A 72,089-nucleotide genomic window follows, 5' to 3' on the forward strand; every position below is an offset into this window, starting at 1 on the left:
TCCTTTGTGTGGATTGCTCAAAACAACTGACCCTTGTTGTTTCATGCCCAGTATGGAGTACTTTGTCCCACACTGAAGGAAATGCCTGTAAAATGACCTCAGAATTTAAAGAGGTTAATAGAACTATAGTATCTCAGCCTTATTTTGGTAGTATCCATTCAGTTCACTGATGTAACATAGATTTCTTCTCACATGCCAACTTTAATCGATTGGTAGTGGTTGTGTAAGGGGTAGGCTCAGAATGATTCAGCTGGAAAACAGATCAATTAGTGATGTCTGCCAAGGATTTGATATAGGAGAGTGGAATGCAATGTGCCGTGGTTCTGATCTCAAGTCCTCCTTTTTTTTTTTTTAATATATATATATTTTTTTATGTTTATTTTTATAAACATATATTTTTATCCCCAGGGGTACAGGTCTGTGAATCGCCAGGTTTACACACTTCACAGCACTCACCAAAGCACATACCCTCCCCAATGTCCATAACCCCACCCCCCTTCTCCCAACCCCCCTCCCCCCAGCAACCCTCAGTTTGTTTTGTGAGATTAAGAGTCACTTATGGTTTGTCTCCCTCCCAATCCCCTCTTGTTTCGAGTCCTCCTTTTTATATAAAGCTGAATCCTATTTGCTAATATTTTGCTAAGGAATTTTATGCCTATTTTTAAAAGATTTTATTTATTTATTTGACAGAAAGAAAGAGCACAAGTAGGCAGAGCAGCAGGCGGAGGGAGAGGGGGAAGCAGGCTCTCCGCTGAGCAGGAAGCCCAATGTGGGGATTGATCCCCAAACCCTGGGATCATGACCTGAGTCTGAGGCAGCTGCTGAACTGACTGAGCCACCCAGGTACCCCTATATTGGTCTGTTACTTTCTTTTTTTATAATGTCCTTATCAATTTTCTTATCAGAGTTATGCTGGCCTAATGATACAAGCTGGAAACAATTCTCTTCTTTATTTTCTGAAAGGGTTTGTGTAATCTTAGCATATTTCATCTTTAAATATTTGATAAAATGGGCCTGTAGTTGTAGAGGAGGGAAAGTAAGGAACATTTGAAACTGTGAATTCAATTTCTTAAATAGATTCATGGCTATTTAGATTTTCTATCTCTTCTTCTGTTAATTTTGATAAGTTACATTCTTCAAAGAATTTATATATTTCATCTGAGTTGTCGAATTTAACCCATTCATTTAAAAGGTGAAGAAACACGAAGTTTAGATAGAACAATTGGCAAGCCCCAGATCCTATAGTAAATGATCATATACAAAAACCCATGTCTTCAGAGGCTCAGTCAGTTGCTCTATCTACAACATCCAGATATCCTACTTCCACAGCCACATGGAAACTGCCCAAGGATTTTGTCAAAAAATGGCATACACATGCATTTTAAATGCCCACATGCTCCAGTATCTGGCCTAAGCTATGAACCTAGAGAAAAAGAACTATTCAGGGTAAAAAAACACCTTCATCAGCACCAAACTGGACCCTCAGATTTTAATCAGTCTTAACCCACCAAAGTCTGAGGCTTTTTAAGAAAACTCATGGATCACAAGAAAAAGAAATACTGGGATTACCCGGAGAAGCACCAATCCACCTTTCCCCTGGGTGCCCTCTGTTCAGTGCAGGAAGCCAGGCTGTCCATACAGATTACTTCTCCCTTGAGTTTGACCTGGCCATTAGAAGACAAAGTCCCTAGGGAGCTTCTCTGCCTGACCTGACCTACTTAGATGTGTCGTGCCTGATGAGAGTGGGAGTGAAGCTAATGCGGACGGACAAGAAGGCAGGCCTGGGGTGGCCCAAGGGAGATGCACTCACAGAACCTAGCTCAAAACATTTCTGGGGGAAGGTCTCTCTAGAGGAGAGGCATCTGTTAAATCTGACCACATCAGCACACTGCCTGAAAATTCTCAGTGATACCCTTGTATGTTCATGACATGGTCCAAACTCCTTGACATGGCCTCCAAGATCTTGCATGGTGTGACCACTCCATCTTTCTTTCTCTACCCTTCCCCCTTACCACCGTCTTCTTTGACTGATCAGTTTCAACATGGCAACATGCTCCATCTTCCCTCAGGGCCTGTGCAATAAGATGTTCCCTTTGCCCCAAATAGGTTCTCCTCCTATTTTTTTTTTTTTTTTTTGGCTTGTCCTACTTGATCTTCAGGCCACAGCTTAAAAAATCACGTACTCCAATGGCACTGCCCAACACCACAAATCTGTGCTCCTTTTAGGGGCATCGACAGCCCACTGCACTCACTCTGTGCCCACCCTTACATGCTGCTTTGGAATAGACTATCTACCAGTATTCCCCAAGACTCTTTGAGTCCCACAGTTGTATGACCAACTGCCTACTTGACAGCTTCACATGCATGCCTATGAACATGAAAAGACATAGAGGAACTTTAAATGCATCTTACTAAGTAAAAAAGCCAACTGGAAAAGGCCCCAGGCTGTATGATTCCAACTAGGTGACATTATGGAAAAGATAAAACTATGGAGACAGTAAGAAGATCAGGAGTTCCCAGGGGCTGAGTGGCAGAAGGGGTGAATTGGAAGAGCACAGGGGATTTTTAGGGCAGGGAAAGTGTTCTCTATGATATTGTCAAGGTGGAGACATGTCATTATCCTTTTGTCCAAGCTCGTATCATGTACATCATCAAGAGTGAAACCATGGGGGCGCCTGGGTGGCTCAGTGGGTAAAGTCTCTGCCTTCGGCTCAGGTCATGATCCCAGGGTCCTGGGATCGGGTCCCACATTGGGCTCTCTGCCTGCCTCTCTGACTACATGTGATCTCTGTCTGTCAAATAAATAAATTAAAAAAAAAAGGTTGGGACACCTGGGTGGCTCAGTGGGTTGAACATCTGCCTTCTGTTGGAGTTGTGATCCTGGGGTTCTGGGATGGAGCCCCTGCATGGGGCTCTCTGCCCAGCAGGGAGCCGGCTTCCTCCTCTCTCTCCTCCTGCCTCTCTGCCTATTTGTGATCTCTGTCAAATAAATAAATAAAATCTTTAAAAAAAAAAAAAGAGTGAAACCATGGACTTCGGATTATAATGTGTTAACGTAGGTTCATCAATTATAGCAAACAAGTCACTCTGGCCAGGGAGGCTGATAGTCAGGGAGGCTGGGCAGGTGTGAGGGCAGGGGTATAAGGGAACGCTCTCTCCTTTCTGTTCCATTTTGCACTAAACTGAAAATGGCTTTTAAAAATAAAGTCTATTAAACAAAACCAAAGAAACCACCTCTTCTCACTCTCTTTCCCACTTCAATCAGCAGAAAAGGGACAGGAAAGTGTGGACTGCAGGGGAGAAAGCAGGCCTAAGTACAGCCAGGGCCAGGAAACAGAAGGGGAAGCTTAGAATGAAATCTAAGATTGACGCCAAAAAATGGCCTGGTGCCCCAAGCTTCTTTAATAGCCGGAGGAGACCGAGGTTATGGAATCCAACCGACTTACCAGGTCAGTAAGACTAGTGGCAATTTCTGAAATCTCTATACAAATCAGATCAATTCTCCCTCACGCATGCACATGTGCGTGGACGCTTGCACACACAGGCCCGCCCACCCACAGCACACGCTGCCGAGAAAGTCCTCTGTGACTGATAATATCCCAACACAGGTTCTGGTCTTACTGACGGAACACAGGGCATTTGAATGAGACTGTTCTCTGGCTCTTCTGAGAAACAGAGTATCTGTCACAATCACCATTACAAAATCCCACACTTCTTATTCCATTTTGTTTTAGAAGGTTTAAAACGCTTGGCAAACTTTAATCCATTAGCATGTGCATACACACTCTCCGCCTGTGAAAGAAACTGCAAATAGGAGGTGTTCCTGGCCACATCTGCTAGGGTGCTGTAAGATCCCAGGACACCTGTCAGACAGTCACACGGTCCTGTCTCAATCGTTCCTCAACCATGTCACATGACTATTCCACAAGGGTTGAGACGACAACTCCCTTCAAGGCTTTTTCTAGGTCACCAGTGGCCCAGGGCTACCATATTGGTTTTTTAGGCTTTATCCAAAGTGCTTTCTTCTCTTCATGCTGACTTGAGTCTCACAGCTTCCAGAGATACATAAAATGACTGGCGAGGCCCCAGAGAAAAGTTTTCTAACAAGAGAAAGGGTGATTATGCTCCTGATCCCAGCTGCGAGAGCAAATCTCTCCTCTTCCCCCACAAAGCACAGCAACCCACTTAATTAAAAACTTGGCCAAAGGCTGGAACAATGCCCTGGTCCTTACCACTTTTCAGAACCAGAGAGACAGATGGAAATGGGTAACAGGGAGCCCACTCATCGGACACGTTCCTCCCACTCCAGGGCTGTTGAAGGGCTGCTCCCTCTGACTGGAACACACCCAGCCCCTCGTTCTCCTCCTCACGTAATTCCAACCCCTTCTTCAGATTACAGTGCACGTCACTTCCCCAACCACAGAGCAGATCGCTTTGTTGGATGTTCTCATGGGGGCAATTCCTGTCCTTGACTTTTTGTTTGCTTTGTAGCAGCGTACCTAGTTTTGAGCTTCTTTGATGGGCTCCCTCCCTGGGCTCTAACTTCCAAAAATACAAAGACTGTGGCAATTCTAATCACCAACACAGTTCTAGAACTTGCAAGCGTACTGCCTGGGACACAGCAGATACACAATCAACACGTCACAGGAAAATCAACTAATCCTATCTTAACCAAGAAATACAAACGCATTCAATAAATATTTATGGAGGGGTGCCTGGGTGGCTCAGTGGGTTAAAGCCTCTGTCTTCTGCTCAGGTCATGGTCCCAGGGTCCTGGGATTGAGCCCCGCATCAGGATCTGTGCTCAGCAGGGATCCTGCTTCCTCCTCTCTCTCTGCCTGCCTCTCTGTCTGTGATCTCTGTCAAATAAATAAATAAAATCTTTAATAAATAAATAAATATGGAATAAATTAACCCATATCTTTAAAACTGTCAGAATATCAGTACCTCCTGCATAATAGTATCTACCTCATAAAGTAATTAGGAGAATTACATTGTTAATATAAACAAAGTTCTGGCACATAATAAGTACTCAATAAATATGCGTTACTCTTAGTAGCAGTATGTTATTCCCCTAATAGGAAGATACTTTGGGTTATGATCTAAAGTGGGTTTTCTTGGGCACCTGGGTGGCTCAGTGGGTTAAAGCCTCTGCCTTTGGCTCAGGACATGATCCCAGTGTCCTGGGATCGAGCCCCACATCGGGCTCTCTGCTCAGCAGGAAGCCTGCTTCCTCCTCTCTGCCTGCCTCTCTGCCTACTTATAATCTCTGTCTGTCAAATAAATAAATAAAATCTTTAAAAAAAAATAAAGTGGGTTTTCTCCACATTTTCTGGCAACTCAGCCCTTCTTTCAGCCTTTTCTGATGAGGCAGCATTTCTGATGAGGCAGCATTTCTGATGAGGAACCAGAGACTCACAGGGACCCTAAGCTGCACAGCTAGTCAACGATAGGACTTGAATTCCAACCCACATCTCTCAGATTCCAAAACACTAGCACGTAACCCACTTTTTCTCAAGCCAACTAGCAATGATCAAGTGAACAGATGAACAGAACTTCAACCTTATTCATTTTGAAACATCAACTTTAAAAAAATGTATCCCCTGAAGAGACGGTATTACTTTCCTGAGGAATCACCACCATTAGAAAAAGTACCTAAAATGATAATAATCTCACGCCTTGCTAAGAAATAAATTCTCCCTTTTTATTATAACAAAGACAATGGTGTACTGATGCATTATTGGAAACAATTATCTCTCTACTTGGTTTAGGCTGTAGCTCACCAGAAGCTGCTGCCTCAGCCAATATTACTTAAAGACGGTGATTTTTTTCATTTTGTTTTAGTCCTTTGACACGTATTTTAAAAGGGAACAGGAGACCCTATTTGAAAAATCGATTACATATTTCCATTTTAATGTAAACATTTAGTGTCCAACACTCTGCCTCACCATCTCATTAGCCTTTGAATGCAAAGCACCACAGCAGACATCTATTTCAAAACCTTTTTCTTCCCCAGTCAGAGAAAGCGAATTGAGCAAATAGTTACCCCGGCCAATAGCTGACCAAATACAATAATCGTGAAGACAGGTGCGGGACAAACTTGCAGAAGAAATGAGAAAATGTAAGGTAGCCTTAAATCCATTTTCTCCGGGGAGCTGTTAAGATGTTTATTTGGATTTTTAGAGAACCTATCAAGCTGTGCTTTGCAAATATTACACCCCCCAAACCACAACAGTAAATAAATAAAGTGGATTTTATGATGATCCATTTTGGCCCTAAATGCCCCTCTGCTTTATGTGAAGTTACCTCCCTGAGAGATTACTAGAAAAAGCCCTTTGCAAATCCTTAAGGTCTGAAAGGAGGGTGTTGCTTGATGCCCACACTGGGTTTAAAATCCATCTCCTACCCCCTCTTTGTGAGCTGATGTCCTGTTTCCTAAGCTACGGAAGGCAGCTGGTCCTCCTCCCGAGAAACAACCAGACTGTCCGCACCTCAGTCCCCGGCACGGCAGGTACAATTGAGGCGATTTGAGTTAAGCACAGAGCGCTCCGTTTCAGGCAGAAATCACGCGGAGGTGTCCTGACAAAAGCTACACGGAGCGTCTCCAATCCACATTCCATTCCGCGCTTTGTCTGCCATTATGACGCGCTTCCAAAAGCACTTGGCCGCGTTCGCCAAGAGTCAGGAAGGGCGAGGACAGCGAGGAACTGTTTCAGGACACAAAGCCGGAATCAGGAAGAGGGGAGCAGCCAGACATGTCAGTGGAGCTCTGAGAACAGATGTGGCTTCCTGAGTGAGAGAGAGGCTGGGTTTCTGGGAAAAGGTATTTTCAACTGAGATCATCACACACAGCTGATGGGGGGGGGCACCTCGGTTCAGTCACTTTGGAGGACTCTTTGGTAACACTTATTAGGATTTTTAAAAAATGCAGGTGTGCTAGGATACAGACCCACCTCTTCCTGGCATCTATCCTAGAGAAGAAAGCAAATGGATGTAATGTGCACAGGGAGGGATACACAGAGATTTCCAATAGAGTTGCTTGTAATAACCAAAAGGTGGGAAATGATCTACCATCCACCTCTGGGGGAACAGTCACACCCTGGAAGACTATGAGGGGGGCTATGCCCTAGGCAGGACAGACAACAATAACCACATTCACCGTTCCAGGAGTTGAGACCTTCCAGAAAAGCTTCCAAGAGCCTCACACACACTGAACCTTTGAATCCTTACAACGGTCCTTGAGAGGATTCTCTGATTATTCTCACACAGGGAGGCTAAGGTGCAGAAATGTTAAATAAGCTGGCCAGGGTCACCCACGTGCACAAGGCATTCACAGTCAAGCCATCTAGCTCCAAAAGTCATTGCTTTTCAAGGCATTTTAAAAACGTATTTTTCCCTTTGAATTAAAAAAAAAAAAGTTGCAAAATGTTACACATAATAGGCACCCAGTAGCCAGAGGCTCATTTTGTGGTCTGTGGCCGCCCATTCCCTGAACAGCATTGAATGGACATGACCAACGCCTGCCTCTTACTCACCCCTTCTTCTGCTTCCCAGGCTCATTGTTCCTTTCAGAGAGCACTATATCATTACATTTGGATATGTTCATGCACTGTTCGGTCTCCATCAAGTTCGTAGTCCTCGAGGCCCTTTTGTCTTTTTACTATGTGCCCTGCCCCAGGAAGTACACAGAATGGCTCAGAAAGTGGATTTTGGAGTCTAAGAAATCTAGGTTTGAAGAAAGAACTAAAGAACTAAGAAAGAAAGAGGGAGGGAGAGAGGAGGAAGGGAAGAAGGAAGGGAAGGGAAGGGAAAGAAAAGAAAGGAAGGAAAGGAAAGGAAGAAAGAAAAATCTAGGTTTGAATTGGTGCTCCACCTGTGTGTGCTTGGGCAAGTGATGTCTCCTTTGTGAGCCTTGTTTTCTTAATCTGTAAAATGGAAGTGTTAACAGTTCCTACCTCATGGGTTGTAAAGACAATGTATAGGCAATTCTTAGTATAAAATTCTGTTACATTGTAAGCCTCTATCTGGCCTGTGTTTTGAGGGGTGATCACATTTTCCAATTTCTTCCCTCTTGGGGAGGCCTCTCACTCTACCCAAAGGAGGAAGGTAGCAAATTCAGTTCAACACAGAACATTTACTGATGACATCAGACCAGAGGCATTGGTCACTGGGAGCTATCTGGTATACCACACTTCCTCCTTTCGGCACACTGATTTTCATTCCCCATCAAATTCCGATTGAGAGCAGTTCTGGGATGAGTGCCCCTAACCACTATGGAAGGTGTAAGGGGAGAATGATTCAGGTTCCTCTGGCCACACACCTTCTTGGGGCTTGGAATCTCAAGCCTATGACTGAACGATGTAGAGAGAGTTGAAGTTATGAACCAACTTCTGCTGTTGGACATTTGGTATAGTCCCAGGTGCTTATTCCTTTGCAAGCCTACTCCTCCAGCCCGATATTCATTCTAAGTACCCCCTCATCCTTCTAATATACTCTCTTTCCGTTGAAGAAAGCAGAGCCAGGTTTCTGTCCCTTGCCACCAAGAAGGCAGGCCCCTTACACTTGCTGTGCACAAGACACTGTGAGTATAGAAACTAAAGACACCAGCAGTCCCTGCGCTCAGGTTGTCCACAATCTTGCAGAGAAGTCTGGAACACTCTCATCAGGGGCTCAGTTATGTAGTAGCCTCCCTTTCTACCTGCCCCCCCCCAAAAGGCCACGTCTGTTAGAACTGAGATGAGAGAGAAGAACAGAGGACCCATGACTGGACCAATGGTATCTGACCTCTCTGACTACTCCAACCCTCTTCCGGAGACCAGAGACCATACCCAAGCTTAATCTTATGGGCCTCTTTAGAAGTCTGGCTAATTAATGGCTGTGAAAGCAGTTTGGACTTTGTAAGCCTTTTATAATGTGCCTCATTTAGACATAATGGGCTCAAGATTGCCTCTGGCATCCTCAAGAAAATTAAAAATCCAGTAGGCAGTGGAATTGCCTCAACGTGGTTTTCCTATTACTTTTATTTTTATTATGATTGCAAATAGTGGCATTACTAATGGTACCTTGGACGAGGAAGCCTTTCCAGGGAAGGCCTCGCTATTTCCCTCCATCCACAGCATGATTTATTGGTCCTCCAGCCAGCGGCATGCTGGCTCCTTCTGCATGATGTCATTTAACTCTTGCCAAATGGAAGGGAGCTGGAGGGTTCCCTGACATGTGGAGTCATTCCTAATGCAGGGCCACTACAAACAGAGACACCATCCATTACCCTCTGGCTTGACGATGTAAGTCCTAATTGGTATTTGTCTAATCCTTGGCTTTGGAGAAGCAGGTGTCTTGCCTTTGTGGGCTGGGCAAGACTTGGCATTCTGGAAGTCCGGGCTAGCAGGCAGGGCAGAAAGATGTCTGTATATAAATTGGACAGAGGAGGCATGACAAATAATAATAACGATCACAACTCTATCCACCAGGATCTTTAGTTGCAAATAATCAAAGTACCTCTATCAAGTTTAACATAAGAAAAATGTTTAATAATATCAAGAAGTTCCTCACATCCCCAATGAGGGTCCAAGAATTACAACCAGGGAGTATACAGCCAGGAATGAAACCCAATCTAGATCCCTTCAACAAAGATGACTGCTACCACTGCTTGTCATAGATACCTCAACTAGTATCAGTCATTCTGGTTTGAAACACCACCCTCTGTGAATGTTCCCCCTAAAAGGCTGGGTGTGGTGTGTCTGCCATGTTCACTCAGAGGTGGAGTCTGCCTGTACCTGCTGCCCAGCATTGCCTACAGCCAAACTGAATTTTTGCATAGGTGAATCAAATTGGAGGGCTTAGGTCAGTGGTATGCCAAGGGCAGTGGGAGTGATCTGTTTCTGAGGTAAAGAGTAAAAAGTGTGTGATTAATAGAGAAGTTAAAAGCAATGTAATAAAACTGACTTCAATCACGCAGCTTTAATTATTACCATGACCAGTAATTCCAAACAATGTCAATGGTACAATACATCTTTTGGATGGGGCAGACCATGCCCACCCCTCCTCCTAGGTAGGCTGCTGGATTTGTTCATGTTCCTGTAGGTACCCCACTTAAAAAACAGAGGGTGCACCTGATAACAAGAGAACCTACCTCATAGGGCTATTGTGAAAAAAAAATAAGTCAGTATTGTAAGGATGTGATTTCTCCTCAAATCGATCAAGAAACTGAGATCCAATCAAAATCCCAGCAAGTTTTTGTTTGCATGGAAATTTATAAGGTAATTCTAAAATATGCATGGAAAATCAAAGAGTCGATTTTATCACAAAGAACAACAAAGATGATTTTCACTACTGGATATCAGGAGTTATTATAAAGCCAGAGTAATTAAAGGAGCATGCTTTGATACAAGCAAGATAAATAGTCCAGTGAAATAGCATTGAGAACTCAGAAACCAATCCACACATGTAAAGACACTTGATTTATAACAAAGGTGCCACTGAAGAGCAATGCAGAAACAATGGCCTTTTCACTAAATGGTACTTGGTCAATTGGCCATCTGTATGGAAAAATCTGAATCTTTATCTCTACCACATATTATACACAAAAATCAATTCCAGTGGGTTGCAGATCTAACTGTGAGAGGAAAAAAATGGTAAAACCTTCTAGAAGACAATACAGGAGACTATCTTGAGCTTGAGGTAGGCAAAGATGTCTTCAACAAGATACAAAGGAACTTGGGTAGGTGAAGCTTCATTGTGCAGGTGGTTCAGAATAAGAAAATCCATGAATCAAACTCCTTGTCTAAGTTACCTCCCTTAAAATTTCACAGCCTTAGAACCTTAACAATCTCAGAATGTGCAGCTGAAGTATTCCAAAGGGGGGGGGATTTCCCATCATGCTCTTCATGGGAAGCAGCTTTGTCTAGGCTACTTTTATAAAGGCAGTAACTCTGATGTCATATATAGTGATTGTTGACTATGTGCCAGGCACTGTGCAAAACACTTTGCAATCATTTTCTTATTTACCTATATTGCAGCCAGTGGTTGATGCCTGCAAGTCTGTCACCATGGAAACCACAACACGAGAAAATATACCTCCCAATCTCTCTCCACTACCTCATCCTTTAACATCTAAATTCCTTAATTTACAAAATCAAGACACAAAGAATTAATTGAGAAACGTTTGAACAAATGTTTCCTACTATATTGTTTTGCTCAATTTACAGTAAACCTTAATAACAATTTGATAACTTCAACTTTACAAAATATATTCCCAAGCACTTCCTTACAGAATCTCTTTGAAATAGGTAATAGGTAATATGTAATCCCCATTTTCCAAACGGATAACCTGAGGCACATAAAAAGCTCCTATCAGGGACTGGAACCTGCTGGAAACTGCTAAACATTGTAAGTCACATTCAGCATAGGTGGAAGTGTTAGCTAGTTGGTTTTGCAGAGATGCTCAAGTGAAAAATAAAATTACTCTATCTGGGATTTCCTCCTTAGAAGTAAGTTAAGTGCAGAGGATGGGGTAGGAGTGTGATGAGCCTTCACTTCAATTAGCCTAGCTGAGAACCTGCCCACCTCATTCCTAAACCTGGCCCTCCCATCTCCAGTTTACCCCAATTTCACACAGCTCATGGTGACACTTTCAGATTTATCTGTCTACAACAGAGCTCTGATATGCCGTTTCCTTGACCCCAAATCATCAACAGCTCTTTACTTTTTTAAAACATATAGTGTTTGTAATCAAACTCCATCAGAATCTCGGCTCAATTGTTGACACCAGCACTTACTAATTCGATGTTTTTGGCCTACTTATTTAACTTGTCTAAATCTCAGTTTCCTTGTCTGTAAAATGGGGATAAGACCAGGGTTGATGGGGATTGTAAAAAGAGATATTTTAAGTGTAATGGCTGATTGCATTAATGTGCTAGTTTTAAAAGACAAAGGAACATTTGATTCAGTTAATAAGAAAAGCTTTCTTTCTTTTTTCTTTCTTTCTCTTTTTAGTTTTTAAATCTTGCTGTGCACCAAGTTCTATGTTCACACTTTTCATGCAGGCCATTATCAAATCTGCACAACTACCTCCTGAGGTTAGAATTACTATTTTCTGCATTTTTATATACACAAGGAAACTGAAACTCAGAGGTGTCACCCAGCTGGTAAATGGTAGAATTTAGTTTTAAACTCATACTCTTCCCTGTATACTTGGACCACCAACATCAAAGTCATCTGGGGGTGGGAATTGCAGAAATGCAGATCGCTGAGCCCCAGTCCAGACTGCGAGACTTCCAACAGAACCCATTCTCATCTTTCTTCTTAGTGGCTGAGAATATGGCTGCATAGCTAGAGACGCTATTTCCCTGTCCTTTTGGTAATTAGATGCAGTCACGTGACAAGTTCTGGCCAGTGCCATGTAAACAGAAGTAATGGGCACCAGCTCCAAGCCAGGGGTGAGTGAGAAATAGATGAATTTTCCCCAGCCACTCCCCCTGATTGGAACCTAGACACGGTAGGAACTCAATCTTGACCGAGTAGATGATGACAGAGATGTTTTAGAGTTTAGAGAAGTTTAGAGAAGTCAGAGGAGCCTCGTGATGGGAGAAACCTGAGTCTCTGCGACTACCCTAATCTTCGTCACCTCAGACAGTCATATATTGGGCACATGAATCTACGATTTGGGCAGGGTTGATGGGATGGCACCAGGTGCGACGGCTCCACTGGACTAGAGGGTCCACTTCTGTAGTAACTCATGCCCATGGTGGGAAAGTTGATTCCAGCTCCCAGCTGAAAACTTAACTGGGGCTGACTACCTGGAACCCTAGCTCTTCTCCACAAGTGCTGCTTCACAGGCTTCTGGGCTCCCACACAGCACGTTGGCTGGAGTCCAAGAGTAGTAAGTGTAAGCCTATAATCTCTGAGGGGCTGTGCCCCGAAACTAGCACAGTGTCACTCCCACAACATTCTGTTGGTCAAAGCAGTCACTGAGGCTGTGCAGATTCAAGAGGAGGGGGACACCAACCTCATTTCTCAGTGAGAGGAGGGTCAAAGAATATATGGACATTCTTGAGAATATGTGGCCATCCACATCTCATGAAACAAGTATACCCACCAATAAGAAACACTCAACTGGATGGGGCACCTGGGTGGCTCAGTGGGTTAAGCCACTGCCTTCGGCTCAGGTCATGATCTCAGGGTCCTAGGATCGAGTCCCGCATCGGGCTCTCTGCTCAGTGGGGAGCCTGGTTCCCTCTCTTTCTCTCTCTCTCTCTGCCTGCCTCTCTGCCTGTGTTAGGAACTGGGGATACAACAAATAAATAAAATCTTAAAAAAAAAAAAGAAAGAAACACTCACCTTGGATTGTAATGTGTATGGGAGAAAAAAGTTCTGTGTTCTCTAAGTCTTGTTATTATTGGGCCTCTTGCTACAATACCTTAGCCTTCTACCATGACAAATATGCCCAGGGAGTCAAAATGGAAGCTGGGAGGTCAAGACTCTATACACAAGCAACTTGATGGCTTCACGCATGCCAGAACTGAAGAGCCACTCTGCTAGGCAACATGGCGACTCTATTCAGTGTCTGACCTCCCACTGACTCTGAGATAGATAAGCTCTTCTATCTGATTGTTCATGGGGTCGCATCTTAGAACAGACAATCTCTCCACGGGGTTGGTTTGAAGATCCATGACCTCACTAAATCCCACTTGGAGATACTCAGAGGGTCCTTGGGAGTTCCCACAGTGAAATTCTATGGGGCCTTAAGACTCTAGGGTTATAGGATACTCACATCAATGGCAAAAATTCCAGAATTCCAGGTAAAAGGAAGTGTTTCCTTAATGTCTTTTCTAAGATGCAACTCTTAGGGGTAATCAAATAAAAGAACTTAACTATTTTAGAGGCGTGGAAAAATCAGAAATTGGAAGTCTGTTGTTTAGCTGAGTGGATCCTGGATACCACAGAGAAGACATTAATTAATGGAGAATCACTTTGTGGGTTACATACATTTTACAGAACAGGGAGCGGGGTTCCCATACCAACATGTTAAAAACTCTCTTAGGCAAGAAAAGTTGCAGAAAAGAGCAGCAGTATTTAGAGCAATTAGTGAAGACATCCAAACAACAAAATGACAGTTCTTAGACAAAACATCTGGCTATTCAAGGTCCTTAGCACCTGGGGGGAGGGAATATGATACAAAATCATGTCTCTGATTCAACTGCTTTCTCTTCTTAGTTCAGTTCTGTTTGAATATTAAGCTTCCTTATGGTTAATATTGGGTCCCTGCAGACTTAATTTGGCAATCTTCCTCAAAAGAGATGATAATACTAGCCCCGTGAGGTTGTTACAGAGATTAAATAAGATAATAGAGATATTCATGTGATGAATATTCGCAATGAAGATCCACAGAACATGGAGTACAATGTTCTGAGCCACACTGCTGCATGGTAGACAGAAGTTCCTCTCATTCTTGCTCATTTTGAGGAAAGAGTTTCTAAATCAGGAGTGGCAGCTACTAGGAGCCAAATGTTTGTCACCCCAAAATTCATATGCTTTGAAATCCTAACCCCCAATGTAATCATATTAAGAGGTGAGGCCTTTGGGAGCTGATTAGCTCCTAAGGGTGGAGCCCCCATGAGGAGGATTGTGACCCTTATAAAAGGGACCCCAAAGAGCTCCCTCACCTCTTCCACCATGTGACAACATGGGGAGAAATCAACCATCTATGAACCAAGAAGCTGGTCTCACCAGACACCAAACTGCCAGCACTTGATCTTGGACTTCCCAGCCTCCAGAACCATAACCAAAAAATGTGTTTCAGCCACACAGTCTACGGTATTTTTGTTACAGCAACTGGAACAGACTAAGACCACAGCACATTGATGTTTGATTTGCTGTATGTAATAACTTTTTTTTTTAAGTTTTAAGTTAGATTCCAACATAAAAATCAGAAGGTTTTACATGAAAATACAGATTTCCGATTTCTTCTAAAAGAACAGAAGCAGCTCTAGAAACACAGACCACAGCTCTAGAAACATGGCCCCTATAGGTATGAGTTTGAGAACTAGGACCTAAGACTACTCTCTCTCATAAGTTTTATCTCCTATGCCTACTTTCCTGGGCTCTAATTTGTCTTCTTGGTCTAGGAGAGTGAGCAGGGAGTTTGTTGAAAACTCTGATGTCACCATGAATTTTGGAGAAAACTGCCTTTGATTCTTGGCCAGGTGCTGGGTGCGTGCAATGACAAAGTGTTTCTGGAAAAGATAATGCATTTATTGCGGCTTCCTTAGCCACCTATCAGCCAGCCAGAAAACAGAGTCATCATGTTTTATTTATCTATCAGTTTGGTGGAGCCCTACTATGCTCAGGGCACCATGTTCTGTCCTATAGATCATAAAAAACTGGCAAGAAAGAGACCTCAGCTGGCTAACCCCTGTTCACTTTTTAAGTCTTAGTGTGAAAGTCTCTTCTTCCATAAAGCCCTCCCTAATTGCTCTGTCTAGGTTAGACTTCCAGGTATATACTCCCGAACTTTTTCTTGGTCACATTCCACGAACTTGTTCCATGTCTTTATCTATCCCCCTCCTCTGAGTTCCTTATGATGTCCTTTTATTTGTTGTATCCCCAGTTCCTAACACAGTACATGATACTCAGCGGGTCCTTCACAATATGCTGAAAGAAAGAATGACTGCATGAAAAAATGAATGAATGAGATTTGATGTTTGTGCAACTAATTGCGATAGAAGTGAGGAATGGGGCAAATGTATTCATTGGTCAACTGGTCATTTGTTAAACATTTTAAGTAACACTGCTGAATACAGAAGACTTAAATGTCCAGTGTATTAGTAGCTATAATTAATTGCTATAATCATTACAAGCAGATAAAGTTTTTTGCATTAAAGGGGCAGTTCTCTCTCAGCAAGGAATTCGGGTATAAAGTTCCTTAAATAAATTAAGCTCCTGGAACACAATAGGTGCTCAATCCATGCTATAATAGTTATTATCAGAGCTGAGGTTTACAATATTATACGTGCTATCTTCACTGCTATATTCTCAGCACAGAATCTGGTACACAGTGTTTAAAGAATACCAGGTAAATAAATTATTTAATTAATGATAGACTAGCAATATTACCTCAAAGATAAAAGTTAGTCTGATCTCCTATGTCTGGATCAGCCATAAAGCCCCTGAGAGTACTCTGGGATACTCAGGGTCAGTGATAGGAAGGTTAGTTTTCAGCCTGGGGGGAAGTGAAGGGCACTCCAGGATCCCAAAGTCCATGTTACTTATCTAGTCTTTTTGAGGGTCATGTCCAAGGCAATCACCACAAAGGACACCTTATCTCTGGCAGCACAGGAGGCTGAGGTCCCCCAGAGAAGTCCTATAGGTGAGTGGGGCAGGCCCAGATGGGGCTCCTGATTAGGGTCTAACATTCTGAGGGTTGCGGGGGCCTGGGGCCTGGCCCATGGTATTATAGATTTCTCCAAAGAAGAGTCTCTCTGGATTTCACATTAAAGCTGCAGAGCTCAGAGGATGGGAGGCAGGAGGGAGAGAGATGAAGAAAAGGACTGTAGATGAAGAGCAAATAATGGACGTACACACACACACACACACACACACACACAGAGGCTCGGATGTACACAGAGGTGCACAGTGGGAAGGATCAGACAAACAAGAGACCCAGAGTCAGAGCAAGAGCCAAGACAGAAAGCCATCAGAGGTGGAAACTCAGAAGGATGCACACAGCAACATACCCAGGAAAAGGGAGAGGTAGAAGAGAGGAACAGAGAAGCAGAGTCTCAGAGACATTCATCCAAAGGAATGATACAAAATAGAGACAAGAGAGACAGTATCTCAGAGACATAGATGGACTAAAGAACGACAAACACAGAAAGCCAGAGATACAGAGAAACACAGGAGATTGAGACAAATAAATCACAGAGACACCAAACAAGAGGTATGCAAAGTGGAGAGAGAGAAGGAAAGGGAAGGATGCAGAGGACTGGAATCAGTAGGTAACCCTGTAGGTCAGGTCCTCTGCGCAATTCTTTGCACTTGCCAGAGATTCTGATTCCATTGCTCTGGGAAAGGCCTGGGCACCATAAGTTTAATAGCTTCCCAGGGGACTCTCAGGCACAGTCTGATGAGTGGCTGGAGAACCATTTCTTCTAACAAGGATTCTGGTTGGTAGAAGAACTATATCAAACTTACTTGGGGTATTGCTAAAAATCCTTGTCTCTTGGGCTCTTCCAGAGCTACAGATCAAACCTGTGAGTGTGGGGCCCAAGAACCTGTATTTTTACATGCTGCTCTGGGAATTCTGAGGCATACTTCAGTTTGAGAAATACTGTCATAAGCTGGTGACTTTAGGGAAGACACACACACACACACACACACACACACACACCCCTGTCAGAATATGCTTGGTAATGGCGTCCCTGTGGTGCTGGGACTGGTTTCCAAAAAATTCCCTTGCCCGATCTGTCCTTACTTGTGGAAATATAAGATTCAAGGTCAGAAAACCAGGTCACAGCTCTCTCCTACCTGATGAGTGGCTCTAAATATGTCACTTCACTTCTCTGAGCTTCTCGTTACTCATCAATATAGTAAGATTAATAATCTCAACTCCACCTAGCCAACGGGCCCTTTTGGTAACCAAATGAGATATAAAATGTTAAAGTGCAATTGTACTACTAGGTATTTACCCCAAAGATACAGATGTAGTGAATAGAAGGGGCACATGCACTCCAATGTTTATAGCAGCAATGTCCACAATAGCCAAACTGTGGGAGGAGACAAGATGCCCTTTAACAGATGAATGGATAAAGAAGATGTGTTCCATATATACAATGGGATATTATTCATCCATCAGAAAGGATGAATACCCACCATTTGCATCAACATGAATGAAACTGGAAGGGATTACGCCAAGTGAAGTAAGTCAAGCAGAAAAAGACAATTATCATATGGTTTCACTCGTATGTAGAACACAGCAATAGCATGGAGGACTATAAGGGAAGGAGGGAAATCTGAAGGGGAAGAAACCAGGGAGGGAGATGAACCATGAGAGACTATGGACCACGAGAAACAAACTGAGGGTTTCAAAGGGATGGGAGTAACAGGGTGATGGGTATTAAGGGGGGCATGTGGTGTGATGAGCACTGGGTGTTATACGTTACTAATGAATCATTGAACACTACGTCAAAAGCTAATGATGTACTATACAGTGGCTAACTGAACAATATAAAATGTAAAAGTGCTTTGCAAGCTGGAAAGCACTAGAGTGTTATAATTAATCATTACTAACAGCAGCATCATTATTAAGAGGTGTGGTGTCTTTTTCCAACATCAATAATTAATTCCCCAATTCTCTGACATCACCTGGGCATCCAACAATTCAACTCAGATACTACCCAGAGTTCGTGAAGATCCCACAACGTAAGGACTCAGCCCACAAAACTGTACCCACTTTAAATACCAGCCACAAGTGCTACCCACACTACATAGAAATTCCTAATGAATTCACACACACACACACACACGCACGCACACATACACACACAACTACTAAAATAAGTGAATTTAGCAAAGTCATGTGGTGCAAGTCAATATGTAATTTAAATAAGTTTCATTTCTACTAGCAACATTAAAAAAATAAAGTTGGGAAAAAATTGAATTTACAAAAGCATCAGAAAAGACACAATATTTAGGAATAAATTTAATGTAAAGGTATAAAATCTGTATACTGAAAACCAAAGAAGAATCCTAAAAGAAATTTACCTGAGTAAAAGAAATGATATACCATGTTCATGAATCAAAGACTCAATGTTGTAAAGATGCCCATTCTCCCCCAAGTAGAATGTAATCTCAATCAAAATCTCAGACTGAAAAAGTTAATAAGCTAATTCTAAAATTTCAGGAAAAAAATAAAAGACCTATGTATAGTTTGCTGGGGGCTGCCATCACACACTGAGTAGTCTAAACAATAAACAATAAAACTTATTGTCTCATGGCTCTAGAGGTTAGAAGTCCAAGACTGAGACATTGCTAGGACTAGTTCCTTGTGAGAGCTGAGAGAAAATCTGTTCCACATGTCTGCCCCAGCTTCTGATATTTTGCCCGCAATCATTGATGTTCCTTGGTTTGTAGAAACGTCATCCTGATCTCTGCCTTTATATTCATATGTTCTCCCTATGTGTATGTCTATGTCCAAATTTCCACTTTTTGAAGGATAGTCGTTTAAAACCCAACCTGCACAATTCATTTTAACTTGAAAACATCTATAAGACCCTATCTCCAAAAAAAGTCACACTCTGAGGTATAGCAGGTTAGGACTTCAACATAGGAATTTTGGGAGGATACATGGCAACCTAGAAAAGCCAAGACAATCTTAAAGAACTTACATTACCTGATTACTGTAAAATAACAGTAATCAAGATAGTGTGCTAGAGTGATATAAAAAGAGATACATGTATCACTGGGATGGAATAAAGATTCTGGAAATAGACGAACATGTTATAGTCAACTGGTTCTCCAGAAAAACACCAAGACAATTCTATAGAAAAAGGAGTCTTTTCAACAAATGGTGTTAGAATAACTAGATACTCATATGAAAAAAAAATTAATCTTAATCCCTATATCATACATTCTAAAAATTAATTCAAGATGACTCATAGATCTAAACATAGAAGTTAAAGCTATAAAGCTTCTTGAAGGAAACATGAAAGACTATGTTGTAATAAGCAAACTTTCTTAGGACACAGAAAGCACTAACCATAAAATTTTTAAAAATTCATAAACTGGATGCCATAAAAATTTAAAACTTCTGTTCATTCAAAAGACACCATTAAGGAAATTAATAGGGAAGCCATAAACTGGAAGAAAATAGTCATAATACATGTATCTGATAAAGTACTTGTTTCCAGAATATAAAAGAAACTCCTACAACTCAATAATAAAGAGAAAAATAGGCTAATAAAAATGGTCAGAAATCTTGAACAGACCCTCCACAAAGGAAGCTTTACAAATAACCAATCAGTACGTGAAACCATAACCAATGCTACTGGTCCAGGGAAATGCATATTAAAACTAGATTGAAAAACACACTCTATGTCCATCAAAATGGTTTCTAAAAATCTAACCAACATAAAATGCTGGCTAAGACGTAGAACAACCAAAGTCTCAAACATTCCAAATGGAGATATAAAAATATACAACTATTTAGAAGAAAGAGAAGTATTTTATAAAATTAAACACACATCTATTCTGTAACCCAAGAAGACTAATTTTTAGCAATTTACCAAAAAAAAAAAAAAGAAAAAAAGAAAAACATGTTCACACAAAGACTTGTACATGTTTCATTTATAAAACCCAAAAACTGGAAACAGCCCAGGTGTCTATTAGTAGGTGAATAGGCAAATAAATTGTGTACATCCATACAATGGGACACAATACAGTAAAAAGAAGGAACAAATTTCTGCTTCATTCAACCAAATAATGACTCTTGCTGACAGAATGATGACCAAGAGAAGACAGACACAACAGAATACATACAGTATGAATCCATTTTATATGAAGTTCAAAAACGGGCAAAATAGATCTATAGCTATGGAAGTCCAAAGAAGCGATCACTTCTGAGTTGAGTATTGACTGGAAAAGAAGCATGAAGGGGCCTCCCAGGATGCTGCGAATCTTCCATAGCTTCACTGGAGAGCAACTGTATGCTTAAGACTTGTACATTCTAATTATGTTAACCCTCAATTTAAAAAAATACATTAAGATCATGGCAACTCTGTCTCATACTAAAAAAAAAAATACCAGTTCTTTAGCATCATATAAAATAAATACCTAAATACTAGGATGATATGTTGATCATGACTCCAACCATTACCCATGAAGGGGACCATCCTGCAGGTAGCTGAGAATTGACAACAGTAACACTCGTCACTTTGTCAGTAAAGTGCTCCGGGACCCAACTAGCTCACCAAGGTAACAGCGGTTTCCCAAAAGACAAGAACCCACCACCCTCATTAAAGGAAGTGGGACATTATTGGAGACCACATATGAAAGGATTCGATATATATGCAAATATGTCAACAGGAAATGACCGCAAAGCCATGACAGTGAGTGATCTCCATAAAGATGGCAGAGCAGTAAAAAGGAAACTACCTTTAGAAATTAAAAGGTTGCAAGTGCCACTAAGACATTAGGGTGATTACTGACCTTAGAAGAGCCTGCATTTGAGTTTACTGGTACAAGATGAGGCCAGACGGGCCAAGTGCCTGTCTTCTTAGGACAAAGGTGATGAACCAGGTAGCAGGCAGATGATACTTAAAGGGATTGTCTCAGATCTCATTTAAGGAGGAAAGCAATGATTGATTGGGTTTGTTGACGCCTGCATTAACTAATTTCTCTTCGCTTAACACTTATTATGCACCTGGTATACATTTCAGACAATTTATCAGAACCGTTTTGGAGTCAGATTGCTTGTACTCAAATACTGATCCTACAGCTTATTAGTATGTAACTTTGGTCAACTGACTTAAAACCTCTATGTCTCGATTTTCTCAGTGTAAATGAGGCATAATAGGGTTAAGCATAATAAATTATATTTAATAGGGTTACTGTGAGGATTATGTTATGAATGAATACATGTAAAGAATGCTTAGAACAGTACCAGCTACATACAAATGACAACCAGCTTTGTTAATTACTCTATTTTCATGGACTGCAGATGGACAAGCACACAAATACACACACACACATGCTAAACACAAAAGAAATGCCAAGAAAGTAGCCAATACAAAACCCATATGCAATTTTTAAAATATTCATTAGTTGAGTACATAGTAATGCCAATACCCATGCTAGGAACGACTGCAGTGATGTACAGTATATGCCATTGAGGAGAAGAGTTTAGTGGAGAAGTCACAGATGAGATAAGCAATACAAGACATATGATATGGCAGACGGTTGTAATAATAACACAATGAGAAGAATGTTAATGCCCTCTGTAGGAAAGGGGGGTGGAGAAGGAAATATTAAACTGAGTCTTGGAAAATGATCAGAGTTTTCTAGGTGGCTGGGGAAGGAGAGAATTTTAGGCAGAATGAAGCAAGGTTTAAGGTTAACCTAGAGGATTCCAATTCTAGCACGACCGTATGAGCAGCTCTGTGAACCCACTTCCCTGGAAGATTGGTGAAAACTATTCTTTAAAAAAATGTAAGCCTCTGGAGATGTTACATACACCAAATTAAAAAAAAACAGTTATTCAAAAATTTCTACTAACATTAAGTAAGAAAAGCGAGAGTCAGCGGTATCTGAACCCAGACTCATCCCCTCGCTCCCTTTGCTCAGCTCAGTAAGATGGAAATTCCACTCCAGACTGGAACAGTCAAGAACACAGGCTTCCTTCTCTTCCCAGCTCCCAATCAGAGGGCTATCCTTCTAGAAGGAGCAGGACATCAGCATTTCTCATCTGGCCCCCAGCTACCTGCTGCTGAGGCTACATTCTAGTGAAGTGCAGCTGAGAGGTGGGGTATCCCTTCTGCCCAGCCCTGCTGGTGGGACAGAGGTTCTACCTTGAGCATGGGGTCCTGAGCTCACCTCGTATGCCTCTCCACAGTGGGAGAGGCAAGTCAAGGAGACCTGGGACCTCCGGAGCACCCCTCTCCTAAAACAGGGGTGTCACTCAGATAGAAGTATAACACTATCTACCCCCAGTATCATAGTTTCTAGATCAGAGGTCTTATCTGGGAGAGAAGTAGACCAGAGCAAAAAGGGCTCTTAATCTCTTCACAAAGGGACCAAGTCCATTTACAACAGAGTGTGAAGTTCAAGCCTAAGGGTGTTTTTGAAAAATAGTACAGCTGGTAAAGGACTACTGGGCTCCATTGGGCTATTAATGGATTCATTGGAGATACAGAGTAAACTCCAGGCCAGTTGTTTTCCAGAGAGAAAAATGGAAAAGACAAGTAGGAGGATTTTGTCATTATAAATCTCAAACACTGACCTCAAGAAGCATCCCTTCAAAGAAACAGGTTTATGGTATCAGTTTGTGGAGAAATTTATGCCCCCGGGAATTGCTAAATATTGCATAAATAGAACAATGAATGGAATTTAAAATTGAGTGTGGTCAAGGAAAGCAACAACCAGAGAGAGCGCTGTCAAAAGCACTGTCATTGCAGTGTGACTCTGGGGTTATCCCAAGCTGCCCTCTCTGAGAATCAACATCATTTATGGCAACAGTGAGGGGAATAGACTTCATCAAAATAATCCAGCCAGTCACTCAACTGGTTAAGTGAGCAATTACAACAACAGATAGTCTTTTCAACTAGGGGTTGAAATAGTGCTTGGACAATTGGGAAGCCACATGCAAGAGAATGAAGTATGAGTTACCTCACACAACACACAAAAATGAACTCAAAATGGATCAAATATCTGTATCTCAGAGCTCATACTATAAAACTTTAAGAAAACATAGGGATAAATGTTTATAATCTTGAATTTGGCAATGGACTTTTTAGACATGACGCCAAAAGCACAAGCAACAAAAGAAAAACTAAATAAACAGAACTTCAACAAATTGAAAATCTTTTGTAATAGTGAAAAAACAAACCACGGAATGAAAAAAATTGCAAATCCTGTATCTGAAAAAGAACTTTTATCTATAAGTATAGAGTAAACAATCCTGAAATTTGTATGAAATCACAGAAAACCCAAAAAACCCTAAGCAATCTTGAACAAGAAAAGCAAAGATGGAGGCATCACAATTCTAGTTCAAGCTATATTACAAAGCCATAATGATTAAGACAGTATGGTACTTGCTCAAAAACAGACCCATAGAACAGAACGGAAAATCCAGAAATGAACCCACAACTATAGGGCCAATTAATTGTCAACAAAGCAGGAAAGAATATCCAATGGGAAAAAGATAGTCTCTTCAATAAATGGTGCTGGAGAAACTGGACAGCTACATGCACTAGAAAGAAACTGGATCACTATGTGACACTATATACACAAATACATTTAAAATGGATGAAAGACCTAAATGTGAGACCTGAAACCATAAAAATTCTAGAGGGGGAACACAGGCAATAAGCTCTTTGACATGGGTTGTAGCAGTTTTTTTCTATATAGGTCTCCTTATGCAAAAGAAATAAAGGCAAAAATAAACTATTAGGACTACCTCAAAATAAAATTCTCTGCACAGTGGAAACAATCAACACAACTAAAAGAAAACCTATGGAATGGGAGAAGATATCTGCAAATGACGTAAATGATAAAGGATTAATATCCAAAATATATAAAGAACTTATAAAAATCAACACCCAAAAGACAAGTAATCCAATGTAAAAATGGGCAAAAGACATGAACAGACATTTCTCCAAAGAAGACATCCAAATGGCTGACAGACACATGAAAAGATTATTCTTTTTATTTAAAATGACCAGAATAGACAAATCTGTAGAGATGAAGAACAGATTAGTGGTTGCTTACAATTGGGCAGGTGGGAGGTTGGGGAGGTGATAGCTACAGAGAATGAAATTTCTATTTTTTTTTTAAAGATTTTATTTATTTACTTGACACACAGAGATCACAAGTAGGCAGAGAGGCAGGCAGAGAGAGAGAGAGAGGGGTAAGCAGGCTCCCCACTGAGTAGAGAGCCTGATGCGGGGCTTGATCCCAGGACCCTGGGATCATGAACTGAACCAAAGGCAGAGGCTTAACCCACTGAGCCACCCAGTTGCCCCAAGTATGGAATTTCTTAAGGTGATAAAACTACTCTAACATTTACTGTAGTATGGATGCACACATCCCTGAATAGACTAAAAATTATTTAATTATACACTTTAAATAGGTGAGTTGTGTGCTGTGTGACTTCTCAACACAGCTGTTATTAAAATGTTTTGAGGGATAGCCAAAAAAAATGGAACCTAGAAGATAAAATAACGACTAATATTTCTTTTTTTCTTTTTTTTTTAAAGATTTTATTTATTTATTTGAGAGAGAATGAGTGAGAGAGAGCATGAGAGAGGAGAAGGTCAGAGGGAGAAGCAGACTCCCCAAGGAGTTGGGAGCCCAATGCAGGACTCGATCCTGGAAATTCGGGATCATGACCTGAGCCAAAGGCAGTCACCCAACCAACTGAGCCACCCAGATGCCCTAACCACTAATATTTCTTAAGTGTGTGTTTTGTGCTGCATACTCTGCCATCTGGAAAAAGTTTATGAGGTACTTACTATGCACCAGGCACTTCTCTAAATGCTGAGATACACTGAACTAAACAAATTTCTTGCCCTGATGCAACTTACTTTTGAATGGAGAGAAGTAGACAATAAATACATCCCTGTTAAGTAATGGTAAATGTTAATAAGAAAATATTAATAAGGAAAACAAAGCAGGGTAAACAGACTGAAAATGGTGGGGGGGCTGCCATTTAAAGCGGGTGGGCCAGGGAAAGATTTTCTGATCATCAGACAGAGCAGAAAGAAGCTGCACCCAGGAGGGAGACACTCAGAGCAGTAGGATCCCCTGAGGGTCAAGGCTTTAAGATGGAGATACACTTGGAGCTTGACATATTACAAAGAGCAAAGAGGGCAATGTGGCCAGGGTGAGGTTAGTGAAGAGGACAATAGGGCATCAATGAGGAAGGCGGGGCTTGAGAACTGCAGTGGGATATTAAGAACAATTAGTGCTCGCATCTTTCTCACTCCTGTGGATGGACCTGTTCTTAACCCTGGCAATACATCAAGGGCAACAACCAAGGGTCCCAACATCCAAGATGGATGACCATAGTCTAGTCCAACATTTTTCAAAATGTAGGCTCCAACTTATTCATGGTGATATATTAATTTAGCAGGTTGAGATCGGCATTTTCTTCTGGAATGGAATTAAACACATTGGAACAGAATGGAAAATATCCCTGTAGAATGGTTGTATGTGTGCATGTACATGCATGTGCATGTGTATGTGCATTGGTGCCTTGCACTGGTTGTCAGATAAAATGTGTTTCTCCACAAGGATCACATCAAAATATCTGAACCTGACTCTAGCCCATTCCCAGCTCACACAGCTCCACTGGAGCACCTGCAAACCTGCACCAAAAGGCACCTTGGCTATTGATTTGTATGTAACCTCCTATCCTGACTGTCAACAATTTAATTGATCCAAAAGATGAACTCTCCTGCAGCTATGGAAAGAAAAAGGTCTTCTGTGTTAATTGAGATGTTTACTTTAAGCGAGGCAAGAACCCCAAGTGCATGTGTTTGCATTGTAATGAGTGTTCACTTCCTTGCTTTGTTAGTTACCACCTTCCTGGTCTGCAGAAGAACCCCAAGACCAAGCCAGTAATATCCCTCTGGGTCTAGATACAACAGGTAGGGGAGGAGCTGGTGGCTGCCTCTCAGAAAAGTGCTAGGACCCTTAAAAGTGGAGTACTGGATGTCAGTCAGGTATAAACTTCAATCCTGATGCTGTTAACCCCCAACTGTGTGGCTCTGGACAAGTCTTGGAGCCTTGGTGTCCTTGTCTGCAAAAAGAGATGGTCATTGTACCAACCTGCGAGGACTGTTGTGGGTGAATAATAATGGCAGACTCTACCTGACACAGCGCTTACAGTGACTATGGCTATTAACACAGGTAATGCTCATACAACTCTGGGAGATGAAGGATCTTTTTTCCCCACTTGACAGATGAGAAAACTGAAGGTAAAGAGGTTCAGTAACTTGCTCAAGGTAGTATAGCATCAGCTAGTATACTGTGAGGGCTGGACTTCCCACACACTCTGCTCAGTTTTAACAACGGTTGCTTAATGAAAAAAAGTTCAGAGCCACTAGAGAAAATGATCTCTAAGAAGATTATGATCATCTTTAGGGCTGCTTACCAAGGACTTTGGGTTCTCTTTCCAGGCCCATAGTAGGATTACTTTTCCCCACCGTCTTGAATTTAGATATTTGCTTACTTTAGCTAATAAAATAGGAGGGGAAGTGATGCATGCCACTTATGGGCAAAAGGTTTAAAAGAGAGCATGCAATTCAGCATGTTTTTCTTCTTCATTACCGTGATGATCATGAACAAGTATCAGCAGGGACCTCCATTAACCTGTTTTTCTGAAAAGTCAGGACAACCAAAGACCTCCTAGCCAATACACCTTTGTTGCACTACCGTGAATGGGAAATGAGGTCTGGCTATGTTAAGACTCTGCATACTTGGGGTTATCTGTTACCATGGCAACACCTAGCCCATCTTGGCTGACACAGGCCCTTCCCAATCATATGTAGCCACCATTCACTGAGCTCTGTGTGTCCAAGGAAGTGTTAACTACTCTACCTACTACAGCTCATCTACCCCTGATCGCAACTCCACACAGAATTCCTATTAGCATAACCATTCACAGATGAGGAAGCCGGGACTCTGAGAGGTTAGCTAAGTGCATTGGCCTACTCGACACAGAAGGGACCCAAACATAGATCACAAATAGTAATTGTCTCCACCACTCATGGGAACCGAACCAGCAGTGTACCAGAGCCAACTGGTACCATCTTGTGAGGCTGGATTCTGGGCATCTCTTCCCACATTCATATCCAGCGAGGTTACCCTGCTCACCCTGAAATCCACCATGGTGGGAGGATTTACACCATGGAAATTGGAAAATACTACAAATCGGGGCTTTTTTTTTTTTTTTTTTTTAAATAGAAGAGCTGACTTACCACTACACACAGATTGGCCCCATATGATCTGAGTCGGCCATGCTGAGTTCTAATCCACCAAACTCGCCCAGGGAAATTCCCAAGAGCTCCCGCAGGACCCCTTGGGATTCCCAAAAGTGTTTTTAGCCGATAACAAAGAATCTGTAGGAGACTAGCACAAAGTAAGGGCACGACAAGTTGAACTGTTAAGCATAAGAAGAGAGAAGGTGCTCTACGGGCTATCTAAAAAACGGGCTGTGAGAACAAGAGGAAGAAAAAAAAGAAGAAAAAAAAAAAAACTCAGTGGAGGAAAGAAAGGCCTTCCAGTCAGGAGAACAGAGTCTTTAATCTGTGGAGCACACATTTTGTTAAGTCTGCATAATTCATGAAACACAAGAACATCCCGAGGACAGCTGAAGTTCAGGGCAGAAGATCAAGTTGACAAGATTGGCTTTGGGGTAAAACACGCAGGGGGCCTGGCTGCTGGAACTGACCTATATTTCTCCGTGTTTACACCGCAGCAGGAGCTGTCTCTGCGCATCCATCATCCCAACTGGGCTTTGCGGCAGCCGCGTTCTCCCCGGGGGCAGGGGCCTGGGGAGCACAGAAGGAACCAGGAGGATGACTAGCGTGTTGGGTTCTGGTGGCTGTTCCCACATATCCAGACTACCGTACTCATTCTTGGGACAACAAGGACAGTGAGCCTGCCACTTACACGTGGGGGATGACCTTACCTCTCTAAGCCTCAGTTTCTTCTTCTGTGAAGGGGGGCTGCTAAGAGCTTCTATTTCATAGGGCTGTCATATGCGACGTCTGGCACCTCGTAAGGGCTTATAAGTGGTAGCTGTTAACGTTTATGACTACGGGAAGAAGAAGAAGAAGAACGGGAATAATAATTATAATATTTAACAGTGCCAGATACTATTCTGAGAGCTTTGCTTAAGATAAATCCTTTAATCCTCCCAGCGAGCTGATGAGATGGGTACTATTAGGGTCTAACAGTGCTAAAGCAGGAGAGAGAAAGCATTTGTCTGGGTCACGGTCAGTGGTGGGGCCAACCAGTTACTGAGCCCCTGCTAAGCACCGAGATGCTTACAAACATTCTCTCTCATCTCACCTGCATGGCTTGGACAGGTAAGTTTGTTTCCATTTTAAAGATGAGCGACTGAGGCTCCAAGAGTCAAATTGGCTAACCTTGGGTCACTGAGTGAGTAAGCAGCCAAGTGGGAACTGAAGACCAGGTCTGTTTATCTCTAAGCGCTGGTTCATTCAACCATCTTCATGCCCAGAAAGGAAAGCAGTCACCCTCCTCAAGGCTCATTAACATGTATTTGGCATTTAAGATAGGCAAGACACTAAGCGCCTCCCAGGCAAGCTCTTATCAAAACAGCTGCAGGAGGTGGGGATTTGTCCCCACTTGAAGGAGTAGACAACTGAGGCGCAGAGAGGCTGGCCTCGCGCCCAAGGCCACACAGCCAGAAAGTGGCAGAGCTGGGATGTGAACCCAACCATCGTAACTCCAGAGCTTCCTTGGCCTAAGTTCTGTTGAGCTATATAATACCTATTCCATGGATATGCCTGACCTGTGTTAAAAAAAAAAAATTATTGCTGATATTTGTTAAAGAATGGTTAAGGCAGACTTTATTCCTTGTGTAGGGGGTGGTGGAGGCTCCTGCCTTAGGTACACGGACCACCACAGTGGGATTTTACAGGAGGTAAGAGAGTGGGGTCAATACAAGGAAAAGTGGGACTTTGTCACCTGCCATAATTCCAGGTCCTTTCCCTTTGACCAATGCCTGGATAGACTTGACAGGGAGATGGGTGGGGGACCCACAAAGGAGCTGGAAAGAAAAAGGAAGATGGTTGAGGGAGGAACAATGTTGGAGCTAAAGATGATGGACAGAGGGCACCTGGGTGGCTCAGATGGTTACGCATCTGCCTTTGGCTCAGGTCATGATCCTGGGGTCCTGAGATTGAGTCCCACACCCAGCTCCCTGCTCCTTGGGAAGCCTGCTTCTCCCTCTGCCTCTGCCTCTCTCTCTGTGTCTCATGAATAAATAAATAAAATATATTTTTAAAAAAGATGATGGACGGAAAGCCAGACCAATGGACTGGACCAGCCCTCCCTCTCTCTGTCCTCCCCATCCTTCCTCCCTGGCGAAGAAGGAACTCCGGGACTTCCCCAGGTGTGTCTGACAGGTCTTGAAGCTCCCAGTTAAAGCAGAACCAGGAAGATCCCTTAGTCTCTTTGGAGACGGAGCCACTATGTCCAGCTCTAGGCCTCCCTTCGCCTCTCCTGGCAAGACAGCAGTAGGGACCTCCACTAGGGAGGCCCCTCCTTGGTGTTCTTGGCTAGAAAGATTTATTAAAGCAGAACCTTCTGAAATGAAAAATAAAGGTTAGAGGCTGTGGGCTGGAGGGACTTCCAGGCAGTGTCTGATACAGTGGGGCTAGGAGCTGCAGGCACCCTGGGCTCCATTAACATCTCCCTGACCTTTGTGCAAGGTTGGCTGGGGGTGGCCGAGTGGGAGGGGCCCCATGCAGGGAGGAAATGTCATGTCTCCTGAAGGGGCTGGACTGGATTCCAGTTTGGGGAGAAGTCCATCTTGCAAGGAGCTCACCCTCTAGAACCTCTGGACCTGTTCAGGCTGACAACTGGTTACCGCTGTGTCTCTCCTCTGTTTAGCCCTCACAACAGAAGCCTTGTAATTTCTCAGGTGGCCTACAAGACCCAGAGGGACCTGGCCCCCTCCCACCCTCCTAGTTCATGTCAAGAAATGCTGTACTAGCATGGAGTCCCTGCCTACTCTAAGCTATTTCTCTTCTCCCAGACTTGCCCTGCTGTCCCTCCACCTAAGATCTCCTTTGTCCCCTCCCATCCACCAAAATGACCCTAACCATCCTTCCTGTCCTCCTCAGACTTCTCAGTTATCTCCTTGCCCCCCGCCCCCTACAGTGTAGGGTTCCCTGCTGGATGAGTTCTGTAGGTCTGCTGTAACCAATTACCACCAGCTGGTGGCCCAGAGCAGAAATTCATTCCCTCGAAGCTCTAAAGGCTGGAAATCTGAAATCAAGGTGTTGGAAGGGCTGCACTCCCTCAAGTTACCGGGGCAGATGCCTTGCTTATCTCTTCCAGCTTCCAGGGCCCCAGGCATCCCTGGCAGCCCCTGGCTTGTGGCCACTCCACTCCAACTTACGCTCTCCCTTCACATGGTCTCCTTCCCTGTGTCTCTTCTCCTCTTCCTCCAAGGACACCACTCACTAAATTTAGGGCCCCACCTAATCCAGTGGGCTCTTACTGGACTAATTACATCTGCAAACACCCTATTTCTAAATAAGGTCGCATTCAGAAGTTTCCAGGCAGACATGAATTTTGCAGAGACCGGGATTGCAAGCTAGTATGATCCAGGAAAGCTTCCAAAAGAAACTGGGTCCCTGAGGTTGACTCCCGCTTGCAGGGCCAGTGGGAAGACCTGCTTGAGCCAACACCTAAAGGTGGGGAGCCAGTGACCCCCTGAAAGCTTCCCTGGGGCATTCTGTGCCTGTGCCTGATCATATCTTTCTCAAGGCCCTCACGACCCCTCCCATTTGCTCACCCCACTTAAAACGATGTGGCAGCAGAAGAGAAATATGGAACACTTTTAAACAGAACCCATCAGCTAATAAAACTGAAAGCAATCATCTGTCACTTTGAAAGTATGAACCAACACGTTTCTCAAGAAGCTTTCTATTCTAGTAATAACACGGGACTAGTAAACGGCTTGCTTCTCTCTCTATCGGTGCATTTCCAAATAATGAATGTCAAGTCATCTTTAGGAGTATTAAATACCCAGGTGGCCAATGCAACTGGAGAGCAGGCACATTATTCATTCCAAAAGGCAAGGGAAAAAGTGAAACCCAAAGCAATGGAGAGAAAGGAATCAGAGACTTGGGGGTTCAAGCTTTGCCTCCATCACTTACTGACTTCTGCCCCTGTGACCTCTTGAGCCTCAATTTCCTCATGAGAAAAATGAGGATAATCATCACACCTCCCTCTCTGGTTCATTTTGAGATTAAGTGCCTGGCAAAGAGTGAACACCCGGTAATCTTCTTAAAATAAACATTTTTGGATAATGATAGGTTGCTGTTATAGCTCTGAAACAATATATTTGTATTATAAAATAAAGCAAATAAGCGGCTTATTTTGTGTTTTTAGGAGTCAAGGTTTTCAGTTTAAAGGAGACACAAATATAAAATCAAAAGAAAAAATAATGCATCCTCGGTTTTAGAATCCTCAGAATTAGAATTATCAGTATGAACTCATGATGTACTTTCTCCTAAAAACCATGCATTTCCTGACTGCTCTCTTAAAATGCATAGAAACAGTAGCTAACCCAGGAGCAATGAGCACTTCCAGCCCTAGACTATGGCCTTAAATATCATTTTCCTATTCAAAGAAATCTAAACTCCTCGGAGAAATGGCTGATTCTTGGCCTTGGGCAGAAAATATACAAGATAAGCAAGAAAATGCTATCATACCAAAGGATAAAAAATGTTGTTGATATGTTAGGGTCACTTCCAAAGGGCTCAAGAGCCAACCTGAATAATTTCCCACTAGCCAAAGACGAGGTAAGTTGAGCATCAATAATAATGATGCAACAGAGCTAAATTCATCAAATATGTTAAAGAGCTATAAATTCATAATGGTAGAAACAACTAATTCAGCTCTTTCTTTTAATTCTCACTTCCAAGCCTACCAAGGAAGATCTAATTAGCCTCTTTGTCACAAGGAAACTGAGGCTCAGAGAGGTAACATCTCCCACCCAAAATCCCACAGCTTATAAGAGGCGTAACCAGAATGCCGAGCCAGTTCTATGACCTTGCAAAACGTATTAGAAAGAGGAAGTATTCAATAAAGGAACTTTCCCCCACCACCCTTTCCCATTCAAGGTTATGGGAAGGCAGATAAAAATGGGGAGGATGAGAATGATCAGAGTTTCATCCTGTTGTCCCTTGTTACAAACAATAGATATTGGTGAGCCTGTAGTTGTTGGGCATATTGTTGAGCATGTAGCACGTATACATAAAATGATAAAGATGAGCCAATTATAACCTTTCACTCTCGTGAAAACCCACAACAGCCTTAAAATGGTCTTTGGTTTTGGAGGGGTAGCTGGCAAGACATTTCTAAGGTACTTCCTGATTCATGTCTGTACCTTCCTGCTCAAGACCAAAGTGTCTTAAAGAGTGGTCTGGGGGTGGTGGGTAAGAGTGGTCTGGGGACTCTTTTTACCTATCACTCAGGTTATTGTTTAAAAATGCAGACTCACGGGCCCCATCTCAGATTAAATCCATCTCTGGTGGACATCCTTCAAATGCCCTTCTGGATTCACTTGCACTTGGCTCTCCTTGGTGCTTCTGGCTGAGTTAAGTCACCCCTTTTGGATCCTATTACCTCTCTCCTACATCACAGTTCAAGATACAGAGGCTAAGTCATTTTCACCACTGTGTCTCCACCACCTTGCACAGTTCCTAGCACACTGTAGGTCAATATTTTTAGCCAGCTTCCTTGGGAGGGATGTCACGACATTAACATTTGAGAGGCACTTCCCAGCATGCCCTCCCCACTTTCATGGGAGACACCCTCCTTCGGGGCCTCCCTGCCTCCATCTCCCCTCATTCAATCTGCTCCTCACGACAGCCAGGGAGTTCTTTCTGGAAGACAAGTCTGAAGGGGCAGTCCTCTTAAAACCTTCCAGTGGCTTCCCAGGATCCTTAGGATAGGGTCCAAATATTTTAGCTCATTAATGCTCTCCAGTCTTGTGGCCATTGCTCCCCCCACTCCTACCAGCCACTGGGCATGCCCATCATGGGAAGCTCTTCCCCTTCTCCATGTTCACTCGTGCATCTCCTTCTCTTCCACAATGCCTCTGCCCACTACCCACTCTCATGCTACCCCTGTCCATCTCTCCAAAATCCTACTCATCCTTCAAACACCCTTCCGGAATCACCTGCACTTGGCTTTCCTTGGTGCTTCTGGCTGAGTTAAGTCACCCCTTCTGGATCCTATTACCTCTCTCCTATAGCACAGTTCAAGATACATAGGCTATGTCATTTTCAATACTGTGTCTCCAATACCTGGCATAGTTCCTGGCACACTGTAGGCTCACAAGGCTTATTAAATAAGTGCGTGAGTAAGTTAATGAATGAATAGCAACTCCCTTCTCATCCTCACCCCACCATAGTACACATGTTGGCCCAACCATCCTTGCCCATCCTCTGAACTCTTCCTGTCCTCCTGCACTCCCTAATCAACACCAATTTTTCGCATGCTGCCTCTTGGGTCAGGACTGTGATCTTGGCCAAGGAGGTGAGGGGTGGGTGTTTTGCCTCAAACCTACCCCCTTCCACTTAAATAACAACTGGCCCCATTGTGATACGTGACAGTCTCCAAACTCCTTTGATGGGTTTGAGCTTCCTTCAGCAGCCTTGGAAGGCAGGCAAGGCTAATCTTGGTATCCCGATGATGGAAGTGAGTGTGTTCATGCAGATAATACAGGGTGCCCGTTTTATCCGTACTCCCTGTCATGTTATATGCTAGAAGCCTCCCCACTACCCACATTTGACTAGACCAGGGCTGTACGCTTGATTTCAGTGACCCAGCCAAGTTCTCTCCTGAGAATTTGAATTGACAAAGAAAGGATTTCCTTGAGGGTGGTTTTTCACACTTTTTTTAATCCTATAAACTGAGCCAGTGAGCAGGGAAAAGCAGAGAGGGGTCACTAGGTGGTTTTGGAAAGAGAGAAAGAAAAAGATTGGTCTTCTTGGTTTCGGATCTCCATTCAGTGCCCAGATGAAGTCTCTTCAAGGGCCAGCTCTGAGTCCTGACTTTGGGTCTCAGGAGTCCCTTTACTGTCCTTCCAATTAATCTCTCCTTACTAGAGTTCATTTGTGTAGGTTTCTGTTCCTTGGAAACACACACAAGCCTTGGCCCAGATGGAGATGTAAGCAGAAGGCAGAATATCGGGCTGTGAATCAGAAGACATCAGTGGCTTGGGCAGTGAGTGACCATGAGACCTCCAGCAAAGCATTTCATCCCTTCAGACCTCAGCTGCCACTCCTGCAAAGTGGTAGTAGTGATGACGCCTACCACACAGGATCCAATGAGTAGGATATGTAGAAGCAGTTTGTAGCTACATAATTAATAAGTGAAGTAACCTGTCCTGGGTTCCCCTAACGGTAGGAGATTTGGGCATCATGATGGGGAACCAAAGGAAGAACAACTGGGGAGACCCTGAGTGTCATTCGACCAAGAGTCACTCGGTACAAACAGCCTCCTGGGAATGGAGCCACCTGGGAATGAGGGGTGCCATGGCCTTATCCAGAGGTCACCACCTTCGAAGAGGTACAAGGATGGAGAGTAAACCCTAGCCACTCTAAGTGGGGAGGAAGCACCCCCCTCTGGTTCCACTAAAGCATCCATTTCTCCCTCTGTGTCTGCGAGCTCCAAAGGCAGGATGGTGTCCATCTTGCACGGGGCCTGGCACACAGCAGGTGCTCAAGGCCGAATGAGTATCTCCGTTTTCCTGTCTCTACCCCTGCTTTAATGCCTCTCTGCACTGCATCTCTCTGCTTCTCCCTTCCCCGCCTCTCCTCATCCCTCCCTTGTCTCTCTCTGCCTCCCCCCCTCTCCAGTCTCCCTCTATCCTGTGTGTTTGCCTCCGTCTCCTCCCCACCTCACCCCGCACTCACACCTGCCCCAAACCTCTCTCTCACTCCAGCTCCCTTTGTCTTGGTCCCACTCCCGTTGCCTGGTAACGGCCCTCCCCAGGCAGCCCCCTTGAAACCATAGCAACGGGCAGCCTAAGACGCGTCCATTCGTCTCCCTTTTGTCCCTTGCATTGCACGTGGATGCTCCAATTACAGGTACTCAGGCGGCGATGCCTTTGTCCGGGGCCCATTCTTTGCGCAGCCGGCTCCCGGCCCCAGAAGCTGTTGGGTGCTACCACACAAAGCGCCTTTGTGCTTCCTCGGTGCCCCCACCGCGCTGCACTCAAGGACACGGAGAGTCCGAACTCAGTGCTCTGACACCCGCACAGCGGGCTGGCGGTGGGAGAAGGGAGGGCAGGGTGAGGTGCAGGGACTCATGGATGTCCTGACCCAGCAGCCCCTGGAAGAGAAACCATGGCCAGAGGGTCAAGGAGGGTAGTGGCCCCAGCTGCCCACTGCTGGCTCTGTTCCCCTCTGGGCTCTGACCATCCTTCCATCTATTCCTCTAGTGTCTACCTACGTCATCTTCAAGCCACAGAACCGGCAAACATTCTGACCCCTCTAGCCCAGATCTCCCTTCTCGTTGCACTCAACCCCTACCCCACCTCCAGGTGCCAGCTCCAGCTCCCCTTTGGGGTGAACCCTCCTGCACCCCCCCCCACTGGCTACCAGAGGCCCTTAGGCTGTGGCCTACACAGTTGCAAATATATATATATATATATATATATATATATATATATATATTTTTTTTTTTTTTTTCTTGAGTGGCTTATTAGTTTCCCAGGGTTACTGTAGCTGATTACTGCAAACTGGGTAGCTTCAAACAACAGACATTAACTGTTTCACAGTTCTCGAGGGCAGAGTTTGAAATCACGGTGCCAGTAAGGCCATGCTCTCTGAAGATTCTAGGGAGAATTCTTGCCTCCTCTTGGCTTCTGGTGGTGCCAGCATCCCTTGCCATTCCTGGGCTCCCAGACACATGACCCTGCTCTCTGTGTCTGGTGTTACGTGGCAGTCTCCATCTGTCTCTTTGTCCAAATTTCTCCCATAAGGACAACAGTCATTGGGATAGGGCCCATCCTAATCCAGAATGTCCTCATCATAACTTGACTATATCTGCAAAGAATCTATTTCCAAATAAGGTCACATTCTGAGGTTCAAGGTGAATATGAATTTGGGGGGGGACATTATTCAAGCCAGTACAGATGATTATTTCTCCTCTGGATTTATAAGCCCTGTGACCTCAGCAAAGGCAGGTACTTTGCTCATCGCTCTGCCCCGCAGGGCTCAGCACAGTGCCCAGTCAGTGAAGAAATCCGTTGATATTTAGTGAGTGAATGAGCTAATGAGACTTGCTTCGCTTGCATGAGCCTTAGTACTCCTCACGCAGACGACAGGAATCAGCATCACTTCAAAGGACGGATGTGGAGGAATCCACGCCTGCCATGTGGAGAATGCTCACAAATTGGTAACCATGCGTTTTAGGTGCCTGTGACTGTGATGACAAATGATCACAGAGATCAGAATCAAGGTGTCAGCGGGGCCATCCTCCAAAGGCTCTAGGGAAGAATCTTTCCTTGTCTCTTTCATCTTCTGGTGACAACAGATACTCCTTGGCTGTGGCTGTATCCCTCCACCTTCCAACGGCCTTTTCCCTTGTTCTGTGTCTTCCAGGAGTACTGGTGGTTAGATCCAGGGCCCACCCAGAAAATCCAGGACGATCTCATCTTGGGATCCTTACTTACACCCGCAAAGATCTTTCTTTTTTTCACAAAGTCAAATTCACTGGTTCCAAGAGTTCGATGATGAGGATGTATCTGTGGGGGCAGGGAGTGGCACACCCTTCGACCTGCGACACCGTGAGTACTTTTTTCTGTAATTAAAGTCCAAGCTCTGGTTGCTGACAAGGTACATCTGTTCAGCATTTCTGAAGACCAAGGCGTTACTGGTCCTGGAATCTGCTCATTTTTATTTAATTTTTGCAATGACCCTGAGAAGGTGGAATGTGTTCTTTCCATTTTTACGGGAGGCCAAAGAGGCAGAGTGGCGAAGTGATTATCCCCCAACTTCCAAACCTAAGAATAGGCCAGGCTCCCCAAATGCACCCTCGTCTCCCTCCCTGCCAGCATGTGCATAAGCCATTATCCTGCTGACCCCCTTCATGTTCCTGCCTTTGCTGGCTGGGTCTGCTTACCCACCAGGTTCCCTCCCCTAGATGTCTCTTCTTCAAGAGGAGTTCGCTAACCCCCACGCTGTGTTAGGGTCCCCCCTTCCAGTTTCCAAGACATCCTCTATAATTTGGTTTCTATTTTTGTGTCCTTCCTCCGAAGGATGAAGTCCTGGAGGGGAAGGACTGAACCTAGTTCAATGTTGCACCATCACCGTTGACCATGGAGCCAGTCATAAGCCTTTACTGAAGTGAAATTATAGGTGTAGTGTTATGGCCACAGACTTATTCAACTGAACCCTCTTATTATCAGCTACATGAATATGATCACTTGTTCAACTGAGACCTCGGTGCCACTGAAATCCTGGTTTTGAGAAGGCTAGTGGATCTCTATTCCTAGGATTCAAATAATGGAAGCTTTAAGACTGGGTAAATGGTAAAATGCTAGTGCCATTATGAGGAATTCCGAGAATCAATAGGGTAGACCAATGCTCATCAAACATTCATGGGCACACAAGTCACCCGGGGCTTGTTAAAAATGCGCATCCTGATTCACTTGGTCTGAATCAGGGGCAGGACGTGAGGTTCTGTATCCACCAGCTCTCCGATGATGCCACTGTGACGACCTAGCCCCAGGCAGGCTGGAGAAGCCAGGAGGCAGCTCATCGGAGTGGGAGGCCAAAGACAATGAGTGAGACTGGCAATGCTGAGTTTGAGCTGCTGAAGTGTTTCTCCCGTGAATATTTCAGTGGCGGTGATTGGAAACGCAGGGCCAGGGCTTGGAGAAAGCAGTGGTGGCCACACCTTCCGATACGGAATGCCACATGACATCAGTGAGCTTGTGTAGGGGCCAGAAGTAAACAAAGGTCTGGGGGGAAATATCCACATCTGGGGGAAGGGAAGAGAGAGAAACAGAAGGAGCAAGAGAGACTTGGAAGAGTTGGGGAGAGAGAGAAAGCAGGGGTGTGGAGCAGACACCTCATCCCAACCCCATAGGCCCTTGGCCCACCTGAATTCAACCACAGCTGCAGCCCGTAATTTTCCCATGAATGAGCTTCCCACCTTGAAGGCCTCGGTCAGTCTGTCATCAGCTTGAGGACTTCTTCCAGCAGCAGAGGACCTTGCTTGGCCTTGGGAAGGCTGAACCCAAACATGTAATCGAGTTAACACATGAGGGCAGAGGGGCAACTTTTTTTTTCAATTTATTTATTTTCAGAAAAACAGTATTCATTATTTTTTTCACCACACCCAGTGCTCCATGCAACCCATGCCCTCTATAATACCCACCACCTGGTACCCCAACCTCCCACCCCCCCACCACTTCCAACCCCTCAGATTGTTTTTCAGAGTCCATAGTCTCTCGTGGTTCACCTCCCCTTCCAATTTCCCCCAACTCCCTTCTCCTCTCTAACACCCCTTGTCCTCCATGCTATTTGTTATGCTCCATAAATAAGTGAAACCATATGATAATTGACTCTCTCTGCTTGACTTATTTCACTCAGCATAATCTCTTCCAGTCCCGTCCATGTTGCTACAAAAGTTGGGTATTCATCCTTTCTGATGGAGGCATAATACTCCATAGTGTATATGGACCACATCTTCCTTATCCATTCATCCGTTGAAGGGCATCTTGGTTCTTTCCATTGTTTGGTGACCGTGGCCATTGCTGCTATAAACATTGGGGTACAGATGGCCCTTCTTTTCACGACATCTGTATCTTTGGGGTAAATACCTAGGAGTGCAATTGCAGGGTCATAGGGAAGCTCTATTTTTAATTTCTTGAGGAATGTCCACACTGTTCTCCAAAGAGGATGCACCAACTTGCATTCCCACCAACAGTGTAAGAGGGTTCCCCTTTCTCCACATCCTCTCCAACACATGTTGTTTCCTGTTTTGTTAATTTTGGCCATTCTAACTGATGTAAGGTGATATCTCAATGTGGTTTTTTTTTTTTTTCCCAATTTATTTATTTTCAGAAAAACAGTATTCATTATTTTTTCACCACACCCAGTGCTCCATGCAAGCTGTGCCCTCTATAATACCCACCACCTGGTACCCCAACCTCCCACCCCCCCGCCACTTCAGACCCCTCAGACTGTTTTTCAGAGTCCATAGTCTCTCATGGTTCACCTCCCCTTCCAATTTACCCAAATTCCCTACTACTCTCTAACGCCCCTTGTCCTCCATGCTATTGGTTATGCTCCACAAATGAGTGAAACCATATGATAATTGACTCTCTCTGCTTGACTGATTTCACTCAGCATAATCTCTTCCAGTCCCGTCCATGTTGCTACAAAAGTTGGATATTCGTCCTTTCTGATGGAGGCATAATACTCCATAGTGTATATGGACCACATCTTCCTTATCCATTCATCCGTTGAAGGGCATCTTGGTTCTTTCCATAGTTTGGCGACTGTGGCCATTGCTGCTATAAACATTGGGGTACAGATGGCCCTTCTTTTCACGACATCTGTATCTTTGGGGTAAATACCCAGGAGTGCAATTGCAGGGTCGTAGGGAAGCTCTATTTTTAATTTCTTGAGGAATCTCCACACTGTTCTCCAAAGAGGCTGCACCAACTTGCATTCCCACCAACAGTGTAAGAGGGTTCCCCTTTCTCCACATCCTCTCCAACACATGTTGTTTCCTGTTTTGTTAATTTTGGCCATTCTAACTGGTGTAAGGTGATATCTCAATGTGGTTTTAATTTGAATCTCCCTGAGGGCTAATGATGATGAGCATTTTTTCATGTGTCTGATAGCCATTTGTATTTCTTGATTGGAGAAGTGTCTGTTCATATCTTCTGCCCATTTTTTGATGTGTTTGTCTGTTTCGTGTGGGTTGAGTTTGAGGAGTTCATTATAGATCCTGGATATCAACCTTTTGTCTGTACTGTCATTTGCAAATATCTTCTCCCATTCCGTGGGTTGCCTCTTTGTTTTTTTGACTGTTTCCTTTGCTGTGCAGAAGCTTTTGATTTTGATGAAGTCCCAGAAGTCTATTTTCGCTTTTGTTTCCTTTGCCTTTGGAGACGTATCTTGAAAGAAGTTGCTGTGGCTGATATCGAAGAGATTACTGCCTATGTTCTCCTCTAAGATTCTGATAGATTCCTGTCTCACGTTGAGGTCTTTTATCCATTTTGAGTTGATCTTTGTGTACGGTGTAAGAGAATGGTCGAGTTTCATTCTTCTACATATAGCTGTCCAGCTTTCCCAGCACCATTTATTGAAGAGACTGTCTTTTTTCCACTGTATATTTTTTCCTGTTTTGTCGAAGATTAATTGACCATAGAGTTGAGGGTCCATATCAGGGCTCTCTACTCTGTTCCACTGGTCTATGTGTCTGTTTTTATGCCAGTACCATGCTGTCTTGGTGATCACAGCTTTGTAATAAAGCTTGAAATCAGGTAAGGTGATGCCGCCAGCTTTATTTTTGTTTTTCAACGTTTCCTTAGCGATTCGGGGTCTCTTCTGATTCCATACAAATTTTTGGATTATTTGCTCCAGCTCTTTGAAGAATGCCGGTGGAATTTTGATCGGAATGGCATTAAAAGTATAGATTGCTCTAGGCAGTATAGACATTTTAACGATGTTTATTCTTCCGATCCAAGAGCATGGAATGGTCTTCCATCTTTTTGTGTCTTCTTCAATTTCTTTCATGAGTGTTCTATAGTTCCTCAAGTATAGATCCTTTACCTCTTTAGTTAGGTTTATTCCCAGGTATCTTATGGTTCTTGGTGCTATAGTAAATGGAATCGATTCTCTAATTTCCCTTTCTGTATTTTCCTTGTTTGTGTATAAGAAAGCCACTGATTTCTGCACATTGACTTTGTATCCTGCCACGCTGCTGAATTGCTGTATGAGTTCTAGTAGTTTGGGGGTGGGGTCTCAATGTGGTTTTAATTTGAATCTCTCTGAGGGCTAATGATGATGAACATTTTTTCATGTGTCTGATAGCCATTTGTATGTCTTGATTGGAGAAGTGTCTGTTCATATCTTCTGCCCATTTTTTGATATGTTTGCCTGTTTCGTGTGTGTTGAGTTTGAGGAGTTCATTATAGATCCTGGATATCAACCTTTTGTCTGTACTGTCATTTGCAAATATCTTCTCCCATTCCGTGGGTTGCTTCTTTGTTTTTTTGACTGTTTCCTTTGCTGTGCAGAAGGTTTTGATTTTGATGAAGTCCCAAAAGTTTATTTTCATTTTTGTTTCCTTTGCCTTTGGAGACATATCTTGAAAGAAGTTGCTGTGGCTGATATCGAAGAGATTACTGCCTATGTTCTCCTCTAGGATTCTGATGGATTCCTGTCTCACGTTGAGGTCTTTTAACCATTTTGAGTTTATCTTTGTGTACGGTGTAAGAAAATGGTCGAGTTTCATTCTTCTACATATAGCTGTCCAGTTTTCCCAGCACCATTTATTGAAGAGACTGTCTTTTTTCCACTGTATATTTTTTCCTGTTTTGTCGAAGATTAATTGACCATAGAGTTGAGGGTCCATATCTGGGCTCTCTACTCTGTTCCACTGGTCTACATAGACCAGTACCATGCTGTCTTGGTGATCACAGCTTTGTAATAAAGCTTGAAATCAGGTAACGTGATGCCACCAGCTTTATTTTTGTTTTTCAACATTTCCTTAGCGATTTGGGGTCTCTTCTGATTCCATACAAATTTTAGGATTATTTGCTCCAGCTCTTTGAAGAATGCCGGTGGAATTTTGATCAGAATGGCATTAAAAGTATAGATTGCTCTAGGCAGTATAGACATTTTAACAATGTTTATTCTTCCGATCCAAGAGCATGGAATGGTCTTCCATCTATTTGTGTCTTCTTCAATTTCTTTCATGAGTGTTCTGTAGTTCCTTGAGTACAGATCCTTTACTTCTTTGGTTAGGTTTATTCCCAGGTATCTTATGGTTCTTGGTGCTATAGTAAATGGAATCGATTCTCTAATTTCCCTTTCTGTATTTTCATTGTTAGTGTATAAGAAAGCCACTGATTTCTGCACATTGACTTTGTATCCTGCCACGTTGCTGAATTGCTGTATGAGTTCTAGTAGTTTGGGGGTGGAGTCTTTTGGGTTTTCCATATAAAGAATCATGTCATCTGCAAAGAGAGAGAGTTTGACTTCTTCATTACCAATTTGGATACCTTTTATTTCTCTCTGTTGTCTGATTGCTGTTGCTAGGACTTCTAATACTATGTTGAACAAGAGGGGTGAAAGTGGGCATCCTTGTCTTGTTCCTGATCTCAATGGGAAGGCTGCAAGCTTTTTCCCATTGAGGATGATATTTGCTGTGGGTCTTTCATAGATAGATTTGATGAGGTTCAGGAATGTTCCCTCTATCCCTATACTTTGAAGCGTTTTAATCAGGAACGAATGCTGGATTTTGTCAAATGCTTTTTCTGCATCAATTGAGAGAACCATGTGGTTCTTCTCTCTTCTTATATTAATTTGTTGTATCACAACAAATGTTGAACCATCCTTGTAGCCCAGGGATGAATCCCACCTGGCCATGGTGGATAATCTTTCTAATGTGCTGTTGGATCCTGTTGGCTAGGATCTTGTTGAGAATCTCAGCATCCACATTCATCAGTGATATTGGTCTAAAAATCTCCTTTTTGGTAGGGTCCTTGCATGGTTTGGGGATCAGGGTAATGCTGGCTTCATAGAAAGAGTCTGGAAGTTTTCCTTCTGCTTTGATTTTTTGAAACAGCTTCAGGAGAATAGGTGTTATTTCTTCTTTGAAGGTTTGGTAGAATTCCCCAGGGAATCCGTCAGGTCCTGGGCTCTTGTTTTTTGGGAGGTTTTTGATCACTGCTTCAATCTCGTTATTAGATATCGGTCTATTCGGGTTGTCGATTTCTTCCTGGTTCAATGTTGGTAGTTTATATTTTTCCAGGAATGCATCCATTTCATCTAGGTTGCTAAGGTTATTGGCATATAACTGTTGATAATAACTTCTGATGATTGTTTCTACTTCCTTGGTGTTAGTTGTGATATCTCCCTTTTCATTCATAATTTTATGAATTTGGGCTTTCTCTCTTTTCTTTTGGATTAGTGTGGCCAGTGGCTTATCGATCTTATTGATTCTTTCAAAAAACCAGCTTCTAGTTTCATTGATATGTTCTACTGTATCTCTGGTTTCTACCTCATTGATCTCAGCTCTAATCTTGATGATTTCCCTTCTTATGTGTGGAGTTGGTTTGATTTGTTGTTGATTCTCCAGTTCTTTAAGGTGTAGAGACAGCTGGTGTGTTCTAGATTTTTCAATTTTTTTGAGGGAGGCTTGGATGGCTATGTATTTTCCCCTTAGGACCGCCTTTGCTGTATCCCATAAGTTTTGGACCGAAGTGTCTTCATTCTCATTGGTTTCCATGAATTGTTTCAGTTCTTCTTTGATCTCCTGGTTGATCCAAGCATTCTTAAGCAAGGTGGTCTTTAGCTTCCAGGTGTTTGAATTCCTTCTGAACTTTTCCTTGTGATTGAGCTCCAGTTTCAAAGCATTGTGATCTGAGAATATGCAGGGAATAATCTCAGTCTTTTGGTATCGGTTGAGTCCTGATTTGTGACCCAGTATGTGGTCTATTCTGGAGAAGGTTCCGTGTGCACTTGAGAAGAATGAGTATTCTGTTGTTTTAGGGTGGAATGTTCTGTATATATCTATGAGGTCCATCTGGTCCAATGTGTCATTCAATGCTCTTGTTTCTTTATTGATTTTCTGCTTCAATGATCTATCTAATTCTGAAAGAGGCGTGTTAAGATATCCTACAATTAGTGTATTAATATCAATATGACTCTTTATCTTGATTAACAGTTTTCTTAAGTAATTGGCTGCTCCCATATTGGGAGCATAGATATTTACAATTGTTAGATCATCTTGGTGGATAGTCCCTTTAAGGATTATGTAGTGTCCTTCTGTATCTCTGACTACAGTCTTTAGTTTGAAGTCCAATTTATCTGATATGAGAATCGCTACCCCAGCCTTCTTTTGAGGCCCATTGGCATGAAAGATGCTTTTCCATCCCTTCACTTTCAGTCTGTGTGTATCTTTAGGTTCAAAATGGGTCTCTTGTAGACAACATATGGATGGGTCCTCTCATTTTATCCAATCTGCAACCCTGTGCCATTTTATGGGTGCATTTAGGCCATTCACATTGAGAGTGATTATTGATAGATACGTTTTTATTGACATCGAGTTACCTTTGAAGTCTTTCTTTCTGTAAACTGTCTCTATATTTCTGTTCCATGCTATTCTTGGGATTTTTCCTCTTTTATAGAACCCCCCTTAATATTTCCTGCAGTGTCGGCTTGGTGGTTGCATAGTCTTTTAAGCCTTGCCGGTCTTGAAAACTCTTTATCTCTCCATCCATTTTGAATGTCAGTCTTGCTGAATAAAGTATTCTTGGCTGCATGTTCTTCTCATTTAGTGCCCTGAATATATCTTGCCAGCCTCTTCTGGCTTGCCAGGTCTCTGTGGACAGGTCTGACATTATTCTGATGGGCTTCCAGAGGGGCAACTCTTAACCAGTCCCTTGTGGGAGTGGATAAACACCCCCTGGTCCTTAGTTCTCTGTGGTTTGGAGGCAGGGTTTCTCGGGAGAATGAAGCTCCGCGGGCCCACAGCGGTGACCTCCTCGATAACACACCTCTTCCTGGCTTTTCCCCCTTCCCTGTGTCACTTCTGCCTTCCCTCCCCTAAGTCCTTTTCTCAGGTCCGCTTTGAGGAGGGAGAACTCCACACTAAGATGGGTTAGTGGCCATCCTACAAGAGACAAAGTGCAAACGGCAAATCCAAATAAGGAGGGTTATCGCGAGACGTGGAAGGAGTTTTTTTTTTTTTTTTTTAAGATTTTTATTTATTTATTTGATAGACAGAGAGAGATCACAAGTAGGCGGGGCGGGGGGGGTGCAGGCTCCCTGCTGAGCAGAGAGCCCGATGCGGGGCTCGATCCCAGGACCCTTAGATCACGACCTGAGCCGAAGGCAGAGGCTTAACCCACTGAGCCACCCAGGTGCCCCCGTGGAAGGAGTTTTAAGCCCATCTTGCAAAGAGGCCCTTACCTCCGCTAGCCCAGGCAGGTAAGGGAACTGAGCGAGGCGAGGACTTTTGTGATTAGAGTCACTGATTTCTCATGGGAATGAGAAAGCCTTTGGGGGCAGCTCCAAGGAAGCACCCCTCCCCGCAGTATCAGCACCACCAACACCCCTGGACCACTGGAGAGCAGACACTGTCCTGGAGATCGGCGAAGCCTGAGGAGGAGGATAAAGTTTGCCCGGCTTGGTTCACCTCCCTAAAAAGACGCTCTGGCTACAGCTGCAATACATAACACACAAGCACAACTAATAAAACTGATTGTCAAGCACTTTGCAGATCCAAAGTGCCACATAAATGCTAAATAAGAAAATTAATCTTCGCTACAAAGAACTCACGTTGCGAGACTGGAATGGTTTTGAGACGGTGCCAGGGGAAGGGGAGTGTGTGCCATCTCCACTCCCATCTCTGCCTTTACTCTCCCCTCCCCACCAGTGTATGCCTAAACACTCCTGAGCCGCACACGACGCTCTCATGTGCGCCCCCAGCACGCACTCCCCAATACACAGACCCCCGTACACACGGCAGCTCACACACGTATGCAGAGACGGTTTCATAACCATGCATCCACACTCAGATGCACCCTGACACACACGACCCACCCCCCACACTCCTCACCTCACCTGTGTGTGCCCAGAGATGCCCTCAGAGCCAGGCATACACACCTAGACACACACATATAACACGCCCACAAGGGTTCGCGCACACTCACTGTTTCTCACACATCCCATCTTCTAAAGCCTCCCCCCTCCCGCTGCCGAAACTTTTTGCACAGGTCACCACATACTCATCCCAAGGTCCCCTCACACACAAAGCACCCCCTTCCACGCATACCATCAGGTGGTCTCACACATGGTCTCCACCCATGTTGCAGGATCTCAAATCAGTGCGCGAAATTCTTCACACGGTCCTTGCATTAAGACCGTACATCCGGGCACCTGGGTGGCTCAGTGGGTTAAAGCCTCTGCCTTCAGCTCAGGTCATGATCCCAGGGTCCTAGGATCGAGCCCCGCATTGGGCGCTCTGCTCAGCAGGGAGCCTGCTTTCCTCTCTCTCTCTGCCTGCCTCTCTGCCTATTTGTGGTCTCTGTCTGTCAAATAAATAAATAAAAATCTTTTTAAAAATTAAATTAAATTTTAAAAAAAAGACCATACATCCAAGCCCTTTGTGACATGACTTCCTCTTACTGCAGACTTTGTCTCCTTCCCCGCCCACTGAAAGGGGCCTTGGCTGCATGATTTGCTCTGGCCCACGGAACATTCGCAGACAGAGAGGTCTGGTTGTGCTTGTGAGCCTCCGAGCATTCTCTTGGTCTCCATGGATCTGCCAGGAGCAGAGCGTGATGATGACGGTGAACGTGGGGCAGACAGGAACTTCACGTGCCCGGGGAAGCTTGGCCCAGCTGGATCCACAGCCCGAAGCAGAGCTGCCCAGCCGAGTCCCATCTAGATCAGCCACGTTGCAGCCCACAGACCTCTCAGACTATGCTAGAGGCTGGAAAACTGCAGCCCAGGGACAAATTGGACCTATGCCTGTTTGGGCACATGAAGGTTTATTAGAAGACAGCCACGCCCGCTCCCCATGTATCCTCTACGCTGCTTTCACCCCACAAAGGTAGAGATGAACAGCTGCAATAGACACTGTATGGTCAACAAAGCCAAATGTACACACCGTCTGTGCCTTGACAGCAAACGTTGTCCGATTCCTGGAATATGCAAGTTGTTGTACGGCTCTGGATTTTAGCATTGAGTTTGGTCCACAGCATTACTGTGGCAGCAGCTGATTAGCTCATATGAAACAATACAAACACTTCAGATACCTCCTCCCATCTATTGGGTTTTGTTCCCATGTACCTATCGGCACACAGGTTTCATCTCACAGACTTACCATAGGCATCGCCAGACACAAACACGTCCGTGATCTGCTCATACACAGGTGCATTCACAGTTCTTGAGGACCCACACTCAGATCCACTACAGACTTATATGTAAGTGCATGCGCGCGCGCACACACACACACACACACCCCTAAGATATTGTTTCACAAGGGCTCCCACATCACTTAGGCATTGCTCCCCACGCCACTCATATACCCACAGGCCCACATACCTCCACATGAAAATGAACACCCGGGCATTTGTATATGCGTTCTGGTCCCACTTCAGCTTTCTTGTCTGTTAAAAAAAAAAAAAAAAAGTTTAAATTGCCCAATAAGTCCAGGATCTTCCGTAGAAATTTTTTTGGGCTACCGGGGGTACCTGGGTGGCTCAGTCCATCAAGCAGCTAACTCTTGATTTCAGCTCAGGTCATGATCTCAGGGTCATGGGATGGACCCGGCCTTGGGCTCTGCACCCAGCATGGAGTCTGCTTGGAATCTCTCTCTCCTTCTCCCTCTGCCTCTCCCCCTCCTCTCCTCCTCCTCTTTATTTATAAATAAATAAATAAATAAATAAAATCTCAAAACAAAATTCTCTGGGCTACCAAAAAGTGTTCTTGCAAGCCTAGGTCCCCAAAGACTAAGAGCCTTGACTCTGAGGGCCACATAAACCCTCCGTGGGCAGAAGGGAATGGGCTATCTAAGATTTTGTACCCGATGGTAGCCATGACTCCAATTTCTGATATCATTGAGAGCAGAAAGAGGATGCATGACCACCAAATGGACAGAGAGACTGTCTCTCTAACAGACTGACTTCACTTTCTGCCCCAATCAGACCCTTTGTCCCCAGGTTTTCTTCTTTTGAGCACCTTTGTTTCCCTCTTTATGTCCCTTGTCTGGTCCTTGTTGCTCTACAGGCAGCTCTTATAATAGAGTCTTACACTGCTACGTAGTTGCTATGGACTGAATTATGTCCCTCCAAAATTCCTATGTTGAAGCCCCAATGCCCAGTGTGATGATATTTGGATCACACTGGATCCAAAGGATAGGCCTTTGGGAGGTTGAGATGTCATGAGTGTGGGGCCCTCATGATGGGATGAATTCTCTTATAAGGAGAAACACAAGAGAGCTTGTTTTCGACCCCACCCCCCTGAGTACCCTGCAAGACTGTGATCATCTACAAGCCAAGAAGAAAGCCTTAACCAGAAACCAACCTTGCTTGCATCTTAGCACTAGACTTCCAGCCCCCAGAACGGTGAGATGATGTCTGTTGTGCAAGCTGGCCATCCATGGTACTTGTTAAGGTAGCCCAAGCAGACTAAGACAGTGGTGTTGCCCATGGCTATGTGCCAATTGAGACTAAGGTCCATGACGCAGAGTTCTCTGTTTATTCCTGGAGCCCCAGCATGTTGGACAGTGTCCAGCACATCCCAGGTGCTGCAGAAATATGAATAAATGAAAGTGTGAACAAATGCAGGTGTTGCTTCCATGGCAGGATTAAAAATATCTTAGAGACATGAGCTTTATCTCCTCTAGAATGCCCCCAGAGTTTTTATAATTCACATATATTGGAAGAAGGAAAGAAAATGGCAAGGAAGGGGAAGAGAGGGAAAGAGAGAAAAATGGAAGAAAAGGAGAAGGCCCGAGAGGAGGCAAGTTGAAGAGGAAAGAAAATAGGAAGAACAGAAGGAAAAAAAGGACAAAATTTGAATTCTTTGCCTGTCTCCACCAGCTGTGTGACCTTGGACATGTTACTTAACCTCTCTGAGACTCCATTATTGTCTTCAGCAAAATGGGGGTGATCACAGTGGCTAACACGAGACTTTCTGAGGATAAAATGATCTATTCAGAGCTCGCACTGCGTGGAGAGTGCTGAGTGGTCCAGGAAGGCAGAGCGGCAATGAGAATGACAATGAAGATGACCCTGTGGTCAGCGGCAATTAATAAAGGGAGAGGAGAGGGAGGAGGAAGAGAAAGGGTGGAGAGCTGGCTGATTTGGAACCAGGCCCTTCGGAAGGAGAGTCTCCGGCACCACAGAAGCCAGGAGGGATGTCTGGTGTGGGGGGACTGGAGCGGCGGGCCAGGTGAGCACACAGGGTTTTGGAGTCAACCACACTGAGGTTCCAACATCGGTTCCCCCAGTGGTTGGCTGGAAGACATTGGGTAAGTGGCTTCCCCTCTCTGGAGCAGCAGGTCCTTGTCAGTAAAATTGGCATAATAAAATACCTCCCCTGTGGGATGGTTTTGAAGATGACAACTGACACAGGAGGCAGTTTGGTAAAGTGCCTGTCACTTAACACGCAGATGATAACCGGCCCCCATTCCTCACTGCAGGAGTGTCAACATTTACGGATTTTCTTTAAACACCTCAAATACCTGGGCTGCTTCTCTCTCACATGCATTTATCTATTTTTCTCCCCCTCTTCCTTCTCTTGTATTATGTAACATTTTTATTTATTTATTTAAATTTTTTTTGAATTTATTTATTTTTTTAAAAATATTTATTTATTGGGGTGCCTAGTTGGCTCAGTGGGTTAAAGCCTCTGCCTTCAGCTCAGGTCATGATCTCAGGGTCCTGGGATGGAGCCCCACATCGGGCTTTCTGCTCAGCAGGGAGCCTGCGTCCCTTCCTTTCTCTCTGCCTGCTTCTCTGCTTACTTGTGATCTGTCAAATAAATAAATAAAATCTTTTAAAAAAATATTTATTTATTTGACAGACAGAGATCACAAGCAGGCAGAGAGACAGGCAGAGAGAGATGAGGAAGCAGGCTCCCCGCTGAGCAGGGACATCCCGCCCCCAACTCGAGACTCAATCCCAGGACCCTGGGATCACTACATGAGCCGAAAGCAGAGGCTTTAACCCACTGAGCCACCCAGGCGCCCCTATGTAACATTTCTAAAACCAGACATTCATTCAGCTGTTGCTCACCACTTTTGTCCTGTTGCCAAATAAACATATACAAATAAAATAAAACCATTTTATTTATTTATTTATAAAAGATCTTATTTATTTATTTGGACAGACAGAGATCACAAGTAGGCAGAAAAGCAGGCAGAGAGAAAAGGGGAAGCAGGTTCCTGGCGAGCAGAGAGCCTGATGCGGGCTTCGAGCCCAGAACCCTGAGATCATAACCTGAGCCAAAGGCAGAGGCTTAACCCACCGAGCCACCCAGGCGCCCAAAATGAAACCATTTTAAAGAGAATTTTTTTTCCTTTAAAGTTTCTTTCATAACGGAATTCCCGTAAAGCTCTGAATTGTGCAAATATATCCTATGTAATTTTTTTGGTGCCTGTGCTATTCTTACACACACACACACGTTTGCTGAAAGAGCACGCTATGTACCTGGTAATGCCCTCTGCGTTCCTTATGAGAATTCGCCACTATAAGAAAATATAATATATTTACCATTATATTATGATGCCCTCCGTCCTTGTCCTAAGAATAAGCGTTTAATAAGTTACACCACACTTAACCCCCCAACCTCCTCCTTAACCCCTCCTCCTCATGAAGTTGTTACCACTTGGATTGTAGAGTTTTCTTTTCTTTCAAAGTATTTTATTCGAGTATAACACATATTCAGAAAAGTGCACCTAACACAAATGCGTAAGTTGATGGGCTTTTGTAATGTGCTCACGGCTGTGTCACTTGCACCCAGATCAGAGGTCCCCACGAGTCCCTCTTCAAGGCCAACTACTATCCTGATTAGATTAGCCAGTTTGGTTCTTCTAATAAATGGCATCATATAGTATTATTATAGGCAGAATAATGACACCCTTCCCTCATCCCCAGAATCTCTGAATGTGTCACCTTGTATGGCAAAAGGGACTTTATGGGCATGAGTAAGTTAAGGCCTTGGGGATGGGAAGATTATCCCCGATCGATTTCCTTGTTTTAAAGATACAGCCCAGAAGGATTAAGCCTCAGGCCAAGGGTTACACATTAAGCAGCAGGGCTGGGATTTGGACAGAGGCAACATCTAGAATCCATACTTTGAACCACTGCTCCAGGCGGAAAGACAGAGGCTGTGCAAGATGGCGCACTGAGCATGATCACACAGGTCAAATTTGCAGAAATGGGATGTGAATTGGACCTTGGCCTGCTGACTGATGGTGCGTCCTTGCAGAGCTGACATGCCACAGACATTTCCTGCCCGGATCCACAATGCTGGAAGCCTCAGCTGATTACATGCCTTCCCAGTCTGCCACTCTTGGGCCCCCTCCAACTGCCTGAGCCACTCACCAGTCACAGGGCAGGCTCAGCTGACTCCTCAGTGTCACTTGCTGTCCCCAGATCCCTCAGGAGAAGAGGAAATGCCACCAGCTCTCTGCTGCTCTCTGAGGAAGACTATGGTCTCTAGGCCCCCCTGCACCAGCTTCAGAGAGTAATGACCAAGCAGAAGGGACTGTCAACTGGATTTTCTGTGTGGTGTTCAGACTGTGGAATGTTTAGCAGAGACAGGGCTACTATACATTATGATCACCTGGAAAGTTCCTTCTGGAGTTTTTCTTCCAAAGAAACTAGGAGTTTTAAGCTGGCCACAGGGCTAAATGCAAAGCCAGGATCCTCATGGTCAGAGAAGATTTACAGGCTATACTGGCTGAAAACAAACTCTTTAACTCTCAAGATGAGAAAACCTAACACATACATAATATTAGCTGGTTTTTATTGAGCACCTGCTAGGCACTAGGCACTGTGCTAGACACTTTGGCACCATTTTCTCTATAATCCACAGTATAGTCTGGAGACACAGACCAGTATTAGGCACCCTTTACTGAAAAAGGGTGGAGCTCAGGAAGCCTTTCTTGGGCCGTGTGGCCGGAAATGGGAACCAGAGCTTTCTGACCCTGGAGATAGGGTGCCCAGCCACTACAGTTTACAGCTTCCAGAGAGAACGTGTCTTATCATCATTAAGAGAAGTCCTCTCCTATTCCCTGGATATTATATCTAGATGTGACGCCTGGAACCACAGCAGCCCTTCTGTGACTTTGAGGAACCAGGCTGAGGGCAATTCCATGAGCTTAGAGATGAAAAGAATCCAGGTTAGATGACATTGTTTAAATGCTCATTAACTCACTACAGAACCAGATGTCCTGGAAGATGTCTGTTAGGAAACATTATGGAAGTCTTTCTTGCTTAAAGTACATTGAGTCAAGATTTTCTATTACTTGCAAGCAGAAGCATCCTCACTAATACGATGAAACCTAAATTCTGGTGTCAAACTGCCTGGGTTCTCCTCTCCATTCCACCACCAATTAGCTGTGTGACCTTGGGCAAGTCTCCTGACCCTTGTAAGCCTTGGTTTTCCGCTCTGTACAGTGTGGGAGGGTAACAGTAATCCATGGTTATAGCGAAGGTACAACAAAAGCAAAAAAGTCAAAGCGCATTGCAAATAGGAAAGCCTGAGGTATCGTGGGATATTATTATTGTTGCTGGTAGTATAAACTTGGTGGGGCCAGAAGAAGCCTGGGGTACCAGGGGGGGCCCAGAGCCTGCCCTTGTTCCTGGCAAGGCACTCAAAGAAGGGAGCAGCTGCACACGCTCAGATAAGGCCACATTTGCATTCCCCAGCCTCTCCTGCCCAGCGCTCTGCAGCCTGAGCCACACGGCAGCCCTTCCCAGGGGCACAGGGCCAGCACTGAGCATCTGATGGAGGGACGGATGCTGAGGCAGGGGCTGAGAAGAGGCTGCACCCCAGCTACGGGGCCCCACCAGGGAAGGTCATATGCCAGTGACAGGAGAATATTCTCACTATCCTATCCTGACAGTCTCCTGCATGATCAGATCCTTGCTTTCAGCCTCGCATTCAACCTTCGTAACAACTCTATGAAGTCGATTTATTCCTATTTTATGGATGAGAGAACCAGAGCTCAGATAAGTTACCAAACATGTCCAAGTTTAAACAGCCAGAGGTGGAAAGGTCAGGTCTGTCTGACACCAAAGCCAGCTCTTAACTGCTAGGCTGTAGCTAAGAAAATTAGCTACCCCTCCAGCTGTGTGAAAACAGGAACGTAAGAACCATTCCTGGGAGAGACGGGACTCCCACTGGCCTTGCCTCCGTGGAGCTCACCTCCCAGCCTATGGCTGGGGCACTCCGACTCCAGCTCTTCCAACATTTTGCCTTTGACATCCTGGCCTGTCTCCAAACTTTCCAATTCCTTCTGTGCCAGCCCCCTAGGCAGGGGTCAGGATTTCACAGGAGACAGTGCTGCTCTGAAAAGGGCTTCAGAGGAGTGGAGACAATGCCTTCCACTAAGAGTCCGGAAGCTGAACAGGGCAACCAAGAAGGACCATGTGTAAGTGCGCTGGGTATTTTCTGCTTGTGATACACCAACACCCCCCACCCCCGCCCAGTACAGATCCACTCTGCCGTTCTCCACACTGCTCTTTATCTCCAGAGGCTGACCCATACGGATGGCTTCGGTGGGCCCCCTCATCTCTAGCTTCCCAGTGGGTTTGGTCAAAGGGAGGCACTGGGAGCGATCAGAGAGGAAGAAGAAGAGTTGGAGGTATTTCTCCTGTTGCCTCTTCCACCTGCTCCCCACCTCAGTGCTGCACTTCCAGCTGTGGCCGAGTTCTTCCATGACCACAGCGCCTTCTAGCCCCCTCCCCAGCTCCACCTCTTATCATGTTCTGGAAGCCCACTCCTCTCCTTGTATTTTCAAGGCAAGGGTAACTGTTTTCAACTCTGGCAAGTCTCAGCATCTCTAGGTGTCTGTGTCCCTATCTGTCCTCCTAACCTTGCCCACTCCCCTGTGAGTAAGCCTTTTATTAAATGTCCTTCAAACTCCCAGCTTTGTTTCCTCATGGGGCTTTGAGAATTGCGGGGATTTTTTTTGGTCGGGGGAGGAGGCCAGATTGTAATTTGTTCTTGAGAACTTGGGCTGTCTTGGCTCAGCTACTCAGATAAATTGCCTGTAGGAGGAGCTTAAGGAATTGCCAGTGGCTGGTGAACCACCATGTGATAGTGTCACAGAAAAGTGGCAGTCGGTGGCTAGGGCAGTCTATTTCTGGGGTGTTTGGACTGTGACAAGCCAAATTCCATCTGGCTAAGTCTGCCTGGCTCAGAGCAAGCTTCCAAATGATGAAGAGGACACAGCCAATGGTAGTGGGATGGAACCCAGCTCGCACACATGAAAGCTCCCTCTCTTCAGCCACCCAACACTTTCCAATGGACAAAGTATTTTCTCCTGCATTCACTCATCTGAGCCTCACCACGATCCTGTGAGGCAGACAAATAAATGTCGCTTCCCCTTCTTTACAGATGAGAAAATTAAAATTCAGAGGAAGGAAGGGACACAGCTAAAGTTACACAGTCCAGCTGGTTTCAACCCCAGCCACGGCAATCTCAAATCTGAGGCCCTTTGCAACACACCTCGCCCTTCTAGCTGATACACCCTTTGCCTCAGTGGCTGCGGGATCACTGGGCAAACCTGAGAAAGCTGTCCTTTCCTCAGACTAAAAAAATAAATAAATACAAGCTAGAATTTGATCATTGAGCAAAATACTCTATACTTTATCCCTTTTAATCCTCAGTGATACTGTGAGATAGTAATAATTATCCCCCACTTAAATGTGGAGGAAGCTGGGGTTCAGAGAGGTTAAGTGATTTCCCCAAAGTCACACAGCTGGTTAAGTATAAAACCTGAGATCTGAAACTAGACCCATTTTATGCCTCTTGTGCTTAACCAAGGCACTAAACTGCTTCTACTCCAAATGTTTCCAGCAGAGAGCCTTGACATGATGGGCAACAGACATGCCCTTCCCTTCTGCCAATGCCTGGAGCTATGTTAGCAGGTGGACTGCTGCATGTTGAAACCTGATCATCCTGCAGACAGTACACTTGCCTAAGCACCCCTCTCCTGGAGGCTTGTCTTAAATTGTCTGGTCCAGTGCAATATTATGCTGAACTTGGGAAAATGAGGGAGTCAAGCTTCCATAAATGGAATGAAGTACACCTCACATATCTCTAGCATTTCACATCTTAGGATAGGCTCTGATACCTCCTGAGCTGTTTCATCCTTATGGTAAGCCTGTCAGGCACTCAGGACAAATATTCCCAAACCCCTCTCTCTTAAGAGGAAACTAAGGATCCCAAAGAGTAAAAACAGACTTACCCAAGGTCACTCAGCTGGTACAGGCAGAAGCAGGAATTCTGACCAACACTTACGCTTTGGGCTCCAACACTTACGCTTACTCCACTGTAATGTGCTCTTTGGCTTGGGATAAGAATCTGAGAAAGCAAGTGACTTGCCCAAGGTCACACAGCAAGACAGCATTGCTGGGATTAAACTCAACCAAGACACCTGGCTGCATTTTGGCAGCCACCCAGACATCCTTTTCTCCATCTTCTTTTCCCTCTGACAGTCCCCCCCCCCGACCCCACCCACCTTGGGACTTCTCCCCTCGATTTCCTCTCCAAAAAGCAGCTAGAATGAATAGATGTCTCCCACCCCACAGTCTCCTTGGATAGAAGGGGAAGGAGGAGTGGAGACTAGTAAGGAGGAAGGGAAGCCACTGTGGGTCTTATTTGCATGAGCTGGTTATAGCATGCTTTCCTGAACTCTTGGCAGTACCCGCCTGCTCTCTGCCTGCAGGAAGGAGGTGGAACAGCTGTGTGCACATCTGCCGGAGGAATTCTTTAAAGAGCAGAGATGATGCTATTTTTCTACCAGCAGTAGCAACAGCAGGGTGAATGCTTGAGGCTCATTTTGGGTTCGTTCCCTCTCTGTCTGAGGTTCATGTCTTTGGAACAGCTGTGTACATAGAGCAAAACAAGACTGTAAGGCGAGGAGGCCTCTGAAGCAAGCTCAGGAGCCCTCTGGTCAAATTCATGTGAACTGATGCTTCACGGAGGTTGCTCACAAACAGAAAATAATAGCAAAGACTCACTGTGTGCCAAGCGGTCTTCTAAATTATATTTATATTTACTTATCCCATTTATATATTTCATATTTATATCATATATATCAAATTAGTCTGTGTGTAAGTATATTCTAAAAAACCCTATGCCATAACTAATATTATTATCATCAATGGTTCTCAAATTTTCATGTGTACATGAATCAACCAAGGCATCATTTAAAAATCAGATTCCTGGGTCCCTGCCTTCTGAATTCAGGAGGCCTAGAGAGCCCAGGAATTTGCATCTTAATAAGCTCCCTTGCTTGATTTTTATACAGGGCACGAGGGACCACTCTTCAAGAAAGACTGACAAAAAGATGCTTTTATTCTCAAACTTTATGCCAGCATCTATGATAGGCCCAGGGGAAACAAGGATAATTAATTCTAATGCTGGCTACCATTACCTGAATGATAACCATATTCCAACCATCTTGCTAAATGTCTTATATTTACTAATGCTTAATTTATCACAACAACCCCCAAGTCAGATAATATTATTACCTCCATGTTACAGATGAGTAAACCGAAAACCACACAGGTGAAGTAACTTGCCCCAAACCTCAATTGCCCAAAGTCTCACAGATGACAAGCACAGGAACTGGGATGTGAATGCAGGTCTTTAGGTTCCAGGCCACTGATCTTAACCATGGCTGCACAGCCTCTATCCTTGTCTAACTCCCAGAGTAGTGGAAGAGCCAAACTGGGGATGTAAACAGTCATAGAAGCACCATAACAAATAAAAAGATCATAGAGCAATACATTCCAGGTATTGTAAAGGTTAGTTGAGAAGAGAAATCAACCCTGGTAGGCTTCCTAGGGGAGGTGATAATTATATAGTCTTCTTAAAAAGGGTAGGATTTGAACACAGTAGTGATGGGTGCTGGAGGGAAGAGAATTTCAGAAAGAAACACACACACACACACACACACACACACACAAACTTCTTGTCTAACTCCACCCACTAGAACACAAGCACGAAGAAGGCAAGTATCTTTGTAAGTTTTGTTCCTTGTTGAATCTTTGGGTCTGTAAGAGGACTTGGGATGTGACAGGTGCTCAATAAATATGTGTTAAAATTTGAATAAAGAAAACAAGAAGGGCATCAAGGGCAGAATGGCTGGATAATTCAGCACCTCGGACAGAGGTGAGAGAGTTCAGCACCTTGGCCAGAGATCCACTGTTACTTCTCGGGGAGCTCCCTTCCTTCCTTATCTCCACTGCTGAGTCTAATGCACAGCCAGCCTGAGACATTTTGTCACCTCCAGATGTGGAAGCCTACACAAGCCACTCCTCCTGCAGCCATCAGTAGAGTTTCTGGAATCTGGATATTCTAACCAGCGTGGTAACATAAACAATGTCCCAAGTCTGGAAGATGCAGGTGAGTTCTCCCATTAAAGCAGGTTTAGCCTCCTGGGGCAATTCCTAAATCAGTCCCCTACCACATAATAGCCTTCTGCACTTTCTCTCCACTAAAACATCTTTGACAAATCTTACTCCTCTCCCTCCTCCTATGATGAGTCCTCAGACACTCCAACCAGTCTGTTCTGATTCATATTTATCAGCTTGGGGCTGTTTTCCCCTCCACCATCACCCTCGTATTCTCCCCCAAGTTAATTGGGGAAGACGGATGTATGATGGCACCCTGTGTAACCTAATTAAGATAAAAGCTTCCTCTGATCTCCCTGCTGGAGAGACAAAAGATGTTGCCAGCAATAACTCCTGATGGTGACATGTCTGATATGTGCAGTCCCATGAAGGAGTCAAGGGTCTTATCTGCCTTCAGAACGAAAGGATCCCAGTTACACAAGCCTGCATGACCTGGCCAGCTGTGAAGTGTGGGACAGATAAATCCTCAATCTCATGTTTGCTGAAAACTTAGTGTCTCTATCCAGAATCTGACCACTCCTCACCACCTCCACCTGGCCCAAGACTCCCCACTGTGTCTTACTGGATTACTGCAGTAGCCTTCTCATTGGTCTCCCCTGATTCCGTACTCATCCCCCTACAGTCCATTCTCAATAGAATAATCTGGTCATATTGTTATGTTCCTTTAGAATCAAATTGACTCGAATCATTCCTGTTTTCACAACCCTCCAATGGTTCTTCAAATCACTCAAAGTAACATCCAGAGTCTCTACATGGCCTTTCCTGTTGGGCCCAGCTACTCCATGAGCATGTCTATTTCAACTTTCCCCTTGCTTACCCTGTTCCAATCAAACGTCTCCTTGTTGCTCCTAAAATGCATACTCTGGCCATCTGCTTTGCATGGGCTGTTCTCTCTGACTGGAATGCTCTTCCTCCAGGTGGCTGTCTGGCTCATTCCCTCACCTTCTACCACCTTAGACAAAATTGCAACACATACTACCGATCACTCTTACCCTGATCTATTTTTTCTACAGCATTCACCACTTTCTAATATACTGGATAACTCATCTGTCCACTATTGGACAACTAGCACATGAACACCACAGAGACAGAGTATTTCCTTCTGTTTCCCTGGTCCTTTGTATAATGCCTGGCACATACTAAGCACTCAATAAACATTTACTGAATGAGTCAACAGAAGTATAAAAATTTGCTATGAAAAATGGCTAGAAGGAACAAAGGTAATGGTGGCAAAAACATAAAAACCAACATCAACCCTGAGGTACAATCATCAAGAGCTTCACAGTCTATAGGTGTGCAACCTGTGTCAAAACTACAGCTCATAAGTAAACCTGAGGTCACATTAATAGCATGGCTCTGCCACCCCCTTGCTTTGTGACTTTGGGCAAGTTACTTAACCACTCTGAACTTTGCTTTCCTTATAGAAAATATGAAGATATTAATACAAGCCTGTACCATGACGTTATTATAGAATTGAATGTCTTAATACACCTAAGGGGCTTGAAATAGTGCTATAAATTAGTAAGCAGTTACAACTCAGAGGCCGCATGTGTTGACATAGGCCCTGAGCCATTGACTGGAGGAGGGGCAGAGAGCAGAAAGCTGGGTCTCACAATTGCTCAAAGCTCCTGCCCCTGGATACATCCACTAGAGGCCACCGTGAAACCCCAAGGGCCAGAAGCACTGACAGAGAAACAACTCAGACAGAGTTGTGGAGATGGACTTTTCCTTAGTTGGGTTCCTACCTCATCCCTAAGAAGCCCTGCTTAGGTCCAGAATCACATGCATGTCTTGAACCTGACAGCTCTGACTTTTCATCTGCTAACTTCCTTGGAGCTCAAAATGAGACCATTAAGTAGGTGTGGAGGTGGGTGTGGGGAAGGGGAGACACAGACACTTGACTGCACTTACTACTCTATTCTTCCCTCCCCAACTCTCGCTGGCCACAAATTTCCCTTCTCCTTAACCACAAAGCAGTACTCCCCATCCGTGTCACAAAAACAAGCAGACTCTAGTCAAGACATTTTATGTATGTTGTGGAAACTGCTAAGTTCCTGGATTATTTGTTATGCAGTTATAGGTAATGAATACATCTGGGATGGGACCTCAAAATCTGCATTTCTAAAAGCTCCCAGGTGATGCCATGCTCGCATGGACTACACTCTGAATAGCCAGGCAATTAGATGATTTTTTTAAAGATTTTATTTATTTATTTAGTTGACAGAGAGAGAGATCACAAATAGGCAGAGAGGCAGGCAGAGAGAGAGGAAGGGAAGCAGGCTCCCTGTTGAGCAGAGAGCCCGATGTGGGGCTCGATCCCAGGACCCTGAGATCATGACCTGAGCCGAAGGCAGAGGCTTTAACCCACTGAGCCACCCAGGCACCCTGTGATTAGATGATTTGCTCAAGAATACAAGCTAGTCCTAAGTGGTAGAACATGACTCTGGACTTAGATCGACCTGTCCACATCCCCTTGGCATTCACTGTTCCAACATATGTTTGAAAGTTTCTCATGCAAGTCTCTACCCAAGGGCTTTCTCCCTGCCCACTCAGGACATACTAAGAGTTCTGGGAGTTAATGCCCCTAAAACGGTACTTTCTCAGTGATGGGTGGGAACTGGAAGATAAAAACCGCAGCTTCTTAACTTCTTCAGTGGGATAGCTCTGATGTATGCTCTACACATTTCCCAGAAGTCTGCAATGAGTTGAGTTCCAATTGTCCACAGTGTTTACATGCTCAATAACAAGCCTTTTCCCCCTATGTCATTTCCTCACTTCCCTGCTAGTAGTTCTTAACACCATTTGTCAAATAAACTACTGGCATTTAAATCCTTGTCCTGGGATACTGTGTACCAGCCACTGTGCAAAGAGCACTCTCTCTCTCTCTCTCTCAATAAATATATATCATATTGTATCTCATTTAATCTCTACAATGGATAGTCTCAATTTTTAGACACCTGAGGCACAGGGAAGGTGAATGGCTTACCAAAGGTTACGCAACTAGGAATGAGCAGAGCAGGGTTTGAATGTAACCCTCTCTGACCTGAAAGACTAGGTTCTTATAACTCTATCCACATTTCACCCACTGCCATTTCTCCTCAGTCTAAAGCTACCCATCTCCATCCTCAGACCTTTTCCCTCTGAGCAAGAAAATTCTAGGCCCGAGGCCCCCTCCCAATGTAGCTCCCCGCCCTGCAAAGGAAGAGGCCAGTAAATCAGTACGAACATCCCCAAAACTACCACTAAGTAACAAAACCTCAGGACATGTTCCCAAAAATGTGATCCCAGCAATGAGGGATATCATCAGGTTTTAAGCACATCTTTGAGTGTCCAAATAGAAAAGAATCTACTATAACAAATGGATCCTGAGTCAATCATGATGTGTGTTAATTTAATTCAGCAAACTAGAAGGCTTTGCTCTGGGAGTGGCATAAGGAGTTTCACTTAGCACCCTCCATTCCAACTTATCACCAGTAAAGTTAAACACAATCTACCCAGTGTCTAGATGATAAGAGGCACTCTTATCATTGAGTGCCTATTGAGCACTATTTCTTGAATAAAGTAATCAATCAATGGATCAGTGAACCAATGCTAATGAATATAGTATACCACCCAGCTGGGCATAGAGCACCCCACTCACAGGATATCTCCTGCCCATTTGACAAAGTAGCAAAATGCGCAATCATATGCACTAAAGAATTATAACTCTTTGTGTGGCATGCTTCCCAAAATTCAATACTATTCTTTATGTGAATTTTATTCCCTATGTCTCATTTTATTCCCTATATCTCCTTTCATTTTCCCCTCCCCCGTAACCACCTCTGAGCTTACTGAAATAGGAATGGACAGCAACTGAGTGTGAAGGAAAAAACTTCAGCCTTTAAATCCAAGAAATGTTAAGGTCTAGCCCTGATTTTGCCATGATTTGTCACTAACTAGTTATGTGACCTAGGAATCCTTTCTTCCCCCTTCTGAGAACCAATGTCCTTGTCTTTAAAATGAAAGAGGTTAAGCTGAATTTAAGATCAATAATTCCCTTCTGGTGCTAACCTTTTATGATTCCAATATCCATCCAGATAGGAAGGAAGGACCAAATTTTACACATCACAGATTTCCCAATGCTTTCTCAAATCTCACCTGTGGATCTCTGGGTATAGTTATTCCTGCCAATCATAAATGGTATTTTGTTGTATGCTCATCATGTTCCTGGGACTATGCAGGGAACACTCCATACACTATCTTATTTATTCCTCACAACAACCTGTGAGCCTGGGGCTTGATGTATCATTTATAAATCCTTTTGGCTGCCAGTAAATGACTACCAACAACTTAAGCAATAAGAACATTCTTAACAAGGAAATTGGACATCCCACTGTTGATTCAGCATCTCAAGGATATTACTAAGAATGTAGGCTCCTATACTCTTCTCTTCCATCATCCTCGGAGTGCTGGCTTTTCATTCACAGGTTTGTTGCCTCATGGTCACAAGATGGTGACTGTGGCTCCAGACATCATAACCCCATGCAACAACATTCAAAGCAGAAAGGAGGAAAGGGAGCAGGAATCTATTCTCAGCTACTGCTCTCTTTTTCACTGGAGAAAAATCACTCCAGAATCCTCTCTACTGACTTCCCTTTTATCTCATTGGCTAAAACTCAAGTCACATGGTTAACCTTGACTACAAAGAAGACTATGAGAGTATCTGGCTTTTTCAACCTCTAGAGTTGGGAGGTGGGCATAAGAAAAAAATGAAGCATGCTATTGGCTAGGGAAGCAACACTGCCACACTACTTATCCCCATGTGAAATTAACAAAACTGGGGGCTTAGAGAGGTTAAGCAACTTGTCCACTCTCACACAGAGAGTAAGTGGCGGAATCATAAGCAAGGTTATGCCCAGCTCCAAAGCCTGTGCTCTCAACTACTGTCAACTCGCAACCTAGGCACCAGTTAGACCTTTAAAAGTCAAATGTTGGGCAAATTAAAGGGAGTCACATTTTCCAAGAGGCTATTAAAAGAGAACAAAAATTTTAAGTCAGGCTTGAGGATCCAAGGATGAGAAATGGGTCTCTTCTAGAAGGCAACAGGATGCTTCCCAAGCACCTGGCAGGCTGGTGAAATGATGCAGTAATATCCCAGTCCTTGGCATACTCCCCCTATCGTAAGTTTGGCTTCAGAGGGCTTTACCTTGCCCTCACCAGCATAAGCAGCTGAATCAGAAGACGATCATCCTAGGACGGGAGGCAGGAGCCCGGGGATGGGTTGGTCATTCCTGGGCCATATGTCAAGGGGCCCTTAATAGCATAATCACTCTCTCCCAGGAAGGCCAGTGGTGACAGGCCTTTTAATGAAGGATAATGGCATTTTGCATTTAAATATACTCAGCCACTGACTCATTACTGCAGTAGCCATCAGAAAGACAAGTAAATCAGAAGGGGAGGAAGCATTTGTCAGGCTTGGAGAGAAATCAGGCCAAGATGTGGACCACCAGGGACCCTCAGGATGGCTCAGCCAGCATACAGGTCCTTAGCTCTCTTGAGTAGAGAAATGGACTCTATGGTACATTGGCATCATCACAGGAACATGGAATGAGGATAAAGGAGAGTTGGTTTCCCAGAGGGAAATCAAGACTCTGGGACCCAGAGAAGGGTGGACGGATGCTAGGGAAGCAAAACTGACGCCCACTGTGAGTCATTCCTAATTTGAAAGTTACAGATAACCAGGACTGAAAGAAGCTAGGGGCCTCCCCGCCATAAAGGGCAAAAAATTGCAAACAATTACATAAACACTGAATTCTGCTTAGAGTTTCAGGGAACTCATAGGCTCCCTGGAGCCAAACAATGAACAATGACCCTAGCTCAGAAGTCCAGTGTTCAGGGAATTTTAGTAAGACAGTGGGTGGGGATGGGGGAGCTGTTGGGAATAACTTTTAAAGGCTTTACTGCCTTGCGCCGTCTCCAGAGCTTCCTTAATTCTCCACCCCAATGCCCTTAGTCTGAGAACAAGAAGAATTTGTCTCCACTCCTAATTATCGGGTAAGACACAAACGATGCAAATATTATGCTAAATGAGGCCCCTTAAAATAGCAGAGAGCAAACCATCGAAGAAGATGCCTTGTCATTTGCAATTTGCAAACGAGTTTGATGCCTTTCTTCGTTCTCTCCCCACCCCTGTTGTTGATGTTAATCTGAATTCCTGAAGGAGTCACCTTCCCCCCAGAAAGGTGTCCCTTGAGGGGAGGTGGGGAGGAAGATGGGGGGATGGAAATGCAGCTTGATTGCCTACATCTGATTAGTAATTACAAGCTAAGAGCCGTTCTGGAGAGGAACACTGTCACCCTCTGATGAGGAACAGGCTTTGAGAGGCAGGTCTCCCAGGCAGAGGGTGGCAGGAAGGTGATGAAAAGGGGAAAAAGGTGATGATCAATATGCAGTTGGGGGGTCTGCTGCTGTTGGGGGGAAGGCAGGCAGATTATTTCATTCTTTGCCAGCACGTGTGACCTTGACCTTTGTGTGGCTTACACTGTGTGCTTCAGTTTCCTTATCTGAAGGATAAAGTGGGAAAACATTTTACTTCTGCTACTTCAGCTGCTGCAAAGATTGAGACAAATCTTATTACCATGCACACATCCAAAGAAGCTCCGATTGCGCCTCCAAAGGACAAGACAGACAAGATTCTGTAAGACCTCAGGAAGGTCACCTTCGTCTCTGCCAACCTGGCTGTAGACATCCACACCCTTTAAAAAAAAAAAAAAAAAAAAAAAGGAACATGATAGTCCATACCCAACTTCCAACTACCTGGGTCATCAGAAAGGATTGGTGGCTTGGGCAATCCTAGACAAAAGTAACCAAAAATAACAAACTGATTTTAGCTGTTTTCATGAACTTCCCGACCCTATGTGAAAAATGAGAAGGGAGATCTGACTTAGCCAGCATCCCCAGTGTTCAAAATGCAGACAAGACCCAAGAAGGAAGGACTCCCCTCAAGTCCTCTCCCAAGAACGGATGGGTGGCACAATTCCCAGTGAATGTGCCTCCTCATTCATCAAAAATGAGAACACGTGACTTGGCCTACACATTGCTGGATGACCTCGGGCAACTGGCTTATCCTCTCTGGTGCTCAGTTTCTTCGTGAGTAAAATGGAGATAATAAAACCCGTCCTCCGAACTGCTTTTTCCTCCCTCTGCATCCTTTTCTTCTCCAAATGATATAGAGGAGAGGCTCTCTCCTCACCCTTTCTGAAGAGCATATCCACCTCCCCCCAAGAACACAGAGTCCTCTTCTCATTCCCCAAGAGCTGCCTGACTTCATCACACCCGGTTTTCTGCTCCAAGAAGGAAGAGGTCCATTTTGGTATTGTGTGTTCAGTACATGGGGGTAGTGGTTAGACTTCACATTATGACTGATTTGTACTGGTTACATCACTGTCTACAATGGCCCTTACCACTGTGGGGGGAAAAAAGAGGATAAAGCAGTGGCTCTTAGGTATGGGCTGCCCTTTGTACTCAACAGGAAGGATTTTAAAGAGTTGATGCCCAGGTTCAATACTTGCCCTAAGATTCTGATTTAATTGGTTTGGGGTGTGGCTTAGGCATTGAGAATTTAAAAAAAAGACAAAAACAGAGAACCCCAAGCAATCCTGATTTACAGTTATGTTTGATGACCACTATGCTAGAGAAGCTAAAGGTAGTGAATGATCTATGGTAATGTCTTAAACCCATCTTTTTAAACATATCATAGGGAAAATAATGATGTATTTGACCATGATTTCTTAAAAAAAAAAAAAAAAAACTTAAATGTTTTTTGCTTCCCACAAAATCACAAGCCAAATTAAGAAGCCAAATAGCCAACATCTTGGGAAAAAAACTATAATAAATGTAGAAGCCCCCAAGGAAATTATGCCTGCTTCCACTTAACCACAGACAAGTTTTAAAACTGTCATATATAAAGAGTTCTTACAAATCAATAAGAAATATAAAACTGAAGCTCCAATGAAAGAAAGTGAAAAAAAATGTGAAAAATAATTCTCAGGAGAATAAATATATGTGTCTAATAAGCTCATGGGTTTTTGTTTTTTTTTTTTTAACTCAGTCATTTCATTAATCAAAGAAATGTAAGAAGAAAAAGATACTGCCTTTTAAACCTATTAAATCAGGTTTAACACAAAAAAAAAGACAAAAAAGAAAAACCTCTTTGCTGGCGAGAGTGAAGAAAGCACTCTCAAACACTGTTGGTGGGACTGTAAATTAGCTCAACCTTTCTGGAAAGCAATTTCGCAGGACAATCCCAATTATGTTAAAATATATATATGTACATTTAGGCATATGAAAAAATACTGGGAGGACGTAAAACAAATGTTAACAGCAATTTTCTTCCTGTAATAAGATTAGGGTGATTTTTATTTTCTTCTTTATACTTTTCTGTATTTTCCAAATTTCCACAGTGAATATGAATTGCTTTCATAATGAGGAAAAAAGAAAAACAATGAAAAGAGACACATTTTTTAAAAACCTTGTTATGTTCTTTTGAAATGTGTTTTCTTTTTTACTGTTTCATTCCAGGATGCTTGGTTTTGCAATGCTAAGCTCTTTCTGGAGAGTTTTATACTTCATCCTGAGAGAGCTGTTGAATAAAAGGAACTGGTTATTTCAGTAGATCTAGCAAAAAAGAAAGCACACCTGCTCTGCACTCAGCAGACCTGTGTAGATATTCTGGCTTTGCCCTTTCTTGGCTGTGCGACCTTGGGTGTGTTATTCAAACTCTCTGAGGTCTGAATTTCCTATCTTTAAAGGAAGACATGTAATCATTCCTACCTCACAGGACTGAATGAGTTAGCTGACGTCAAGTGTGTGGGACAAGGCCAGGTGCTTAGTAGGTGCTCAATAAATGGTAACTCGAACAAACCAGATGATGCAGAAAAGGCGTCCTAAATGGGAAGCAGTCATCCAGAGGGGAAGTCCATCCCACTTGGAGGAAATTATCCTGATAAGTACACTTCATGTCAGCATTCCCACTTTACAGAGGTGGCTTGGGAGGCACTCAGGAAGGTACAATGTTTTGCTCAAAGCACTCCCTATTCTTCAGGATTAGGGTCTGAATAATCAGCCAAGTTCAGCTTTCTTTCTTCTGGGAGAAATGTCCCTGGGTCGTTTCCCTAGCCTAGAGTCACAGTCGTCCATCTCCCCAAATCTCCCCAGGCCAACAGCATCTCCCACCAACATGACCCTCTAGCGTTCCCTGCAGCACATTAATAATGGGAAGATTTTGAAAGATGTCTAAATGTCTGTGAGCTCCCTGAGGACAAGAGTCACGTCCATTTTTCAATCCTCATGTTGGGTCCCGAGTTTCTTTATTTGAGTCAGAGTCAAGCTAGATAAGGAAAGGAAAGAGAAGGATTCAAGTGGTCCCTGGCCCCTGGCTTATTGGCCAATCCAAACCGGTGACGTCATTCTTCCTCCAGTTGCTCTCAAGCAGAACTGAGGGAGAAAATCACTACTGGATAAACATCAGGCACAGATTGTGGAGGGTCTGGCGGGTCCCAGTGACAATGTTGGCTTTTAGTTGAGGGGATAGATTTCTGCTCTTTTGTATACTGATGCATAATCAACATATAAAACACTTAGGCACCCAATAAACATTTCTAAAAATAAATAAATACTATGTGACCAACAAAAACTCCTGCCATAGAAATATTATGATGTATTGCTTAGGTAGTTGTTTTGTTTTTTAAAAGGCAGATGACAAAAGAGTACATAAACTAGGTGATCAGAAATTGGTCACCATGGTTTGTCTGGGGTAGTGAATCTGGGCCCCATTTTTCCCATTTTCCTAACTGAGTATTTCTCTCCCCCTCCCCCCAAAAAAGAACTTGTATTATTTGTATAAGAAAGGAGAAAAATAAATGAAGAAATTGGGTAAGGATTGGGAAGGAAGAAAAGAAGGAGCTGGGAAGAAGAGAGATTAATTCAGACTGTGGGATCTCCCACATCCATCCTCTCTCTCTCTCTCTCTCTCTCACACACACACACACACACAAGCCCTCCTTCCCTTTCTTGGCCCTGCGCAGCATATTCTACACTCACTCTGCTCTTGGCAGGAACTTCATATCCTCCCAGAGGCCAGTGCCCTGCAACCCCAGCCACAGGGGAGGCTGCCTCAGATGCACAGACAAAGGCAACTAGAAAGGGCTCATGCCTGGCTCCTCCAATTGCCCACACTCCTGAAAAGAAGTAAGTGATGACTCTTTCAGAGGATAAGAGAAACTCTCAGCCATTAGAACCACATGTCTGCAGAGCAGGTCTCCCCTAGGAAGACCCAGAAATTGCCAGAGATGGGAATCACATGACCAGAAGGCCAGTGTGCCAGGAGGGATGAAGCCAACAGACCAGGAAAAACTGGCCTCTTGACAGGCTCTCTGGGGACCAACTGTTAACCCCCTACTGTGAAATCAGACCTCTTAGAAAGTTCTAGGTTCAAATCCCATCTCTACCATTCACTAGCTGGCCAGCTGCGAGCAAAGCCCACTGCCTCTCTGAGCCTCAACTATAAAAGGGGAGCAGAGCCAGCTCAAGGCGTCACTGTGGGAGCTGAGTGAGAAAGGGCTTGATAAGAGCTGCTGATCGTCGGTATTCGCGAGCATACTTTTTCCTCTGGCTGTGCAACCCGGCTCCAGCCCCTTCTGTAGCTCACTCCTTCCTGTTCATCCGCCAAGATTCAGTGCAGAGGTTACCGCTCCCAAGACGCTCCCCGACCCATCCAAACTGAATTGGGTGCCTCTGCCTTGGGCACCCAGTTGACACACTCCTTCTCTGTTTAGGTCAGGGCTCATTGGTCATGAGTGACAGAGACAGCCTCTGGCTAACTTAAGCAACAAGGGAGTTTAATTGGAATGATGTCAGAACTCAAGACATCAACGTGAGGTTGGACTGGGCCTGGAGAATGAACTGAAGATGCTCCAGGGAGCCAAGGAGTAGAATCTGGGTGTGAATCCACTACTGAGGTGGAAATAGAGCCTTGACCTTTCAGGTGCCTTGTCCCTCTGCTCAGAATCAAATTCCAGGGAGCAGGTGATGGACTGGCCTTCCTAAGGGCACAGGTCCACTCCTGGCCAGGGTAGAGAAGGGCCTCCATTTATGCGCCCCTCTACTGTCTCCAGTGGGGATGGGCTACCCCAATAACAGAAGTGAAGGGTGAAGTAAAGTGGGTGCTGGTCATGAACGACAGGTGTAGGAACTAACAACAGAAATCAATCTCAAATATAGGGAGGGATTTCATCTCAGTCATTCTCCTCTGGGTCTAACACTTTACTCAGTGCCTTGAAAATTTTCTGGATGGATGGATGGATGGATGGACCACAGCCTTCAAGGCAAGTAGTGCTAAGGCCCCCAACTGAGACAGAAGGAATGACCATGAGAGGCAAAGAGGGGAGAGCAGTTAGAAATAGACTCGAGAGTCAAAGTTGAGTTCAAGTGCAAGATCTGCTGGTTTCTGATTTTGCTATCCTTGGCTTTAAGCAAACTGTCTCCTAGACTTCAGTTTCTTTACTCTAAGAATAGCTTTGTTAGTTTGTCTTGAGGATCTGAGAAGTTTTGTGTGTAGAACTGACACAAAGCCTGGGACATGCGTGCTCAATAAACCACACTGTTAATAGCCTTGCTTATCATCACTGTTAGTACTGCAGGAGGTGAGGAAGAGGGATGCAATCAGCAAATCAGTAAACTGGGTGTGACAGCCTTATGGAGAAGGGGTCACTGGGATATGTAGGGGTTCCGTGGGGGACCCCCCAGATGAACAAGGCGGGGGACCCTACCCTAGAGAAGCTCAGAATTGAGTGAGGGAAACAGATGAATTCTCACCCAAATAAAGTGTGAAAGTAATAATTTTTTTAAAACGATCAAAAGTGAAAGTAGCATAGGATGAAAAATGTATGCAGACAGAAACAGATCAGGAAGAAGCAAAAGCAAATATAGGCAAGACTGACAGAATATGCTAAATTCCTAGGGTGGTAAGGAGATGTCCAAGCCCTGGGCAAGGGAGGAGGCTGCTCCAGAAGTCCTAGCAAGTCAGAACTTGAGCTGAGGTTTAGAGTAAATTTGGACAGGTGGAGAAGGAGGTCACTCCAGGCAGGGAGTGTGGAATGTCAAGTCTTAAAAGACTCTTAACTTGGGACATCTGCATAGCTTAGTCAGTTAAGCATCTGACTCTTGGTTCCAGGTCAGGTCATGATCTCAGGGTCATGAGATGGAGCCCTGCCTGGGGCTCTGTGCTCAGCTCAAGTCTGCCTGAGATTCTCTCCCCTCCTTCTCCCTCTCTGCTCGGTGCCCCCACCCCTGCACTCCCCGCTCATGTGTGCATGCACCGTCTTTCTCTAAGATAAATGAATAAAATCTTAAAAATCTTAAAAAAAAAAATAAAGGCTATTAGCCTCCTTGGGCTGCTTTGACAAATACCATAGGCTGTGTGGCTTCAACATCTGAAACCAAGGCATCAATAGGTTCGTCCCCAGTGACGACTCTCTTCCTGGCCATGGCCTGTGTTCCTACTGGGTCCTCCTATGGCACCCAGAGAATGAACTCCTGTCTCTTCCACTTCTAAGGATACAGCGATCCCTTTATGGAGGCCCCACCCACAAGATCTCATCTAAACCTAATTACCTACCTAGGGCCACACCTTCGACATTCAATATCTTGATTTGGGGCGGGGAGGGACACACACAGTTAGTCCATACCCAAGAACTAGGTAACAGGCAAGGGAGCAAAGAAGGGAGCCTATGGTTTTGCAGCCGGCTGCCATTCTGGATAGGGGCTGTCTTCATTCCAGGCTTGTACGGCTCTAATTCTGGCTCAGCCAGGTGCACCCAAACCTGGTTTTGCATTAGGAGGACCTGCTGCCATCTCCTTTCACAATCCAGAAGCCTGGGCTCTGCCCTAGATACACTAAAGTGGAATCTCCAGGGACAGAGCCAGGATATCTGATTTTGCTTTTTTTTTTTCCATTTCTTCAAGTGATTGTTTTTTATGGAAGTAAAAATAACATGAAATGGGCCATTTTCAAGTGTCTAATTCGGTGGCACCCACAATATTTGGCACCACCTCTATGTAGTGCCAAAGGAATAGTCATCACCCCAAAAGGAAACTCCCATCCCATTATTCTCCCCCCCACACCCCCCGCTGGCTTTCTGAGTCTATAAATCTGCCAGCTCTGGTTACTTTGTATAAGTGGAAATTATGACACGCCCCCTTCTGTGTCTGTCTCCTTTCACCCCACATAATGTTTTCCAGGTTCATCCACGTGGAAGCATGAATCAATGCTTCATTTGTCTTCATGACTGAATAATACTGCATTTCGTGGACAGACCACATTTTGTTTATCCCTTCATCAGCTGGAGGACATTCAAATTGTTCTCACCTACTGGGGATGGCCAACAGAGCTGTCCCCAGGGTATTCTGATGTCATTAATTCAAGAGTTACCATTTGGTAACCGTAGTCAGATTATAATCATTTAAGAAGACCCAGGTTGGGGCGCCTGGGTGGCTCAGTGGATTAAGCCGCTGCCTTCGGCTCCGGTCATGATCTCAGGGTCCTGGGATCAAGTCCCACATCGGGCTCTCTGCTCGGCGGGGAGCCTGCTTCCCTTCCTCTCTCCCTCTGCCTGCTTCTCTGTCTACTTGTGATCTCTCTCTGTCAAATAAATAAATAAAAATCTTTAAAAAAAATTTTAGGAAAAAAAAAAAAAAAAAGAAGACCCAGGTTCCCAGGCTTCAGCGTGCCTCACTCACAATCATCCGGAGAGCCCACTAACAGTACAGAGGCCAAGGCACGCTCCCCCAGACCCCCACACGTTTGTGAGTCAGTAGATTTGGGCGGGGCCTGGAAATAACTTTTAATGAGGCCCCTGCCTCCCACCCCTAGGAATTGGGATGCAAATGACATCCCCACCATTCTGTAAAGAACAGTGATTTATAAGGGCGTCACCCATGGCTGAACAATGGGGTCATTTTCTCCCCATTTTTTTACCACTTGACAATAATATCGTCGAATATTCAACAGTGAACATGTTCTACTTTTACACTCGGAATTATGTGAAGTCTCGGTGAGTAAAGAAAAAAGGACAAGGCCCCAGTGCCTCCCCTGATTCCCAGCCTCTGCTTCTCTCCAGCGCCCTCTACTTCTGGCTGCCCCCCACTCCTGCACTCCCCCAAGCCCAGGCTCTCTCTGAAAAGTACACACATACATATTAAGAAAGTCAAC

Source organism: Neovison vison, chromosome 3, assembly GCF_020171115.1.
Source record: "Neovison vison isolate M4711 chromosome 3, ASM_NN_V1, whole genome shotgun sequence".
In the NCBI taxonomy this organism is placed as follows: Eukaryota; Metazoa; Chordata; class Mammalia; order Carnivora; family Mustelidae; genus Neogale; species Neogale vison.